We start from the raw sequence: 72,089 nt of genomic DNA on the forward strand, positions 1-72,089 counted from the left end.
TACAGATGGTACTGGCATAGTCTGTAGTGGTTTAGTCTGGTTTCAGAGTCCCTTGGGCACCATAGCCAGTGGCGCCAGTTGGCACTTATCCAACCAGGGCTTCTACACCTATTGCTTCTACACATCAGTCAGGCTATCAGGGCAGTTCACAGCAGGGCTCAGGGACGAGCCTACGCTCTTCCATAGGTGGATGCTTCTGCAGGCACCTTTTCAGTTCGAGGTATCTTTCCAATTTTCAGTTCTTGGGCAAGGGTTCTTGTTGACACAGGTGCATCATATTCTTTTGTTTCTGCATCATTTACACATTCATTGGGTCTGGAGGTCACACTACGGGACAGTCTTCTTTGTGTTGACACACCAGTTGGGGGCCAGTGTCTTTGGATCATGTTTGTTAGGGTTGTGCTATTGAGATAGCTAGGCGGACCTTAGAGTTTGATTTCGTTGTTCTCGACATGATGGGCTTTGACGTCATTCTCGGGATGGATTGGTTGTCATTCTTTCAGGCTACGATTGATTGCTACCACGGGAGGGTGTCCATTTGCACTCCCAAGGGAGATTGTTTCCATTTTGTGGGAGATCGGAGTGATTCCCATCCAGCGATGGTTTTCAGTATTGGTGACTAGAGTCGCCACAGATCCTACTTGGCTAGTTTGCTAGTAGACGAGGATAGCAGTTTGGGCCGTGTTCTTCCAACAGTTGTTGAGGAGTTTGTTGATGTCTTTCCAGAGGAACTGATACAGTTACCTCCTTTAAGGGAAGTTATTTTTGTCATTGTTGTCATTCTCGGTACAGCGCCCATCTCTATGTCACCGTACTATATGGCACCGGCAGAGCTTGATGAACTGAAAAGTCAGTTAGATGGTTTGAAAGCTAAGGGCTTTATTCGTCCTAGTGCTTCACCATGGGGAGCACCGGTTCTTTTTGTGAAAAAGAAGGATGGGTCTTTGAGACTTTGCCATCGATTATTGTAAGTTGAATCATGTTACGATCAAGAACAGATATCCTTTGCCTAGGATTGATGACTTATTTGATCAATTGAAGGGGGCGACATGCTTTTCAAAGATTGATTTGAGATTAGGTTACTATCAATTAAGGGTTAAGGATGAGGGTATATCCAAAACCGCTTTTCGCACACGGTATAGCCATTATGAGTTTCTAGTGATGCCATTTGGTTTAACCAATGCTCCAGCAGCTTTTATGGATTTGATGAACCATGTATTCAGTGACTATCTTGACAAATTTGTGGTGGTGTTCGTTGACGACATTCTGGTATATTTGGCTTTTCGGTAGAGGAGCATGAGTATCATTTGAGGACAGTGTTGCAAATCCTTAGGGATAACCAGTTGTATGCCAAGTTCGAGAAATGCGAATTTTGGCTACCAGAAGTGAAGTTCATTGGACACGTTGTGTCAGAAGGCGGTGTTGCAATGGATCCGTTGAAGATTGAGTCTGTGATCGATTGGGAGCGTCCAAAGACAGTGTTTGAAGTTCGGAATTTTCTTGGCCTAGCCGACTATTACAGGAGGTTTGTTCGGGATTTCTCTCGTTTAGCGGCACCTATGACTCGACTTACTCGCAAGGGAGTCAAGTTCATATGGAATGAGGCTTGAGATTTTACTTTTCAGGAGTTGAAGGTCAGATTGACATCAGCACCAGTTTTGAACATACCTGAACGTGGTTTGGGTTACGTAGTCTATTGTGATGCTTCTCGAGAAAGATTGGGTTGTGTCTTGATGTAGACAGAACGGGTGGTTACTTATGGGTCTCGACAGTTGAAGACTCACGAGTTGAACTATCCGACACATGACTTGGAGTTGGCAACAATTATCTTTGCCCTGAAGGGGTGGAGATATTATTTGTACGGGGAGAAGTTTGAGGTTTTCTCCGATCACAAGAGTCTAAAGTATCTCTTCTCTCAGAAGGATTTTAACTTGAGACAGCGTAGATGGGTTGAGCCCATGGAGGACTACGACTTTGAGTTACAGTATCATCCGGGAAAGGCCAATGTGGTGGCCGATGCCTTGAGTAGGAAGTTACGGGGTACTCTTGCTAGCATTTCCTTTCACAGATGGAAGATGCTAGAAGAGCTTGCAGATTTTGGTTTACAGTTGTATAAGGATGTTACACCAGCTATTTTGTTTAGCCTTGTGGCTCAACCGGCTCTTATTAGCAGAGTTATTGAGGCACAGCAGGAGGATGGGGAGATGAAGTCCATCCACGATCGAATTTCAGGTGGCGAGAATGTAGAGGGTTGGACCTTACATTCAGACGGTGGTCTCAAGTACAGAGGGAGATGGTTGTTTCTCTGTCTTGTCATGACGTTGTTCTTTGGGATTTTCACCATTCTCGACTCGCAATTCATCCTGGTGGTACGAAGATGTATCACAATTTGCGAAGACAGTTTTGGTGGAAAGGCATGAAACGGGATGTTTCTCAGTTTGTGGCTAAATGCCTTACTTGTTAGCAAGTGAAGGCAGAGCATCAAAGACCGGCAGGTTTGTTGCAACCACTACCAGTGGTAGAATGGAAGTAGGAGCACATCACTATGGGTTTCGTGACGGGACTTCCGAGATCCAAGGCAGGGAATGATGCTGTTTGGGTTATTATTAACAGGTTGACTAAGACGGCTCACTTCTTGCCCATGGCAGTGACAAACAGTGCAGAGAGGCTTAGTGGAATGTATGTGGGACAGATTGTCAGGCTTCACGGGGTTCCTGTATCCATTGTTTCGGATAGAGATCCTAGGTTCACGTCTCACTTTTGGCAGAGTTTTCAGGAGGCTCTTGACACGGGGCTTCATTTCAGCACGGCATTCCATCCTCAGACTGATGGTCAGTCGGAGCATACCATTCAGATATTGGAGGATATGCTATGGGCTTGCATTTTGGATTTTGGGGGTAGTTGGGAAGACTACTTACCTTTGGTGCAGTTTACCTATAACAACAGTTACCAGACCAGTATTGGCATGATACCTTTTGAGGCGTTGTATGGCAAACCTTGCAGATCTCCAGTTTATTGGACCGAGGTAGGTGATACAGTCGCCTTGGGTCCTGATATTGTCTTTGAGACTACAGAGAAAATTAAGTTGATTCAACAGCGATTGGCTATAGCTCAGAGCAAGCAGAAGAGTTATGTTGATAAGAGGAGGAGATCCTTGTCTTTTGAGGTAGGGGACCACGTCTTTCTCAAGATTTCTCCACGGAAGGGACTTCTGAGATTTCGACAGACGGGCAAGTTGTCTCCTAAGTTCATTGGACCATTTCAGATTTTGGAACGCGTCGGTGAAGTTGCTTATCGTTTGGCATTGCCGCCAGACCTGGATAGGGTTCACGATGTCTTTCACATATTTATGTTGAGGAAGTACGAGCCGGATCCATCGTATGTTTTACGGTAGACAGATGTTATTGTTAATGAGGATGTGACCTATGAGGAGGGTCCAGTCCAGATTATTGATTCACGGGAGCAGGTTTTGTAAACCAAGACCATTCCATTGGTTAAGGTCTTGTGGTGACATCACGGCATTGAGAAGGCTACTTGGGAGCTCAAACAGGAGGTTCGCTCTCAGTATCCCTATTTGTTCTCTCTTTTAGGTACGACTCGATTTCGGGGATGAAATCCTTTTAATGAGGGTAGGTTGTAATGACCCGGTCTTTTTCCTCCTTTTTCTTTTCGACGATTTTCTTTTTTCGTCTTTTTCCTTTTTTGTCTTTTTCCTATTTCGTCTTTTTCCCGTTTTTCATTTTCCTTGCATAACCTCACTTGTTGTGCTCAGATTTGATTCCAGTTTTGCATGCATTCGTGATACTTGGTTTCCATGACATTTGTATTTTTACTTTTATAGAAAATACATTCTAGTTGCTTACTTTTTCATAAAGGGCATGGATGCATACTTTATTGTAATTATTCATTATTTTTGGGTGTTTTGTGTAATTACATAAAGTAATTATTTTTCATCTTAGGGACCTTTTTGTAATTTAATTTGTAAGATATTTTGAAAAAAGACCTTTTTGCAATTTTTGGAAAATGTGACAAGTGTCACATTCTCATGGTGCCACTTGTTGGCAAAAAGGTGGAGTGACTTGGATGTGTAATCTTTTGACATTTGGAGAGTGGAGATTCATCCACATGTTGGCCTAGGATTGGTGCACTTGTTGGCTTAGATGGTTGACAAGTATAGGCTTAGGATTAAGCCTATGAAGGAGCCTTGGATTTGTGACAAGTGTAGGATCATGATTTAGTCTTGCATTGTGTGTGTGTGAGAGGTAGTGTAAGAACACATAATGAGTGGAGGATTTCTAGCCCTTCCACTCACCATTTTCACTTATCTCTTTCATTTTCATTTGTTCTCTCAAAACCCTAGCCTAGCCACCATTGGAGAAAAGCTTGGTTCATAGCTTTGACTTCATTTTTGGCTTCCTTCCATTCACCCTAGACTTAGAACCTTGGAACACAAAAGTTTCCCCTCACTCTCCTCTTCATTAACCCTAAACTTGTTTTCCATTTTGAGCTTGGTTGCTTGGATTATAGAGATTCAATTCTCTATTGAGGTAGGGGTGGTAGTATGTTTATATTTTAAGTGTTTTAAAATCCTTTGGGGTTTAATATATATTGTATACATGCTTTTAGAATTTTAGTTTTGCATACTATAGGAAATCCTTATGATTGACTTAGGATTTTATTGATTAAGCATGTATATTGTGTATGTATCTTGAGTAAGATTGTTGATGTCATGTAGAACTCTTATTGACTTGAATTACTATACTATTGTGATGTTAATCCTACATTCTAGTAGATTACTATTGGTAATTATGATTGTTTTAAAAGCTTATTGCTAAAATGCTAAGATTAGTATATAAAGCTTGTTGTTGAGGCGTGATTTAAATGGATAAGTTAGTGGTATTGTTTTGCATATCTTATCATGTTAAAGACTTGTCATATATTATGTCATTCTAGACTTGGAACCTTAAGACATGGCTTGTGTGGTTTCAAAATATTTGTGTATGGAAGGTGGTATATATGCCTTAATATTATGTATAAGTTTTGAACTTGATGTATTTTGGATTCTCTTAGGACATGGTTACAAGTGACATGGCTAGAGTTTGGCTCTAGTGTGGGAGGTATAAGTTCTCCCTAATTGAGATAGTGCGCACTTAGGGTAGTCTTCCCTGCGGGTTAATGCCCAGAATAACCGTTGAGGTCTCGGCAGAATTCCGAGTTTAGGTGTCCAAGGATTCCACTTTTTGATTTCGCATTCAATTCCAAGTTGACAATCAATGTTTAAGTTGTAACTTGTAATTTTAGTTTCATGCGATTTGATGTTGTTAAGTACATCCATTTTGATATTGTGTTGCTAGATTCATTTAAGTTAGCTAAAGATGATCCCTTAGAATACCTTGAACATAGACGTTAAGTGATCTTGCAATGATACTGAAACTTTAGGGTATACGCATATGCTTCTTCCTACGAGTAATTTGATTACTCACCCTAGTGGTTTGGGTTGTTTTTTAGGTAAGGAGACTATGTTCTTGGATGCTCAACATCCTTAGAGGCTAATGAGTAATTTGGAACATTTTTATACATTGACATATAAGTGTTTAGCATGCTTAACTTTTGATGTCATATTTTGTATACCATGGGTGTATGGTACTTTAGAAGCTTATGTAGCTTTCTTGATATGTAATGATACTTAAGTATTTACTTTTGATATTAGAAGCATGTATGTTTGGAGGCCAAGGGCCAAGTATGTTTAAATTTGTACTTGTTTCCATTTGTGCTAACTTTTGTTTCAAAAATGTATTTTAACCATCTTGAAGGTTTGCCACATGAAATTCTTGTAATTGACATGCTCATATGTTCAATCTTCCTTAAAATGAATCAAATTTTGATCTATGCATGTAGAATGAATCCCATAGGTTCCATTGCAATTCCATATGTTTGGAGGAACTTTCAGCAGCATTTCGAGGAGTTTAAGTCGACCGAAACTCCATCTCGATCGACTGATCCCTCTTGTGACTAGTTTTGGTAGACCGAAACAAAATCTTGGTCGACCGATCCCTTTTTGAGACCAAATGAACAGTAAAAATCAGCCTTCAGAAAACATTCTGTGAGTTCCGGTCGACCGAAACTCTAAGTCGGTCAACCGATCCCTTTTGTGACCAGTTTCAGTCAACCAAAACTCTAAGTTGGTCGACCGAAATAGCCCCTGTGCACCAACACTTCCAGATTTCAATTCAGCACTGATGGTCCAACTTCGAAAGGCCATAACTTCTTTATTCCTTATCCAAATGGGGTGATTCTTGAGCCTAAACTCAAGGATTTTGAGTCAGATTTCCAATGATACTTATACCATTCTTAGATTCTAGACACATTGGAAGTTATTCATGTTTTAGTGAAGTAGTGTCAATTTTCACTTTAACTGGGAAAGGGCAATTTGTGGGATTCTTAGCCAATGTTCTTAAAACCTCTTAGAATATCTTGAAATGATTAGATTAGGTTGTATTCACCTTGTTTGACTTGTTTAGAGTCAAGTTTCTTTCTTTAATTGTGAATTAACCAATTTGCCCCTCGGATAACGCATTTTGTCCTTTTTGACCTTTGTTTCCTTTTTTGCTCTCTTTAGGTCCCGTGATCTCATAAAAGGTCACATTTGTGTCTTAGGAGTGATTCCTATCTCTTAAGACCTTGGTTTATCATTTGTTTCCGCATTCTGGATCCATTATCGGATTAACTTTCGGTTCATCACTGACGCACCGGGTTGAAAAACTTGGGCCGTCACAGTTCTGGTAAACCCGAAGTCGGATTTACTATTCTTTAATGATCTAATATGGTTATAAATGAATAATATGACTTCATTATTGTGACGGCCCTGGTTTTTCAAGTTAGTGCGTCATGTGATGAACCAAAGATTGACCCGATAACAGATCCAAATGCAGAAGCAAAAACAGAAAACAAGACCCTAGAGATGCAATACATCTCTAAGAAGCCAAAATGACCTTCCATGGGGTCACGGATCTCAACGAGAACAATGCGGAAATGAATTATCAGAAAAAGACCGAATAGGCCCCCAAGGGCAAAATAATCTTTTCACATGGAAGCAATGTCCTTGAAAATGTACACCATTCCTAAGACACATTTGTGACTTCCCATGAAGTCACGGGACTCAAAGAAAGTAGCGGAAACAAATCAAAAGAAAACCGGACAAATTTAACCCCAAGGGCAAAATGATCATTTCTGAAAATATAAAATCAGGTACTACCGAGCACACCACTAGAGAGACTACAAAAAATTAATCAAGTTAGACCCAAGAATCACTTGATTCGGGGTCCGGATGAAGAAGATATGAAACTCCAAAGTTTCAAAAAAATCAAACTTTCCGGGTTAAAAATCAGTGCGGCAAGGGTACTTTACAAGGGTTAAAATGGTCTTTTCAGACGAAACTAGATGCAACTGAGCATACCATTAGATAGACCAGGAAATTTTTATGAATCTAAACTTAAGAATCACTTGATTCGGATTCCGGACGAAGAATATATGAAACGTCAAAGTTTTAAAAAACCAACTTTTGGGTTTCAAATCAGTGCGGCAAGGGTACTTGACAAGGGATAAAATGGTCTTTTTAGATAGAATTGGAAGCAACCATGCATACTGTTGGATAGAAAAGCAAAAATTAATAAACATAGACTCAAAAATCAATTGATTTAGAGTCGGGACGAAGAAGATATGAAACATCAAAGTTTCAATAAAATAGACTTTCTGGGTTTCAAGTATGTGCATGACCTGCACAGATTTTTGGAATTCAAATAGGGTTTTGAGGGCTTAAATGACATTTTTTGGCAAAAAGTTGTGAAGAACCTCCCCCCCCCCTGGCACCCCCAAAATCATGTTTTCTACGTGACCATGTCAAGAGAAGTTTTTATTTTTCAAGTAAAATACCAGAAATACCCCTTAGATCAGAACTTTTTTCGGAAAAACCTAAAACGCACCAGATTTCCAAATCTGCGAGTTGTTTTCGGCATCAAAACGATTTTTTTTGTAGAAACACAAAGAAGAAACCCCCCCCCCCCACCTAAAATCATGTTTTCTACCCATCTTCGTGAACGAAAATGAAAATAACACACTGTAAAATACCCAGAATGCCCCTAGATCAGAAAAGGGCAAGAGGTTTAAAAAGCTGCTATAAGCTTAACAGAAAACTGAACTTTGCACGGGATTTTCGGCACCAAGACGACATTTTCTAAAAAAACGCGAAAAAGAAACCCCCCCCCCCCCCCTTAAAATCACGTTTTCTAAGTGATCATGTCAAGGTTGAAGTTTATTTCCCGAAGAAAAACCCCAAAATGCCCTTAAACCAGATTATGCAAGAAAATTATAAAATGAGTCCATAGGTGGCTCAAATCACCAAGGGAGAGGTTTTTCTTGAAAACGACCATGCATACAAATGTAACTTACTTATTAGGATGTGCTACAATGGTCCACGGCTTAAAAATACCGCCGATGCAAAATCCAACCCCCCAACAGCCAAAAAGGCAAAAATGTACATGAAATGGAAAATTTGAAAACCAAAATTAACAAATGATTTCAAATTACCGTTTGGCCATTGGCCACACTTCATACATGATTAATAAGACGCTGTGGAAGAATAAAAATGGAATTCCCACACCCGATACAACCATGGTGAGACAATGACTTAGCATTTTTTAATATTTTCATAATATTTCATGAAGTTAAAAGTTACATAAGATACAAATTAGATGTCATTAGCCTATAGCCTCATCTCATACATGTCAAATACATTGTAAAGAGTGTATTTATGTACACATTAGATAAATAGAATCAAATTTACACATTTTGACATATAAAGCTATAAATGGCATTACAAGCCAACATTTACAAGAAATGAGAACTTCAAGTCTACAAATCATCCAAGCATGATGTGAATCCCGAATCTTGATCCCGGTACCTGAAAAATGTCTCCACTACGTGAGTGAGTAACATAAAGTTACTTGTAAGAGATGAGCATATAAAGACCTAATGTTTTACAAACCTATTAAGTTATTATAATTTAACTCAAATGGTCATGCCACCTGGCGTATATGTCAAAAGTGAGACTCAAGGAGCATCCTAAGCTACCTAGAGTATTCATAGTATAAACCACATCATTCATGTAAGTTAAACAACATAAAAGCATGCGGTGCACACAACAAGATGTTCAATATACAAGTATACGTACGTAAGTATACAATCAATATTAAAATGCTCTTAAAACTAGTATACAAGACACAAGTATACTAGGTTATCTAGGAAGTAAATCATCAATATACAAGTGTACATACCAAGTGCGTTAAGCAATATTGAAATAGAATACAACATATATATTCAAGTATACATTTCTAAGTATACTAAGCAATGTTAACATACATGGCATACAAGTATAAAAATCTAAGTATACAAAGCATTTTTGATATACAAGGCGTACAAGTATACTAAGCAAGAAATGAAGTACCATGCGTCCAAACACAAGTTAAAAGTAATCCACAATTACAACTAGGAATTGAATGCGAAATCAACCAATGGCGGAAAGACAAAGGACATATGGTCTCAATGACCAAACAAGTGATCTCGGGTTACTAGCCTGCAAGGAACTACCAAGTGCACACTATATGTTGTAAAGGGAACTCTCATCCCCCGTATTAGAGACATACTCTAGCTTTAACATATTACAATATCCATACAAGCTTTCTAAAAAATCATCAAGTTGTGCAACAAGTATATCACATATACACAATGCACATTGTCAATTACCATGCATAACCAAGTCATGGAATACACATAAGATATGCTCTAGGCCTTCAAGCTACAATGGCATATTAAATGTCATATAAGTATAATGTGTATACAACGAGTTAAATCATAACTTCTACTCATGGAATACCATCTTGTAATCATACACCAAGTAAGTTGCAAATTATAAGTTAAGTAAGAATATAACATCAATACTTAATTACCTCAATGAAAGCATACAAATGGAACTTAATTAAATTAAATAATTAAATTCTCAAGATTATAATGCAACTCCAAAAATTCTAAATATATTATATGTCAAAGGTCATAACAAAGCCTAATTTAATTTCAAGTTACAAGCCAATTCTACCTTAGTTACAACAAGGTAATTTAAGATCAATGCCAAGAAAATAATTAAATAAATTTCTCAAAACTCATTCAAATATTCTCTATTTAATATATATGAAAGAACATTTCAAGACATTGTTTAAAATCAAGTTACAAATTAATTCTACACTAGATACAATTAGGTGAATTAAATTTCATACAAGAAAATAATTAAATAAAGTTTCTTAAACTCATTCAAATATTCTCAATTTAAAAATTAATGAATGTAATACTTGAATAGAAATTAATTAAACTAACTAATTAATTTCTCTAGAATTTAAATCAATTTCAAATGACTCCAAATAATTATATTCCAATGGTATTATCATGGTAATCACATATATCCACTCAAAAACTTAATTAAGTAAGTGGAACAATTAAATAAAAATTAATTAATTCTAAATAATTAAATCTCTAGATTCTAAAACAACTCTAAATGACTTTATACTAATACAAGTTATAGATCAAGTCACGGCCTTCGAGAATATCATGTCCTAACTTAATTTCATGCAAGGTACTATAACCTATTAATTTAAAAATTAAGTATAAGACATGTAAACAATTTATTGTAAGCTATAAAAGCAATTAAAACACTTAGATTAAAAACCTAAATCACCCCCTACCTCACAAGAGGATTGTTCCTCTTGAATCCAAAGTAAACAAAGGAATTTTACAATTTTCTTCAAGGGTTATATAGAGGAAGGTGAGGCAAGCATTTTGTGTTCCAAGCTTTTAGGTCTAAGGTGAGTGGAAGGAGGTCAAAACCAAGGTTTTAAGCCTAGGTTAATGGTTTCCTTCGATGGTAGCTAGGGTTCTAAGTGAGGAAGAAGAAGTTTAATGTGTAAAATAAAATAATTAAAACACTTTAGTGTATTCCTCCACTCACTTGGTCAATGGAAGTCAAACACACCCAGTCTTGCACCATCCCCTCACACACACAAAAGCTAGAGTTTAATTAGAAGCCTACACTTGTCATTAATCCAATGGTTCATTCTAGGCTTAATCTAAAGCCTACACTTGTCAACAATCCAAGCCAACAAGTGCATCAATGCTAGGCCAACAAGTGGGTGAATCTTTACCCTCCACATGTCATCATCCAAGGTTTTTAAGTGTAAACCAATGAGATGCTTACAAGTGGACCAATGGGAATGCAACACTTGTCACATTTTCCGGTAATTGCAAAAAGGTCCATTTTGAAAATATCTTCTAAAATAAATTGCAAAAAGGTTCCTAAGAAATAAAATAATTACTTTTTATAATTACGAAAAAACCCCAAACAAATAATGTTTCCAAAGAAACTATGCATCAATGCCCTTTTTACGTAAAAGTAAACAACTAGCATACTTTTCTAGAAAAGTAAAAATACAAATATCATGGAAATAACATATCATGGATGCATGCAAAATCGGAACCTAATCTGAGCACAAAAAGTGAGGTTACGCGAAAAAATCATTCTCGGAAAAAAGACGAAAAGTGAATAGTGTCAAAAAATGAAAATGTGGAAATGACTCGGTCCTTAAAGGAAGTTGTCAATCCAAAGGAAAGAGTCTCGAAAACCATTTCCGAGCACTCGAGAAGACATTAAGTGATGAGTAACCAAACTCAGAAAAGAAATTTCAACGGAAAAAATTTATCTGTAAAATTTCAGAAAAGGGAAATGAAGGAAAATGACTAGGTCATTACAATTACGACTCCTAACTCATAGTAAAGGGCATAATGACCATTTTGCCCTTAGTTGACCTCGGGTTCAGGTAAGGACCCGAATAGCGATTCAAACCCCCTGGTTCTGGTCGTTTCACTAAGAATTATACATTCCAACCTTTTTATTTTCTTATTTTTATAGGGTAAAGTGAGAAAAACACTCTTAATGTTTACATTTTGGGCAAATAAAACCCTTAACTTTTATGTTATGGATAAAAGGTTCGTTATGTTTGAAAAAATGGGCAAAAAAGGGCATATGTTGTGTATATAAGTTCGTTAAGTTTTAAAAATGAGCAAAGAAGGGCTTGAATCACTGTTAAGACATGAAATTCTGAAAATACCCTTATCTCTTCTGGTAATGCCCATATATGGGAAAAGTGAGAAAACACTCCTAATGTTTACATTTTGAGCAAATAATACCCCTATTCTTTATTTTGAGTTTATAAGTCCGTTAAGTTTTAAAAAATGTGGCAAAGAAGGGCTTGAAGTCACTATTTTGTTAAAAATTTAGTCATACGCATTGCACATGACAATTTTAAGATATAAAATTTAAAAAGTACGCTTCTCTCTTTCGATAATGTCCTTTTATATATATATATATACACATTTGTCATATTTAATTAAGTTTTTTTACCTATTTTTTATTCAGTTATAGAGGGATATTTTAGTCTTTTTAGCATTTAGGTCCTTGTTTGCACCAAATTTGAATTTTAAGGAGTTTTTAGAATATAAAGGGGTTATATTCTCTATATGCATACCATAAGGGTATTTTTTGATCGCAACCCTTTTTTATATAGCCATGCCAATCGATACACACTAAGTTTCGTCAAATTTTAATTTAAGAGAAAACCTGAGAGAAAAAATTAATGAATTAGAGGAGTTAGAATTGTAAAACAGTCCAAGATTTGTTAAAGAGGCCCACGTACAAAGATTGAACCTAATATAAAATTATAGGAAATGTTAAAAAGAATTTGATATGGACGGCAATTATGGTATTAAAAATATAAAAATAAACCTATTGTGATATAGAGACTCTTTTGTAATTTTATTTTAAGAAATAAAGTATGAGAGGATAACTGTGGGGTGCTAATATTGGACTTGGATCATCGTTAAAACTCTTCTACGTTATTTTAAGTTGAATTTTTTTTATAGAATGACATGTGTCATTTAAGATATATATATATATATATATATATATATATATATATATATATATATATATATATATATAGCTTATGTTAAATCACTTCAGCTAATATAATAAAAGTTAGGAAACTGCACAATTTTAAGATAAAAAAGCTTTAAAATATTTTAACCATATATATATATATACTTCAGTTTAAATCTGAATCTGTATAAAAATGCATCTAATTATTGCCAACTAAAGATTTAGTATATCTAAATAATGAAGAACGTCTCTTTTATGTTGATATCATGGCAGTGGGGTGCTAATATCGGACTTGATCCTCGTTAAAACTCTTCTACGTTATCTTAAGTTGAATTTTTTATAGAATGACATGTGTCATTTAAGATATATATATATATCTTATGTTAAATCACTTCAGGTAATATAATAAAAGTTAGGAAACTGCACAATTTTTAGATAAAAAAGTTTTAAAATACTTTAACCATATATATATATACTTCAGTTTAAATCTGAATTTGTATAAAAATGCATCTAGTTATTACCAACTAAAGATTTAGTATTTCTAAATAATGAAGAACATCTTTTTTATGTTGATATCATGGCAAACTATGTTCAAAAACTTAAATTTTATAATTTTTTTTCCCTGGGTCAATGTGGAATTTTTTTTATAAATTTTACAAAATTCATCTAATCAGACACTATATATTATTAAATTGAAAATCTACTATTCAAGTTTCTTTAATCAAATCACCTTCTTCATCAAAGCCAATACTATTATTTCAGCAAAGAGATAAAGAGCAATCTTTTTTTTTTTTTTTTTTGAGAAAAGAGGAGATCTTATAGGAGAGAGGAGAGAGAGAGAGTAAAGTTTTTTTACCTTAAAACGATGTAATTTTTTAAAATTTAATTAAATTAACTGTTGTGGTTTAATATAGGTTGTAAATATATCTTAATTTCACATGTCATTATGTAAAAAATTCAACTTAGGATAATTTAGAGGAATTTTAACTGGGAAGAGTAAAATTTTTTTTACCTTAAAACGGTGTAATTTTTTAAATTTTACTAAATTAATTGATGTGATTTAATGTTGGTCGTAAATATATCTTAATTACACATGTTATTATGTTTACGCATGTTATGATTTAAAAAATTCAACTTAAGATAATTAAGAGAATCCAAATTCGCTGATATCAGCTTCCTAATTATTTTTATATAAATACATTTTAGATTAGTATTTTTCCTTTTTCAAACGTATTTTTGTCTAATGGCAGTATGGTTTTGTGTGATTCCTAGATTTCTGTGCTTAGACATAACATATTTCACTGTTACCATAAATATATTTTTTAAACTGTGACCATAATACATACAACTTTCCCATTTTAAAGTTATTTTTATACCGTAAAAGAAATTACGTGATGAATACGAGATAAATTAATAGGTGAATATATAAAAATTTTTAAAAGAATAAATTATCCACTTCATGATTCAAATTTGAAACGCACCGAATTCTTTTTATTTCCTTTCTCCGGACCCGTCAACAGTTTCGAGATTCTAGAGATAGGTAAGAGAGAGAAATTGGGAGTTGTGAGAAATTGGCAGTTTTAAGGGTTTGGGTTAATATGATGTCGGGCGATGTGGTGTATGTGCAGCACTGTAAGGGCATTAATGGCCTCGACAAGGTGGTCTTGAGAGAGGTTCGCGGCAGTTCTGCGGAGGTATTCATAGAATGCATTACACACACGCGTATATGCATGCATATGGATTTGAAGCTTGATTTATGTTGTGATAATTGTGTTGTTTCTTTCGATAATTCAAACTCTCTGACTGTAAAATATTTCTGGTTACAAGGAGATTGGGTTTTTGGTTTAGGTATAAGGAAATTGGGTTGTGACAATATAAATAGTGCATTCTTTAAACCATTTTGTAATGTATGACTGAAAGATATAGGGTTTCGACGAGATTATGTTTTATCATTACAAGAAATGAACGTATACAAGATCTAGCAACATACACAATAAACGGGTTCTCAAACCATTTTCTATGATGCGAATGTCGTTTGATTGAGATTGGTTTAACCAAATTATTTGAATTTCCTGCCTTTGTAATTATACAGTTTTAAATGGTACTATGTTTGGAACCTTTTTGTAAGTTGTGGACCGCAGGGATATGTGGCTTACCCACGTACTATATTGGATCGGTGGGACTATTTTTATGGTTACAACAAATGAACATATACAAGATATGGTAAAGTCCTCAATAGTTTGGTTTTCCAACCATTTTAGATGATGTGAATATTGTTTGATTGAAATTGGTTTCACCCATCTGACCCTCCTCAGACCCCACAATGGGCTGAGTTGGTGTAGCCCTTTTTCTCACTGGATTGCTTGGGTGAAAGAGTGTGTTTCAATTGCTCAGTTTTCAGTATGTTAAATGGATCTCCTTTCGGCTTCTTTAAAGCGGGTAGAGGCCTTAGATAGGTTGTTCCTTGTCCCCCCTTCTTTTCATTCTTGTCACAGATACTTCACTTCTTTAATGGATAAGGAGGTCAGAAACGGTGGTATCTATGTTACTTCTGCAATGAAAATGACTGGGTTTAGGTATTATGATTTGTTCATTGTGATTAAAACTCATTTGGATACTGCTAGTGTTCTAAGTAGATTTCACAAGGTTTTTGCATTGCTTTCGGAATTTAGCATGAGCCCGGAGAAGTCTTGTGTATTTTGTTGTGAAATTTGTTAGAAGAAAGAGGGCTATTCTTAGGCTGTTTCAATGCAGGGAAGCTTTATTTCCTGCCTAATACTTGGGTATCCTCTACAGGAGCATGGCTTGAAGAAGTCTTCTTGTGGTTCTCTAATTAATGAAGTGACAGCAACTTTAAGCAGGTGGAATGGGCTGAATATGTCCTTAGCTGGAAGGGTAGAGCTGGTTAGGACAGTGGTTTCATCTTTTTTGTACTTTTAGTGCTTAGTCTACAAGATTCCAGCCTAATATTTTGAAGATGAAACTTAGAAATTTTGTGGGGAAGTTCAGTTGAGAGGAAGATATTATATTTGATGAGTTGGAGGGGTGGTTTTGGTTTAAAGAGGATTGTGGATTTATCTGGGTTTGTGATCTTGTTCTTTCCAAAGCTAGCCTGTGGGTTTCCTGGTTCAAGAGGGAGATATTTGGCTCTTGATAGTCACTCGCGTTCAGTTATTTCTCCTTAGTCTTTAAGGTCTCGAAGTATTTGTTGGAAGTAAAGGAATTTTTGTTGCAAAGAATTTTAATTTAGTATTGGGTTAGGTTCTAGCTTCAGTTTGTTTTTGACCCTTGGTTTGACGGCAAATCTTTGGTTCAAAGATATGGTCACAGAATTGTGAGGTGTTTTGGACTGGCAAAGGTGCTTTACTGCAGCAAATTATTGTGCAAGGTTCTTGGTATTTTGAGACAGGTTTTGGAGGACATTAGTCATTTAAACTTGCATAGTGGAGATGATAAAGTTGTGTGGAAGCACGGTAGGTTCTGTTTCAGGAATGTTTGGGATCAATGTAGAGGTTAGTTTCTGGCTTTCCCGTGGTTTTGAACTGGTTTGCCTCTTCTTAGCTGGAATTTTTCCATTCTGTCCACTCTTTTGGAGGTGATGACTTGGTTCAAGGATAGCTTCAAGCCTTCAAGGCTTGCTTATTCGATGAGGTCTCTAAAAGCTTTTTTTGAGTAGTGATGTGGTTGATTTGGAAGAATGAAATTCGAGACTTCATAATGGTTTGGAGAATGATTTCTTTGCTGTTTGCAATGATTGACACTCTCAACCTACTACCTTAGAAAGTTCAGTTGATGTTTTATTTCTTTTTCTTGGCTCTCCTTTGTTATTGAGTTAGATTGGCTTTCATTTCTTTTCCTTTGTTGCTAGTGAGGGTATGCCACCACCTTACTGAAATGTTCATAGTAACATGATTCCCAATTCATTGAGGGTCCGTTTGGTTAGACGGAAAATTATGATGGAAACTGAAAGTGAAAGTGAAAGAAAGTGAAGTGAAAGAAAGGAAAATCAAGTTTCCCGTATTTTTCAAGAAAGTTGTGAGAAAACATTATAGTTTGGATAGCATGAAATGGAAAAGAAAATGTTTCTAATTACCAAAACTACCCTTATAATTTCAAATAGTAAAAAAATAATAATAATAAACGAATTTGTGTTAGATAAATTTATATTCATTTTTAGCAAAGACAGTAAAATGTTAAACTATTAAATATAAGTAATATAATTACTTATATTTAGCCATGGAGATTCACACTAAAATTGGATGTTGATGTTCAAATATTGGGCAAGAGTACATAATTCTTAGACTAGCATAGTCTCTAATAATAGAGATAAATACTCTTTACACGTTTGGATTTAGGAAGAATTAGTATAAATAAATAAACAAATATAAGTTAAATCATCTAGACACACATGAGGATATATAGGATTCCATTGTGTGAAGTCTATAGAAAGAAAAGCAAGAAGAACCCAGAGAAATAACCAACAAGGGCATAATAGGAAAATAACATATTAAGGCAACGGTTTGTTTCTGTGAGAAACTAAAATTTTCCAGTGTTTTATGTGGGAAACAGTTTAGGGAAAATCAATCACTTGCACGAATTTTACTTTCCTGAAAATTTTCCTTTTCACGCTAACCAATCTCCTAAACAATTTAAAATTTTTCCGTTTCTTTTCCTTTCGAACCCTGAGGGTAAAAAAAAGAGTGATATTTTATTTTTTATTTTTTTAAATTTTACTGGAAAATAGTATGCGTTGATCGATAGGTCGATTGTTCGAGTGCCCTGCAGTAAACCTAGATTTTTTTTCTTTCTTCAAACCTAGATTGATAGGTGGATAAATAGAATTTTTCTAGAAAACTGTTTATTGAACTCCAGCAGCCCTCGATTTGATGGCTCAGTTGATCCAGATGTCGTTGGTAAGTGTCCATTGATGCCGATCTATTGAACCATAAGGGAGTTTATTTTTCGATCACCCCTTCAAAACAAATTTTTACAAGGATTCAACTTACCAAAAGGCATGGGTCCTCTATATTGGCTATATATATCAGTCTATAGTCAGTCTAGGATATCCATCAAAACCTCTAAAGCATCTAAGAGAGAAAAACTTTATGATAATGAGAAGAGAATTTCTTTTGCTTAGTCTATTGTTTCCGTTAGATTATATACTAAGAAGCAAGGACACGGATACGACATGACAAGGACATGGCGACACAACAAATCCTAAAAAATTAGGACAGGGACACAGAGAATAATAAATATATATATTTATATATATAATGTTGTACTTTAAGAAATTAAGAGCAATATTATTTTTTATCAACCTTATAATGAAAAAAAAAACTGTGCCTTGCCGGGGAAAACAGAGAATGATAGAAAGAGGAGAAAACAAAGAAACATAAATATGCAAGAGTTTGAACCTTTGAACTAAATATAAGCATAAATATCTTATTGTTTAATATAAAATTGTTTTATAAAACAACTTTTTTTAAGTAATTATATAATGACCATCATATTATTGAAAACTATTAAACAACTCCTTATAGTTACACTTCAACCTACCTTTCTTTCTAAAACTTTCTTAAAATCCCCAAGTGCCTTACTTATGAAAAATAAAATGAAATGAAGTTTCCGAATTACAAAGAGTGTTCTAATATTGTTTTGAACAATCAACCAGATTCTTGCTCAGATCGACTAGTGGCAGAGATTAATCACTGAAGAAGCAGTTGATGAACCTGGAGATCGTCGAGGGTACTGAAGATTTGGTATTAGCTGTTTCTCTAAATCAACTAATTAATACCATAATGGTCCTTGCTTGTTTTTGTACCCCGTGCCGGGAAAAAGCCCATTTCCAATACAGGGGCAAAAAAAAAGGGTAGAAATTATGAAACTTTAGAAACCCTAGGAATGAATTTGGTGAGTGTATGAATTTACTTTTATACCTTTGTAGATGAAGATTACTAGATTATCATTGAATGTTGCATGAATTCCATCTTCTACCTAACACTAAATGAAAACCCTCTAACCTAATCTAGAATTTAAAATAAAAGTTATAGATTCATGTTCTGATCTATGAAATTTGCCAACCGAAGTTATATTGACCGAACAGAAACAGAAAATAATGGTATAAAAAGTCAAGGTACCTTATATCACGGTGTGAAGATCCTTATATATGTGGTTTTGTCAGTTGAACAAAAAGTATAAAATAAATTAACAAAAGCAAAAAAGGCTAAACTAGCTAGTATTGATAATATAACTGTTAACAACCATCTACTCCAAAAGCTTAAGCTATTAGAGAGGGTGTAACTTAAATATATAAATCTTTCAACACGCCCCCTCACGTGTGGTCTTCTTTTGGTCCAACTCGTGTTTTACAATTATTATTTTTTAATAAGGGTAGCCTTGAGGTTTGAACTCGAGACCTTTGGCTCTGATATCATGTTAACAACCATCTACTCCAAAAGCTTAAGCTATTAGAGAGGGTGTAACTTAAATATATAATTCCTTCAACAATAACAAAAAGACTTGATCATCTTTCCAAATGAAGATTTATTTTATTAATAAACCATTCATGCTATACTAAGTTTTAAAAAGATTAACTACAGCCTAGAAAAAAATAGAAAAATACCTCGTATTTGTTGTACATGTAGCTTTTATCTGAAAACAACCTTAGATTTTGTTGTTCTGGCCTTTAAATCATTAGATCCAAGCTATAATATTAGATTGGGAGCCTTAGAAGAGAGTACAAAAGAGAAGCAGCTGAAGAAATTGGAAAAAAATGATATCTCATTGTTTACCAGTTTAGGCAAACATAATGGTTGTTATCATTACATAATGGTTGTTATGAACAACACTATTTCCACCTTCATTTATTGGGGCGTAATGAGATTGATTCCCCCAAAATCTGTCACATAAAGGACATTACATTATGCAACGGCTAGTGTTTTACATTTTTCAGATGCGGGACGAATCATTTTAATAAAAGATGCTCTGTGCACCAAAGTATGTTTTCCTTTAAAGACATAGACTCAATCGTTAAATTATATTGGTTAGCTTTCGGGTGCTATGTTGATCATGTAGGGAGAAGCCAAAAGGTGTTATACTAATATATTTCTGTAAAACATTTTTTATTTCTTCCCTTTTCTCATGCAGGCAACCTGGGTTTAATCCCCGACAACGGTGCTTGTACCAAATTTTGTTGGGAAAAAGGCTTTTCTATGTTTAGTCGAGTTTTACTTTGCTGATTCATTGTCAATGAAGTCATTATCCATTTTCACCAGAATATCATGACATAAAGATCATGTGTTTTTTGTTTGAACATAAAGATCATGTTTTTTTGTTTTTGTTTAACAGGTGTATTTATATGGTGGTCAAGTTACATCTTGGAAGGATGATCATGGGGAAGAATTGCTTTTTGTTAGTAGTAAGGTAGTATGTTCGATTGCAAGTCTTGTATCTATGCAGTCTGCATTATGGCTTGAGAACCTTTATAACATTGAAGATCTTAATTTGACTTTCACATGGTTCTATAATTAATTCCCCAAGAAGAGTACATGAAGTCTTCACTAACGTGTGACCTGTATTATTTATTCCATAAATGATGCAATGTTAGAACTAGCATGCAGGTGGAGTCAGGAAAGCAATGGGGATGGGTATGGGATGACGTGTCCCCATTCTGGGCCTCGCCCCTTTAAGTGAACGGTCACCTTAGCTTTGCCTCAATCCCAGTAGGATTGCATTCCATCTTCAACCTCGATCAACTTTGAGACACCCAGGTCCTCATCTTACTTTGCTTATCACAACCTCCAGACACAAACTTCGCCTTAATCCCAGTAGGATTGCATTCCATCTTCAACTTCGATTAACTTCGAGACACCCAGGTCCTCATCTCACTCTGCTTATCACAACCTCCAGACACAACCTTCGAGCTTACCTGTTAACACATCCGGTTAAGGCTACCCACTTCGGTGGATCTATAACCCAATTTTTTACTTTCCGGGAAAAAAAAAAAAAAAAAATCCTCCAGACACAAACATATAAATATGCATGATATACATATATATGGCCATGAATAAATCATCCAATTATTCAACATCAAAACAAGGAAAAAAAATAAAACTTTTAAAAGTAATATCAATGCAAGGAAATAAATAAAGAGAATTCTAGACCCTAAGCTTTCCCATCACATCCTTGATTTGGTCTTCTCGAAGACTCGAGCAAAGGGGGTTATGGGGTCTGTGACCATTGTTATTGATGCGTTTTGTCGACGCTAGTCACCAACTTCAAGTTGATTCACTGTCAGGTAAATTACAAGGCAGAACACGGAGAGAGGCTAGGGAGTTCGAGAACTGTCTATGGGGACTGGATAACCTCATGACACACACACACTCACACACGTGTAGATATTGGTGTATTTTAGGAATATTAAAATAATCTAGGTGTATTTTAGTAATTTCAAATTGTAATTGGCCGGGGTTAGTACTTCTTGTTCCCAACCCTGCCCCAAACCTGTTTGATTTTTACTTAGATTTCGTAAGTTTACCCCTACCTTGTTTGGCTGTTCGCTGTACCTGTCACATATGGGGGGAGCGCACTAGGTCTGGTCACCCAATTATTGGAATATTTTATGAATAAAGTGTATAGAAATGGTTTTCAACCTAAAAGAATGCCACAGAATGTGTTAAAAGCATGCTGACAGTTGTGCTGCGACCTATTTATAGATTAGATTGCTATCATGATATCAATCAAGGATGAAGTGGATGGAGTTCTGGTACGATGAAGTGGCAATCATTTGGTTGGTTGATTACATATTTGAAACAGAAGATAACTAGAAACACATTGTGACTATGCAACAGGATCACAGAAGAAACAACAGCCATTTTGTCAATCCTTCTAAAAGCTGTAGCATCAAACCGTTGAATCAAGGAACTGCCATCACACCAAGGATCCAACAAGTTGAACACAGAGCCATTTTCAAGCTTGGAAGAAATATTAGACCACACAAAGTCTACTCCCAAAATCTGTTTCCAAACAAAAGAATCACTCTGCTTAGGTAAAACAGACCAAAAATTTGCCTGTTTCTGATACCTAGCATGGATCCATTGAACCCAAAGCTTATTTTTCTTGAGCAAAAAATCCCAGCAAAGAATTATTTTGGTTGCAAAGTCAACATCCTCAACCTTTTTAATATTAAACCCTCCTTCTGAGCAAGGGAGAGTCACTTTACTCCATTTAAGCAGAGCAGTTTCCTTAGATTCAATTTTTTCACTCCACAAGAAATGTTTAAACTTCTTTTCTAACTGAATTTTTCACCTTTATGGAATGTTAGATCCAAACAACCAATAATAGATAGAGATAAGAAAATAGAACAAACCTTAACAGTTCCAATCTACCTGCCATAGACAGGTTTGAAGTGCTCCAGTGATCCAATTTGGCATTCACCTTATCCAATAGAGGGTCTGAAGTCCATACTCATCACACTTATACTAGTTAGAGGAACACCCAGATATTTGAATGGAAATTCTTCAACTTTGGACTGCAGAATGCCTTGAATCCTTCTTCTCTCACCATACCAGATTTGATGACTGAATTGCATAGCATAACAGAACTTGAGTTGATGTCATCTGACATGAATTTGGAGAAACATTCAGTGACTAAAGAAAAATAGAGGAGATAATGGGCAGCACTGTTTGAGACCTCTAGAAGAAGGAGAAAGGCCAGCAGGAACTCCGTTGCAGAGAACTGAGAATTTAGAAGTGGAACACAACACCCAAGTAATCCATTTATCAGAGAAACCATACAGCTGAAGAAATGATATGAGAAATTTCCAATCAAGTGAATCATAAGCTTTCCTCAAGTCCACTTTTGAAGCCATAGCATGGTCCCCTCTTTTACTGCCAAAACCCTTAATGAGATCAGCAACAAGCAAAATGCTATCATGTATCCTTCTACCTCTCATAAATGCAGACTGCTTCATACCCACAATAGAATGAAGCACTTCAGCTAGCCTATTTGCTAGGATCTTTGCTATTATGTTATAAATGAAATTGCAAAGTGAGATAGGTCTGTAATTTGCTATTTTATCTACATGACGTAAGCATTATTTAATTGGAATGCAGGTAAGACTTTTTTGCTTTCTTCCAAGTTCTTGTTGAATATGGGGTATGTTTCTCATATTCCTGTAGCTAGAAAAAAGAAAACAACATTAGGATGATGCTAGTGAAATCAAGATTTAATTTTCGTGTCATAGTTACACATGCTATTTATTTATTTTACTAAAATAAATTTTTGCTTCCTGCAGGCTACTTTCAAGCCTCCAAAGGCTATCCGTGGAGGTATTCCAATATGTTTTCCTCAAGTATGTGAAAATCTCCTTCAGTAGTTCTTTTTTAGCTTTTTGGCCACTGCATATATTTTTTTTTCAACAAAATCTCTCTGCTTATGCAGTTTGGAAGTCATGGTCCTCTAGAACAACATGGTTTTGTGAGGAACAGGTTTTGGAGCATTGATCCTGATCCTCCCCATTTCCCAGCAATTAGCTCCAATAAAGCTTATGTTGATTTAATCCTTAAACACTCTGAAGATGATGCAAAGATATGGCCTCACAGGTGCACAAACCAAATTTGGTAGCATATTTTTTTTTGATCCAATAGACCTTACAGTCCTTTAGAAAGGCATTTTGATCGAGTTTATTGAGCTCCATGCTTTCCCTTAAGTCAAATTCTGTAAGGTAAAGCATTAAGTTATTATTTTGTTTGTGGCAGACATAGTTTTTTTAGTAGAGTCGATGTTACTTGTACTGATTTATTCTCTTTTTGAATTTTTTTGACTTTTTACATCTTACTTGGTGTTGTAAATACATTTTTATATATTATCTTATTTGAATTCCTTGGTGACACTAATCCCAAAAAATAATTTTATGATGTATTGATCAAGTAATTTTATGATGTGGCCTGTTATCAGATAATCTTACACTGGTGATCTGCAGATACGAGTTTCGCCTGAGGATTACCCTGGGACCTGGAGGGGATCTGATGTTGACATCCCGCATAAGAAATACCAACACTGATGGAAAGTCATTCACTTTCACATTTGCCTATCACAACTATTTCTCCGTTTCTGATATCAGGTTTAATTACAATCTTTCCTCGTCTTTGTTAACTGTTATCATGCTATGTAATCTTTAGCACCTTTTGCATATGTTTTTGCATTTATTCTCTACTAGTTGGTACTTCCATTTGCTTAATTGCAGACACGAACACTTCGACATGGATACACCAACATGTTGAGTCTTTGAAAAGCAGAACACATCTTAAAAAAATAGGATACTAACATGACGTGACCACGGCTATATATAAATTATAAATCTTACTGTGTATAAATTATTGATTAAGACACAGAACTTAATGTCTTTGAAAAGCAGAACACATCTTAAAAAAATAGGATACTAACATGACGTGACCACGGCTATATATAAATTATAAATCTTACTGTGTATAAATTATGGATTAAGACACAGAACTTAATTAATATAGAGTTTCTATTTTAAGAGTTACATAATTTAAAAGATGAGGGAAGATTATTACATTGACTGTACTGTTACTCTCCTTTCTTGTCATCCCAATTATATATATTTTTCCTATATGAAATAGTTTGATTGCATGCTCGACTCATGGTGACCATTTGTATAATGTCAATTTTTCTTAGATACAAAAGTTAGACACTTCAAGGCGTGTTCATATTGTTTTCAAAGCACCTGTGTTGGGATGTGTGTGGGATATGTTGGCCAAGAGTTTGAATGTGTCAGCTTAGTGTTCGGAATAAGAATTTTTTTATTTAATTAAAATATGGACACATCCATAAGTACATAGATCCAATCATATGAATTGCTCTGATTAGGCTCTTCTTGCGTGACAAACTTTGAGGTTTAGAATAAAATATTGCTTTCTCTAGACTATTTTGTTTAAAGAATAATTCCGGGGATGAAATAGACACTTGTATTATTAAAAAAATAACTCCATAACATTTTTGTTAACTACTTGCAAAACATTTTTTCTCTGAGGTTCCGCTATCAGAATATTGGAGATGATAATTTGATTGTAAACTTGTACTCCCTCTGTCCCATATTAATTATCTTAATTTTCCATTTTTAGCTGTCCCAAAATAGTTATCCCAACTTTTGCAACAATCCCACTTTTACTCTTCTTCCATTGAACTTGTAAAAATAAAGTGTAAAACATGACATCATTTTGGACCCACATTTAAGAAGGCCTGTCAATAATTTTTTTTTTCTTCTTGAAGTTGTCAAATCTGGGTCCAATCACTGTTTCAAGACAATTTCTAAAAGAAAAGATTTGGAAATTCATTCACTACCAATAGAAAAAAAAAAAAAAAAAAAAAAAAAAGCCTCCATCTTAAAAAGTTAGGTTCCCAAAAATGGACAAGTAAAATGGGATGGAGGGAGTATTTATTTACAGGAAAAGGAAAAATCAAAGAAATAGTGCATTCCCACAATCCGCCTAGAAAAGATCCCTTCTGTCCGAGAAACCAATTCTATAGGCTTAATGTGCTGGTAACTTTTCTTGAATTTGTTGTGCACAGTGAAGTGCGGATAGAAGGACTGGAGACTCTGGATTATCTGGACAACCTGCAGGGTAGGCAGCGGTTTACTGAGCAAGGGGATGCGATAACATTTGAATCAGAAGTCAGTATTATTTTCTTTTCATGGGATGGTAGTGGTCTTTCTATTTTTTTTTTTTTTTGTTTTGTCTCTAATAAATTTCCCTGTTTCTTTTTGAAAAAGGTGGATAAAGTATATGTCAGCACACCAACCAAAATTGCAATTCTGGATCATGAGAAGAAAAGAACATTTGTGTTGCGAAAAGATGGACTTCCTGATGCTGGTAAGTTTAGCCATGTCCATCTGCTTTGTCAGATCTCAAGTTGGACGTTAATATGCTTATCTAGAAAGGTGTATGTGAACAATTGTTAGAGTTATTCGCTGAATAGAATTTGGAACGGGTGTTCAGAATAATGAATAATCTGTCGGGGTGTTTGTCTTTTCTGCAAGGAGGATACATCCTAGCAATTTGTGCTGCATATCATGAGCTAGATGGCTGGTTTGTCACGATTGTTAATGTTTTTTTCTTCTTCTTTTAACATGGATAAACGAGCGGACAAAAATGCTGTTGGGATTGTATGAACTTTGGGTGGTTGTAATATGTAGTTTACTGCGTCCAAAACTTCACCTAGATTTGAATTTCAGGCAACTTTTGAGTTTGCACCAACTAGCCTGGTGAAAGGATTTTAGTGGGTATAATAATCGTCCCCCAAAAAATATAAAATAAAATGAAAGAAGAAAATCCATGCACTTGTGAAATTACTATTACTAATGTGAAAAAAAATAATGAGACAAATAAATGCTTTTATCATTGTTCCGTCTGATTCAATGGTTAAGATGACCTTTCTTCTACCATGACAAGATATCAGCTTTGAAGTCCAAGCAGCCAAGGGAAATTTTTGGTTGTACTAATTATTTTGTGTAAAACCTGGAGAAGCTATGAGAGGGCGTTCTCTCTGTAAGATTTATGAAACCCTTTGGCTGTCAAATCAGACCTGTTCATTAACTCATATTAGATTTTGTCATTTGCAGTATAAATCTTGAGCTAGGTTCCAATCTGGTAGCTCTTGCAAGTGTTCATGGTTGAAATTTGTATTTTTATATTGTCATCATGTGGGTATAAATGATGGATTGCTCAAATCTGACAGTTGTTCCGGATAAGTCATAGCCCGTGCATCCTCTGTAGTCTTCCCTATAATCCTAGCTTGAAGTTGTCCAAGCACATAATCCTCACTACTTCCCGACTACAGTTAGATATATAGATATAGTTGAACATGCACTAACTTGACATTACATAGAATTCTACATCTTGTCCCTTAACATTAATTGTTTGGCGTACGTAATTCAATTCTACTCGGTTCCTGAAATATTTGTTTTCTTTTAGTGGTTTGGAATCCCTGGGATAAGAAGGCAAAGGAAATCCCTGATTTCGGGGATGATGAGTACAAGCACATGCTTTGTGTTGAGGCTGCAACTATTGAAAAGCCCATCACCTTGAAGCCTGGTGAAGAGTGGAGAGGAAGGCAAGAACTATCTACAGTTCCCTCTAGTTATTGTAGTGGACAACTTGATCCGCGGAAGGTGCTCCAAAGCAGCTAAAGTATTGGCTTGTATGGTGCATTCTTTGTACAGGTACTTTCTGAATCACAATCATAGTACTTAACACATCTGCCACATAGCTGCATTGGTGGTTCATTTGGAAATTGTTATTTAAAATAGGTAACGTGTGTGTGTGTGTGTGTGTCTCTCTCTCTCTCTCTCTACCCTGCTTGCATGTTAAACCTTGATTTGAGAAGCTATGAGCTGATGCATAAGATGTGAGTTTCTGGACTTTACCAAGTTTTATGTGATTTCATTTCCATATGGAACTTTGCACATATACTAAGTTTTGTGAGACGGACAAGATGATGCATGAGGTGTGAGTCTGGAATCATAAATTAAGTATCTGGATCGGTAGTTTTAAACAGAATACTTGTATGAAACATTCATACCCATTCCTATTATAATCATCTGTAGGGTAGTTATTTGCTCTCTGCCTGTGGCTTGTCATGTTTTGTGCTGTGATTCAAAGAAGGCACTTATTACTATCATTACATCAGAGCTTTAGTAGCCAAAAGTGGGTCTCAATCATGGCAGTCCTACATATGGTTGGATATGTTTGTAACTGTGTGTGTGTATACTAGTTTTTAGAAATATAGGCAAGGCTAAAGGTTACAGTCATGTACAAATTGAGAAACAATTAACACATGATGGTTCAAAATGCTGTTAGGAGTTGTTATGAAGGCAGGATGTGTGTTTTCTAAACTCCTACTGTGAGCTCGAATCAATTATAGCCTAAGCAATAAACAGAAAAATGCATATAGTTGCAGTCTCTCTCTCTCGTCTATTAGAGCCTGAATTCCTGTACTTCGAATGCCTTTGTATGAGTTTCTTTCCAGTAAAGAAAGGAAAAACCTATGTAGGAGGTTTATTTATTATTGTTATAGTAACCTTTTTATAGGTTTCTTGTTAGCTCTTTATTTGTTGATACCTACAGTTAGTAGACACATTGCCTTTGAGAATTGCTGTGCATTTAATACATGGTTTCTATTAAAACCTTTACCATACCCTGTTTATATTAAAAGACATAAAGGTATTGGCAAGTTAATAACTGTTGTGACTTATGAGAGACACTACTCGGGGGCCATGGTATGTTGAGATAAGTGAGTAGCAATGTAAGAAAGGGATAAAACAAGAAACAAATCCATTCGTGGGAATTTTTAAGTGTTTTCAATGCACTTGGGGTAGGGTTTTTCATGGGCAACAAAATCCAAGTTGTAGCCTTGAAGCTGCTTAAAGCCTTAAAGTATGGAAGAAAATTTTCAAATAGAAGAATGGGTTGTTTCATTAGAGAAGTTGGAAGTTTTTCCCAAATAGAAGAATGGGTGACAAAAGCTTAGAGGATTTGATGTGTAGTGGGGTGTCTCCATTACTGGATTTGTTGCTCTTATTCAGACTCCTATCTCAGAAGGAAGCAATTTTGATGGAGGGAAGAGGAGGTGGGAAGAGGCGAGGTTGCTTTAGGTGTATGGTCATTTAGGGTGGGTTTTTCTGGATTTTGAGGAAGAAGAAGAGCTTAGAATCGTGGTGTATGACTTGCCTCTTCAATTTTTTTTCAAGCATTATTTGAAGCGATTGGAGATATTTGCGGTTGATATAAAGGAGTGGAGGTGGATGCAGGGAGGATGATTCTTGTCATGAAGAGTGGAGGTCCCATTCCAGATTCAATCATGATGAACGAGGAGAGACTCTACTAGAATATTGTTGTGGTGTAGAAAAAGGAATCCAAACTGGTTCCGCCACTGAAAACCATCTCTGGCATGGATGAGTGCCTTCTAATGACAGAGGAGCAGTGGAGTTTGGAGGGGATGCAGCGAAGGGATGGTTGGGAGCGAGATGAAGCAGACAGAGGGTGGAGGAGTTGCTGAGAGTGCCAGTGTTGGAAGGAAGAAGACGGTGTGAATCTCACGAGCTTGGAAAGAGTGGGTGAGTATGGTAGGTGCGTGGCAAAAGTGGGGTGATTTACCACTAAAAATGACAATCAGATGGCAAAGGTTTTAAACTATATGGGGGGCTCCTGTGAGGTAGATGTGGGCTCCTTTGAAACTGGTGGGTGATGTATATTTAAATCAACCTAATTAATAAATCAATGTAAATCAAATTAAATTCGCAGGAATAAGAATCATATGTAGACACGGTGTGTATTGCAAGATCATTCCCACAATGATTGATTAGAACAACCTAATTATAATATTATTACTTAACTAATTCAACCAAAAATTGAATGATTCAAGCTAAAAGAACAATAATAAAAAGACAATGGAAATAAGTACCAAGGCAACTCTACTTTTAATTGCAAATTTACCAAATGTTCGATTTAATTTCCACACATCCAATACGTGATATTTTCTTTTAAATTCTTAGATGGTCTATTCTTGGTTAGAATAGATTCAATTAAATATTTATTATTTTGGTCATGAATCATAAATAATCAATTGAAGAAAAATATATAAATTACGACTTTTCTTTTTTTTGTTTGATCAAGTAAAAAATTTCATAGAAAGGCGCTCCCCTCTGAGCGCTCCCAAAGGAATACACAAAAGTGCCAAAGGTAACAACTGAAACTTTGAACTATCCACAAAATCCAAAAGAGCTCCCCAAAGATTTACAATTCTGCCTGTTAACCCAAAAGAATAAGGTATGCACTATAGTGTATTAACCCAAAAAAATAAGGTATGCACAATAGTGTATTTGAGAGACCAAATAGGAGTCTTCTTGCCCTTAAAATGTCTGCTATTTCTCTCGTGCCACAATCCCACCAAAGACAAAGGGGAGTGGCTCTCCAAACAACCTTGGCTCGGCTCTCCTCTAGACACCCTTTCCAAGCCTCAATCAAATCCACCGTGGTTCTAGGAAACACCCAAACCATGCCAAAAGCAACCAAAAACATACCAAACATCCCTTGCTACCGGGCAGTGAATAAGGAGATGATTCACTGATTCCTCCGTCTTCTTGCACATACAGCACCAATTAACCACGATTTGTCATCTCCTTCTAAGATTGTCAAGGGCGAGAATGCTACCGCGGGCTAAACACCAAGCAAAGAAGGCCACCTTCAATGGAGCTATCGACCTCCAAATTACATTCCAAGGGAAGGAATAGCCTGGGATCACCAACAAGAAATGATAGAACGCCCTGACCTTAAACAGTCCCCTCGGCGAGCCCACCCACACCATCTCATCCATCCCTGGACCCTCCACCTCCTGCCTGCACAGCAGGGCCAAAAAGTCAACAATCTCCGCAAGCTCCCAATCATGGAACTCTCTACGAAACTGCACGTATCAGGTCAACCTTCCATTATCAAGATGATAACAATTAGCAACCATGGAGTGTTGGTTCGAAGAAATCCTGAAAAGCCGAGGAAACCCACGAGCAAGAACACAATCCCCACACCAACGGTCCTCCCAAAATCTAACGTGATTCCCACTCTGAATCTTGAAACAGATGCGTTTAGAAAACTCGTCCCACCCCTTCCGGATACCCTTCCAAACACCCTACCCTGCTGGAACTCTCACCTCCCTTGACAGCCACCCACCATCTCCCTCTCCATACCGACAAGCAATAATCCTCCTCCAAAGAACGGACCTCTCCCTCCCAAATCTCCACAGCCATTTGCCTAGTAGCGCCTTGTTAAACAACTCCAGTCTCCGAATACCAAAACCCCCCCTCTGAATCCCAATACGACTATTCATCCATGGTTAGGCATAAATTGTCATAATTTATTATATTTTTCTCAAGTAGCCCTATGAAGATTACTTGTTCATGGTCAGACACAAGTAACCTTTATGCTAGAGTCCCAAATACATTCAATTTTAGTATATGATTAAGCACATAAAATTAATTGTGTCGAAACATGCATTTAAAGGTATAGAAAAAGATTTTATTCTTCAAATATGAACATCAACCAAATTTAACAATTGAAACATAGAGTTACAAGACTACGGTTTCCTCTCAGCCTTGGTTGAGAGATTAGAACCTCATGCTTAATAAAATAACAACTATCAAACTTGGAATCATGAGTAGAAGATCTTTTGTATTTTCTCTGTCAGTTGCACAAGCCTCCCACTTTTGCTTCTTAGCCACAGATCACTTCCTCTCTCTATTTTTTTCTCCCTTTCTTCCCCCTCTCTACTGCTCGTCTCTCTCTCTTATATAGAGATCCTTTAGGGTTTTCCTCTAGAAAAAGGAAATAGAAAATTATTGACACAGAAATCTGCTAAAATCTTCTTTCCATATTTGCGTCGACTTGCAGCCCAATTCTGACCTAGTAGACGTGCTTTCATGAAATTCTTGTGAAATACAAAAATGACGGACTTTAAGTCTTCTTTCCATAGTTGCGTCGACTTGCAGCCCATTATTGATCTAGTAGACCTGCTTTTCATGAAATTTTTGTGAAATACAAAAATGACGGGCTTTAAGTTTTCTTTCCACAGCCGCTGAGTTTGCATAATTTCGATATCGGAGTCAAAAGTTATGACCAATTTGCTGAGACAACTTCAGAATGTTCCTTCCAGGTATTTTTTCCAAGATTAGAATATGGAAGATGCCTTGCCTCAATATAAATTCCCAAACGACTTTATGTGTGAAAACTCTTCTAGAAATCTTCTAGAATTCACTAATTATCTTGACCCTTGGATTCTCTTGGACACTTGATTTCCACACTATAAGCTAACTGACTGTATTGCTGACTGACTCTGCAAATACAGTCCATTTCTGCAAAAATCACCAATAACCTAAAAAACACCAAAACAAATTTATTAAATAAAATAATCAAAAATAAAATACTAACAAATATAATTTTGGAGATGAAGTATGTACAACTTATGCACTTATCAGTGGGCTGGCCTTGCTGTGTCGAGTGATGGGAGGCAAGGAGTGTTGCGCCATTAAGGGAAAGCCCAACGATGTGAGGATGGCCAACTATAGTTTCATACTATCAACAAAATCCACATAGGCCCCCACATTTTGAGTCTTATGATTGAAAATTTTGTCCCAATGTTCAAGTTTCTAAAGACATATACCTTAATTTGTACTCTTATAAATGGCTTGCTAAGCCACTTTAGCACCTTTATATTTGAGTTCAGCATCATCCTGTAGAAAGACTCACATAAGTTGCTCAACTAGAAATCTTCTAGAATTCACTAATTATCTTGACCCTTGGATTCTCTTGGACACTTGATTTCCACACTATAAGCTAACTGACTGTATTGCTGACTGACTCTGCAAATACAGTCCATTTCTGCAAAAATCACCAATAACCTAAAAAACACCAAAACAAATTTATTAAATAAAATAATCAAAAATAAAATACTAACAAATATAATTTTGGAGATGAAGTATGTACAAATTATGCACTTATCAGTGGGCTGGCCTTGCTGTGTCGAGTGATGGGAGGCAAGGAGTGTTGCGCCATTAAGGGAAAGCCCAACGATGTGAGGATGGCCAACTATAGTTTCATACTATCAACAAAATCCACATAGGCCCCCACATTTTGAGTCTTATGATTGAAAATTTTGTCCCAATGTTCAAGTTTCTAAAGACATATACCTTAATTTGTACTCTTATAAATGGCTTGCTAAGCCACTTTAGCACCTTTATATTTGAGTTCAGCATCACCCTGTAGAAAGACACATAAGTTGCTCAATTTGAATGAACCTTTTTTGGAAGAACAAAAATACTAAACAATATGACTTGAAGACAAAAAAGTGCATATATTGATATACTTATCGTCTCTAGTAAGCCAAAAAGCAGCAGTGGAATCATGACAATCACTTGTTAGGTTTCCTGCATATATTCATCTAAAAATCAGCATTCAGATTTGGGTGAAGTCAGTCCGTATAAAGACTCTCATAGGTTGCTCAATTTGAGTGAGAGCCTTTTTGGAAGGTCATCAATACTAAACAAATTGATTTAAATATGAAAAAGTACATATATATGCTAATTTTCCGTTATAAGCCAAAAAGCAACAGTGGAATCATGACAACCACTGGAATAGCTCATCCGTACCCCTGATTTAGTCATTTTCTATTCGCCTTGATGGTTCTAATCTATATTATGTTTTATGCGTGCTTTAATTGGATTTGTTAAATCAACAAAAGAAATTATATCTATATATGCACTCAAGCACACCTCAATTTATCCCTCTGATATTTTTTACGTACAGTACTTTTGTGTTTACGAGCTAAAGTTTGTGTATCAAGCTTTTATCTCCTATTTTTTATCCATCCACTTTGGTAGCATTGTGCGTGTCAAGGAACAACCGCTAAAAGTAGATCTTTGGCAGGGCTGTTGTTTTTCTCCTGTCTGGTGCTGCTTCATGGTGAATCCTTACCAGGATTTTTGTTGGAAGGCATATTCATCAATGGAATTCACTTCTCAAAAGTACTGTTTAGATCTATTGGGAAAAAATTGAAACAGGCCAGTAATTGGTGAGTATAGTACTTTTTAGATCTATTGGACTTCTCTTGGACTATTTCTATTTTATTTTTCTTCTTGCCAGATTTTAGCTCTATGTATGTTTTGTAATGGATGATCTTTATGTAATTTTGACTGGACCTGCCTTTAAATTGCTGGTCATTTTTATTGTCTTGTAATCTCAGAACAAAATCTGCATTTTTGTTATTTTTATATATCGCTAGATGGGAAAAATGCCTAATATTGGCTCTTGCTCAATATAAGTTGGTGGGACTTGAAATTTGTGGAGTCATAAATATCTTTCAATAATTCTGAAAATATAGAACATTTTTCAGTGAATCAAAAAATATGTATAATTGTTCTTTGAAGTTGGGACTTAAAGAAAGAAAAAAACAAAAATAAATAAAAATAAAAATATTGGAAGAAAAGAAAGAAAAAAACCCTTTTCCCTTTCCATCAAAAGGAATTTTCACTTTTTCAGACATTTTTAAATGTTTGTATTCTTTTATGCATAGACATGTTGTAATAAGATGATACCAAACAAACCCTTTGAATTCAGAAAATTTTCTTTTCTAGCATCTAGACTAGCGAAAAGCACAGAAAGCCAAAAACTGGAAGACTTGATACAAACTGGAAGCCAAAATTTTCTATTTCAACTCACCCAACTCATTAATACGAAAGTTTTATCTGGAAGACAACTCTGTCAAAAACTGCACAGAAAGCCAATTTTACTTGCTGTCATACATTTTTTGCAGATGGTTTATTGATTACCTGTAAAGCATCAGTTTTTAATGCTAGAATTCTTCAAGAAATCTTCAAAGAATTTGGAGATGCTTTAGGTCTTAATATCAGTTATCAAAAGAGTAGTGTGATCTTCTCCAAATGTGTTGGAAGAAAAAATGCAATTCTGAACCTGCTTAAGTGCAAAGAGGAATCACTTCCTTTAAAATACTTGGGGATCCCATTATGCTCTTCTGGTTTGAAAAGGCCTCACTGCTCTACTCTTATTGATAAAATTTCTAAGCAGCTCTCCGATTGGAGTACCAGGTTGCTGTCAATTGCAGGCAAGACAGAACTGATAAAAACTGTTATAACACCAATTTGTTTGTACTGGTGTAGTGTCTTCCCCCTTCCTTTTGCAATCATCAATCAAATTCAGAAAATGTTTAGAGATTTCGTATGGGGAAGCAGGAATAATTTGAAGAAAATACACCCTCTAAGCTGGGATATGATGTGTAGATCAAAAACTAAGGGAGGGTTAGGTATACGAAAATTAAAGGACCTACAGATAGCTTCTCATTGTGTTTTGGCCTGGGATTTCTTACTCAGTAAAGACAGACTATGGGTTTCTTGGTTTCAAAACAGGTATGCGACTAGCTCAACATACTGGAATTTAGTTCCAAAGATCTCTTACTCAATTCTGTGGAAAAGTTTGGTTAGTGTTAGGGATATTATGCTGACTAAAATCCAATTTTCTATTGGAACTGGGCAAATATTCAAGGTTTTGACAAACCCTTGGTGTGAAGGAGAAACTATGTTATAGAAATTTGGGCACAGAATGGTTAGAAGGCTGGGGTTCTCTTGGTCTGCTCCTTTGTCTAGTCTCATTATAGATGGAGGATGGAATTTTGATCTCTTGTAAGAAGAAAATTTCACGCCTATTACAGATTACTTGCAAACATTGCATATCCATGCTAGACTAGATAGATTTCTTTCGGATGGAGGTGATTTTAATTTTAAGAAAGCTTGGCAGGGCTGTAGAGCTACCAATCCAGAGGTTCTGTGGTCTTATATTTGTTGGGGGAAAGCTCGGCCTAGATGGTCAATTCATGGAGTACTTTTATTCTAAGATAGATTGCCTACAATGTTTAATCTGCAGGAGAGGAAAGTTCAGCTGGCACCAAGATGCTCTAATTGTCTACAACAGATTGATACAAGAAATGATATTTTTGTTCAAATGCCCTTTTGCTAGGAATTTCTGGAATTGGTTGAAGGATACGTTTGGTTGGAATATGGACTTAAGTTTTATTAATATAGTTAGAAGACTTGCTGCAAACCAGTAAAATGATCAAAACTTTACTTCTTGCTTTTGGAGCGTCTGACAGGAGAGGAATCGTAGACTACATGGACACAGTTCTAGTTCCAGGTGGCTAGAAAAATCTTATTAGAGGTCTTTGATGTTTATAATGTCTCACTTAGAGACATTATATAGTTTTCATTCTTTTGTTTTCTCTCTATTTAATGGTTCTTATTTAAGAATTTGTACTTCCTAGTAAATTTCTGAGGGTATGCCCTCTGTGCGCTTGTATATGCTTATTTAATTACCTCTATCGTCCTCATTCATAAGGCTTATTTATTTATTTATTTTTATTAACCTAGGGTATCCGGAAAGGCAAGAACCCAAGGGCCCTTCAACAGTCCGACTAATCAGCACGAACCCAAGGGCCTTTCAACAATCCGACTAATCTCCAAGGACCCAGAAATGCGCCTCCCCACCCGAGCCGGGTAAGTCACTGCAAGGGCAGTGGAGGCTAGCCACAAAGAATACCCAGCGGAGACTCGAAACCCAGACTTTGGGCTTACAAAGCACGAAAGTCCAACAAACTAACCATGGGCCATATCTGAATTGGAGCATAAGGCTTATTTATTCTACCCTTCTTTTACATCAATGCCTCTTGTTTAGTTATTCATAAATTTAGTCTATTGTGAACCATTTTAGCATTATCTTTGTAATAATTGTTGGAGTTGCTATGCATAGCTTATAGAGGAAATAAGCCCACACCACAAGTAGGCTATTAAAGAGGCCCAGCAAAATATACGAAACCAAAGCCCAAAGCAGAGCCCAAACAAAGAACCTTAAACTAGTAGACGCAGAGGAAGTATGCTCTGAACAAAAGCATAGAACAGTTGTTGCCCAAGAATTGACTCTAGAGGGGGAGTGAATAGAGTCAATGACCAATTTTCACAATTTATAGAAATACAATTTCTAATCAACAATTTAACCAATTATGCAATAATCAATATATGAAATCAAGATATGAAAGTAAACAATTTATAGCACAATTGTAAAAGAGATAAGGGAAGAGAAATTGGAAACAATGACTCAACAGTTTTAGCGAGGTTTGGAAACTCCTACTCCTTGGCTCAAGACCCCTCTTAAGACTTCCCATTCCACTATGACTTCTCCTTACGGGTGGAGAGCAAACCTTTACGTGAAGCAACTCATTACTTCACCTTACTAAGAGAACAACCATCCCTTAGTATTCCTTTGGGTCACACCAACCCTTTATAATCGATTATAACAAATAAAAGAAGTATGAGAAATCTCTCAAAGATAAATAAGTGTACAAATTTTAGCTCACAATTGTAGTATTGATGAATATAAGTGAAGCTTAAACTCTATGAATGATGTGAATGAGAGAAGACGATATAAATGAAGAACAAACGCTCTTATGAACTCGATATAATCTCTCAAGTGAAGAATAGAGCAAAAGCTCTTTGAGGATTAGAATTAAAGAAAAAGCCATTTGAATCCTTAGTTAAATCTCTCAAGATTAATATAAGAATGAAATGAGAGAGATGAAGAGAAGATAAGAACAAAAGCTCTTTAATGCAATATGATGTCTCTTGCATGCTTAGACATTCCTCACTCTATTTATTGAGTTTACAAACTTAAAAGAGCTGTTAGGAGTTGAATGCACAAGGCCCGAGCAAAATAGAGCCGCTATAGTTTGAATTTTGTAGAATCGACAGGAAACGGTCGACATGTAGCAGAAACAGGTCGACGTCTTCGCTCAAACCGGTCGACGGTTTTGCACAAACCGGTCGATATGAAATCCAAATCGGTCGACGTGAAAGTTGTGTTCCTGAAATTTAGTACTGCCTAGATACCGGTCAACGTGAAGTTAGAACCGGTCGATGTGAAACCTGGTGCATTGACAGTTTTGACAGATGACAGCTTATGCATAGGACTTTCAGTACATGACATATGCATATACCTTATTTCCATTCTAAACATTAAAGTAAATGTCTTTACAGTATTTATATATCCATTTACTTTAAGTTTACAATGTAAATAAGGAAGTACTCCCCATTTGGATTCAATAAAAAAATATAAGAAAATTGAAATCCAACTAAATCAAAATGTAGAATGTGACAACCCTGATTTTTCAAGCCAGTGCGTCCTATAATGAACTGAAGATTGACCCGATAACGGATCCAGATGCGGAAGTAAAAAATTAAGACAACGGTCTCCTAAGGCACAACACACCTCTAAGACACTTTGATGACCTTCCATGTGGTTGTGGAACTCAATGAGAACTGATGCGGAAGCAAAAGATCGGAAATATGACAAATAAGCCCCCAGGGGCAAAATAGTCATTTTACATGGAAATGACGTCCCTAGAATGTATATTATTCCCGAGACACATCCATGACTTCCCGTGAAGTCATAGAACTCAAAAGAAAGTAGCGAAAGCGAATTACAAGAAAACTGGACAAAAATAGCCCCAAGGGCAATATAGTCATTTTTGAAACTATGGATTCGGGTGCCACCAAGTACACTACTAAAAAGGCAATGAAAAACTAATAAAGATGGACCTAAGAATCGCATGATTCGTAGTCCGGACGAAGGAGAAACAGTATGACGAAGAAAAACAAGCACTTAAGGCTAAAAGGGTAAACTGGTAATTATCTAGGAAGATCTAGGTGTAACTGAACACACCGTTGGAAAGACAGCAAAAAATTAGTCAAGTTCAAAAAAAATTTCACTCGATTTGGAGTTCGGACGAAGGAGAACGAGTGAAAACAAAAGTCGACGTCACGACGTCAAGACGAGCACCCTATGAGCACCCACGAGCACCTCGACAAGCACCATGACATGCTAGGGGAAGAAAAGTTCCAGCCAGAACTGAGAGCCGAAATGAGGTCCAAAACGACTTTTTCTGGAAAAATATGAAAAGAAACCCCCACTAAAATCGGGTTTTCTATCCGACAAAGTGAAAGGAAAGGAAAAAAACTCACTGTGAAATACCCAAAAATGCCTCTAGATTAGAAGAGGTCAAGAGGGTTAAAAAGCTGCTACGGGATCTGTCCGCAACTAAGAGCAAAAATGGGCCATCAAATGAATTTTTCTAGAAAAACACGAAGAAGAAACCCTCCCCTCCCCCCCCAAAATCAAGTTTTCTACTCTATAACGCGGACAGAAACAAAGAAAATGTATTGTAAAATACCCAGAATACCCCCAAGAAAGTCAGGTCATTGAATTCAAAATCTTTCCGAGCTACTGGCAAAGGAAAGGAAATGGGGTTTCGGGAGGTTTTTAAATTGCCTAAATTGAAAATGCAATCTTAAAATACACCCATAAGACCCTCGGAAGTTTTGGATCGGTCGACACATTTTTCAAAAAAAAGTCGATGAATTGTACCAAGTACTAAAATCTCAAGTTTTAAAAACATATTTGTAAACTTTAGAATTAATGGCCCTTGGCCTTATGCCATACATACAAAATAAGCATTAAAAAAGTGTACTTAGGTACATATTACATATTTGGAATCAAGGATACAAGTTTTGATATGTAAAGTTACAAAATGACATTTCGTGCTAACATTTGCATGAATTGTAAACTTAAAAGCAACAAGTGATCTAAGGAATGATGTGCACCTCGAACCAAGGTATCCGTACCTGAAAATAACCCGGTAACTTCGGGGTGAGTAAACAAGTTTACTCGTAGGGAATGAGTATGCCTCGACCTAGTATTTTACAATAAGATCACCTTATGGTGAAACATGTTAAAATGGCTCATGCCGCCTAACGTCAATGTCAAAATGAGACTCAGGGATCATCCTAAGTTACTCATGCAATTGAAATGAACTACGACATACAAGTATACATGCTCAAGTACACTAAACCGTATTAAAACATGATACACGACACACAAGCATACATGTTCAAGTACCTTAAATCATGTTAAACAAGATAAGCAATATCTAACATACATACACAAGTATTCGATATAGGCAGAGTACTCATAGATCAAGTATACAAGCATAAGTATACTAAGCTAAATGAAATACACATAAGACAAGTATATATGGCACAAGTATACTAAATGAAATTTAAACTCACGGAGCAAGTATACAAGTTCAAGTATGCTAGATAAGATTCAAATACCTAAAGTAAGCATTAATTCTCAAGCTACAAGTAATCCATGATTAACAATTTGAAATTAAATGCGAAATGAAATAGTGGAAAGACTAAGACATGCGATCGCTAGACTAAGCAAGTATTTTCGGGGTAATTACGACCCACAAGGTACCACCTAGTGCGCACTTGTGACTTACAGGACACTTGTTCACGTACTAGAGCCAAACACTAGCCATCACATAAATTATGTCCTCACAAGCTTTCCAAAATCAATAAGTTCAAAACTTATACAAAATCAAATGCAAGTTACCACATTCCATGCACAAATAAGGTTGCATCCACACAAACCATGTTTTAAATTCAAGTCTAAATAGCATATGACATGTCATGTCCTCAATATGCAATTTATATACAAAGCAAGAATATTTTACAACAATTGAGCCACAGTACCATCCTAAGTCACAAGTACTAAATAAGCTTCAATTTAGCAACAAGCTTTTAAGGTAAACAATTGTAGTATTCTAACAAGCTGTATACCTACACAAGATATATTTACAAAAAGCTATTCAAGCCAATGATATCACATATCATGCTAAGTCCGATTACCATTTTAAGATACCCCAAGTACTAATTACATATCTAATTAGTAATATGCTCACAAGGTAATTTATTACACTACATTTCATGAGATTATCACCTTAACATGAAAAGTCTCTAGATTTCAAGTCAATTCCAAATAAACTCAAATTAATATATGTTAAAGGACATAGCACGGTCTTCAGATATATTATACCCAAAATCAATTTAAGTGACTACAACACTTAAAATAAAATTAATTAAGCTAATTAATTAATTTTCTCTAGATTTTTAAACAACTCCAAATATCCTAAATTTAACATATGTTAAAGAACTCACCAAAGCATACTTTAATATCACAATACAAGTTAATTTCATGCTTGTTTCAACTATGTAAATTAATCTTTCACAAAAGATAAATATTAAATAAAATTTGCAATTCTTATTCAAATGCTCCCAATTTAATATATGTTGATAAACATATCAAGGCCTAATTTACTAGCATGCCACAATTTAATTCCAAGTTATACACAACCATATGAATTAAATCTTAAATATAGAAATTAATTAAATTAAATTCTAAAACTTGAACAAAGGCATACTCACAAGTTGTATATGCTTATATAACAATCAATACAACATAAATATAAACCTAAGATATCCCCTACCTCAGTTTGAGATGAAAATCTCAAATCCCCACCGAAAGAAAAGTGCTTTAAATTCAACGATGCTTCGGGGTTTTGTCGGGGACAACACGATGAACAAGAATCCCAAGGAAGCCCCATCAAAATCACAACTTGACTTCAATCCGAACTCAAAATTTGGCCAAAAACGGGTTCTAATAAAGGGGAAAGGTAGAGCACGATGAGGCCTACGATAAATGTTAAGGCCGAAGACTTTCTACCAAGTAAATCAAGTGGAGGAGAAGAAGAAAAGGTGGCAGCCCAAGGAGCTCCCATGGATGCCAGCCAAAGAGGGAAGAAGATGATGAAAAAAGTGACTTTTCACTTTAAGACATTCTATTTATAGGAAAATCCTAAAAGTGCCCCAAAGGGTCCGGAAAAGTAGAATTTCAGAAAACGCGCTCAAACGGTAAAACTCTATGAACAAAAAAGAACCAAGCTGATAAAATTTGAACAACAGAAGAAACGACGTCAAAAATTGAGTCTCGAGCAGAGAATTATGCCCCGAACAAGTTCGGCGGTAACCGGGGCCAGAAACCCTGAAATTGGTGAAAAACAATTAGAAGGAAATTCTAAGAGTACATGACTCAACGAAATGTGAAAATGAATCTCGTACGAGGATCCAGGCTCAAAACGAGGCATTTTTGCAATAACTTTCATTAATTGCACAATGGCCCCTCCAAAAAGTGAAAACTGCACTAATGACCCATAATGAAAATATCTTCCAAAAATATTTTCTTAAAAGCCCCTAAAATAAAATATCTTCAAAAGATATTTACGAAAAAAACCCCAAGAAAAGAAAAAGATTCTGAAAAACTATTCATCCATGCCTCTATGGACACCGGGAGCAACCAGAGTACTTTACTTCAAAAGTAAAGATTCATACTTCGTGGAAACCACTTAGAATGAAGATACGTGAAGTTAAAAACCAACTCCGAGCATGGAAAGTGAGATTGTGCCAAAAAGTGACAAACGGGGAAAAGACAATAGGGAAAATGATGAAAAGTGAATAGTGTCGAAAAACGAAAAATGTGGAAATGACTCGGTCCATAAAGGAAATTGTCAATCCAAAGGAAAGAGTCTCAGAAACCATTTTTGAGCCCTCGAGATGATATTAAATGACGAGAAACTAAACTAAGAAAAGAAATTTCAATGAAAAAAATTCATTCATGAAATTCTGAGGAAAAAAGAAAGGAAGAAAATGACCGGGTCATTACATAGAAATTCATTTTTAGTACAAATTTGGATTTCCGATAGTTTTGGTAAAAATGAATCCGTATGTAGACTAATGTAGAATTGATGAAAAAATCGCATAAAATCAGTTTAGGCTATTTGAAGTGTAAGGAAAAATTACCGGGAACAATTATTTTGAAGAAAAGTGCACATTTAAACCCCTTAAGCTTGAGTATTCTAGGACCTTTATCTATCCTATTTTCTCGTTTTAAAATAATTTCATGTTATTGCCCTTTTTAGGTGCTTATCCCCAAAATAAGTCAATTCAGCCAAATTAGAGTATAAAAGAAGCAATCTCAAGCTGAATGGAAGAAAGGAGCAAAGTGGTGGAAAACAGCAAGCTTTAATTGATCAGACATATTTTCAATCGATCTCACAGTGATTGATCCAGCCTTGCCAAGATGGATCAAACCCCTTGTCCTTATCCTCAAGAATTTTCATCTTCGATCGATCCAACTTTTCTTCAGATCGATCGAACTTCTTTGATTTTATCCCCACATACCACTTTTGTCTTTTTCCCAAAATATCCCAAAAATATCTCAGTTTTGTCTCTTTCCAAAAAGGCTTCACTATTGATTGATCAATCTGGTCATAATTCGATGGATCTTGCCATAGTTCGATTGATCTCATCTGAATTCGATAGATCGAACCTCCTCAAGTCCAAAATAAAACAGAGTCCAACTCATTAAAAGATGGCTCATGGTGCAACCATTAAAAGGGCCCTAGTGCACTTGACCTGACCATTGGGTGTGAAACTTGAGCTACCTATATAAGGATTTTGAGCTATTTTTACATCATATCTCAATAGAGAACAAGAGAGCATATACAACTTTAAACATTTATACAATCTTGGAGAGGAGGCTAGAGATTAGAGAGACATACACCATTTAGGAGTTCTTCCATTCATCTAGGGTTTCCATTAAGGAGAAGATACTTTCTACCATGGAGATGGACCTTGAGGGTTGGATGACTACATCAATGAGTGGCTAAACATCTTCTTGGGGCTAGAGTTAGCCTTAAGCATGCCTTCTACACCTTGATATTTTGTATTTTGAGGGGATCTGTGTTATAATCTTGTCTTGACATTTGATTTATATATGAATCTTGTTTTTACAATGATTTGTGTTGTTTAATACTTCCAATTGATCATTTCATTCTATTCATATGTCTATGTATACTAGAATAGATGTTCATGTGTTTATTTCTAGGTTTTGTGTTATTGATGCATGTCTATGTGTGTTAATGCTATGAATCTAGAGATTATCAATGCATAGTGTTTAAATAGAATACTCTTGTGGTTTGTTTGATGGTTCATACTCATTTCTTGATGGATTGTGCCTCTATCTTAGTTTAGTTAGTTTAATTTTTATGTAACAACCCGGTCATTTGTCTTCCTTTCCTTTTCCTTGAAATTTTACGAATGAATTTTTTTCATTTAATTTTCTTTTCTGAGCTCTGTTTTGTGTCGCTTAGTCTAATCTCTAGTGTTTGGAATTGGTTCCTGAGACTCTTTTCCGTGGATTGACGACTTCCTTTGTGGACCGAGTCATTTTCACATTTTTCGTTTTTCGACACTATGCGCTATTTCGTCCTTTTCCCTATTCTGTCTTATCTCCGTTTGTCAGTTTTTGGCACAACCTCACTTCTCGTGCTCGGAGTTGGTTTTTGACTTCACGTGCCTTCATCTTGAGTGGTTTCCACGAAATACGTATCTTTACTTTTGCAAGAAAGTACTCTGGTTGCTCCCGGTATCCATAGGGGCAAGGATGCAAAGTTCTTTGAAATTATTTTCTTTTCTTGGGGTGTTTTTCGTAAATATCTTTTGAAGATATTTTATTTCAGGGGTTTTTAAGAAAATATTTTTGGAAGATATTTTCATTCTAGGCCATAAGTACAGTTTTCACTTTTTGGAGGGGCCATTATGCAATTAATGAAAGTTATTACAAAATGTCTTGTTTTGAGCATGGATCCTCATACGGGATTCATTTTCACATTTCGTCGAGTTGTGTACTCTTGGAATTTCCTCCTGGTCGATGTTTTCCAGTTTCAGGGTTTTTGGCCCCGGTTTTTGCCAAACTTGTTTTGGGCATAACTTTCTGCTCGGGACTCAGTTTTTGACGCTGTTTCTTCCGTTGTTCATATTTTATCATTTTGAATCTTTTTTGTTCACAAAGTTTTGTCATTTGAGTGCGTTTGCTCAAATTTTAATTTTTCGGACCCGGCGGGGCTCGTCGGGGCACTTTTTGAGATTTCTATAAAAGGGGGGTGAGATATTTCATTTTTCATCTTCTCCCCTCTTCATGCACGACCTGGAGCTCCCATGGCAGCCCAAGGGGTGCTGCCATCTTTTCTCTCCTCTTTTGGTTCACTTTTCCTTGATAAAAAGTCTTCGGCCTTAACGTTTGTTGTTCCCCTCGCCGTGCTCTACCTTTCCCCCTTATTAGAATTCAGTTTTGACCATTTCTTGAGTTTGGTTTTGAGGTTAAGTTATGATTTTGATGGGGCTTTCATGGGGGTTATGTTCACGGCGTTGTCCCCGACCAAACCTAGTAGTTTCGTCGGATTCAGAGCCGTTCCATTTTGATGGCTTTTGAGATTTTCATCTCAAATTGAGGTAGGGGATGTTTTAGGTTTAAATTCTTATTATATAGCATGCTTGTGATGCTTATACTACCTGTTTGCATGATTAAATATAAAATCTAGAGATTTTATTATTTATTTTTCTTGTACGGGATCTAATTTTCCCGGTTGCTCATGACTTGGTTTAAACATGTAGCATGATTTTATATTGCCCCTTGATATGCTCATTGTCATGTATTAAAATTGGAACATTTGAATAAGTATTAAAGATTTTATTTAATATTTATCTTAGGTGAAAGACTAATTCACATGGCCTTAAGTAGCTTGAAATTAATATGTGTTAGCATATTATATTAGGCCTTAGCATGCTCTTCAACATAGTTGAATTTGAAAGTAATTGGAGGTGTTTTGAAAATTAGTAATTATTAATTAATTTGCCCCGAGTGCACTATTCACTCTATTTGAATTCCGACTTGATATTCTTGATCTACATGCCATATAGCTTCACATATATTTGATTTAGAATATTCGGTGAGGTTTTGAAACCTTTCATTTAATTAATTTCCTTGTTTAAGATTTAATTCTCATGGTGATATACAACTTGGAATTGAATTGTGGCATGCTAGAAAATTAAGCTTTGGTGTGGTTGTTCACATATATTAAATTGGGGTTAATTGCATGAAAATTGCAACCTTTATTTTATATTTAACTTTAGTGAAAGTTTAATTTACATAGGTGTAACTTGCATGAAATAAGCTTGTAATGTGATATTACATTAGTTCTTGGCATGTTCTCTAAGATATGTTAAATTGAGAGCATTTGGTGAAGTTTGAAAATCTAGAGATTTTAATTAAAAGAATTAATTAAAATCTATTTTGTGGTCCCATTAGCTTAATTAAGGTTTTAACTTGATGTTTGTATTGGCCATGACTTGTTTACTAGTATATATTAATTTGGGACTATTTGAAGTTGTTTTAGAACCTTGGGATTTAAATTAGTATGATTTAATTAAAGTTCTACTTTGTTGTTCTAACAACCTAATTGAGTTTTAGAATGGATATAGGTGATGACCTTGCCATGTCCTTTAACATGTGTTAAATTGAGGTTAATTGGAATTGAATTGAAAATCTATAGAATTTAATTGTGTTTATCTATTTAAATTCTATCAATTTGCTCCATGATCTAGTTGTGTTTTAGGAGTGGTTTCTATATTCAAATCATGGACTTAGACTTGTTGTATATTCATTTGGTTATGTTTTGAACATTGGATAACATAGTTGCTATGTTTGTATTCATAAGAATATATTTTCCTTATTGAATATATTGTTGCCTTGTGTAATGATTTGCACACTTCGTGTTTAACATCTTTCATGCATAGCGTGTAACGAATCGCACACTGAAGATTCGACATTCATCATATCATTTAGTTGTGGATTTAGAGTATGTATTGTATAGGTTTCCAAATTTGGTTGTGCTTAGTAGATAGTTGATTATCTTGCATATTTTTGTTGATATATGCGTTGTTGCACAACTTGTTGATTTTGGAAACTTGGGGATGTCGTTGTTTGACTATGGCTAGGACGTGGTTCTAGTACGAGGGATAGTCCCTCTATATATAGTCTAGTGCGCATATAGGGAGGTTACCCATGGGCTAGTAACCCTAAAGTAACTATGTTGTCGGTCAGATCCGGCGTGACAGTCGAGTATCCACTTTGTTTGATTTCGCATTTCATTTTCAAGTTGATAACTAGATGATGTTGTAACTTGTTGTTTCTTAATTGTTATTCCATTTTACGTTACAGGATGTTAACTTTGCGAAATTATGCTTTATGCGTTGTATTGGAAGTTCCGATGTCGATTAAATTGCATCGATATTGAAAATCGTGTTTTGACGTTCTAATAAAGCTTAGGATTGATCCTATTGATTCATTTATAACTTAGACGTTAGGTGGCATGACCCACTTCTATTGTTTTCGTGCTTTAGATTTCAAGCTGATAGCTTTAAGAAATTGTATTTTGTTGCCTTGTATAATATGCTTTTATGTGGTTAGATTGCATTGAAGTTGTAAATTGCGTTTTGATTGTTCAGCATGGCCTAGGATGATTCCTTAGACTTATTTAGAACATAGACGTTAGGTGACATGATCACTTTAGTTGTTTCTATATTCGAGATTGCAAGTTAATACCTTTAAGAACCTATATCTTGTTACTTTGTATAACGTGCTTCCATATTGTTTAAATGGCATAGATGACGTGATTTATGCTAGAAACACTCTAAGGTAGCTTAGGATGCTCCATGAGTCTCATTTCGATATAGACGTTAAGTGGCATGAACCCTTTAACATGTTTCACCTTAAGGTGATAAATTTGTAAAATTCTAGGTCTATGCATGCTCATCTCCTACGAGTAGCTTTATGTTACTCACCCCTACGATACTGGGGCATATTTCAGGTACGAAGACTTGGTTCATGAAGCCTAGCATTCCTTGGATGTCGTGTAGCTTTAAAGTTTTCATTTCATGCAAATTTTAGCATGAAATGTCATTTTGTAGACTTATATGTCAAAATATGTATATTTGATTCCATGTATGTAATGTGTACTTAAGTACACTCCTTTAAATGTATTTGATATGTATAAGATGAGGCCAGAGGTCAATGACCATTATATTGTATTCTTTGTACTTTTTAACTTCATGAAATATTGTGAAAATCTTGAAAAATCGCAAGTCATTACTTCACTATGGTTGCATCGGGTGTGGGAATTCCATTCTCATTCTTTCTTAGGGTCTCATAAATCATGTTTGAAGTGTGGCCGAGGGCCAAACGGTCATTTGATCCTGTTTTGTATTTTTAGATTTCGAGTTTTCATTCCAAGTTCCATTTTTGCCTTTTTGCCCGTTGGGGGGTCGGATTTTGTATCGGTGGTATTTTTAAGTCATGGACCATTGTAGTACGTCCAAATAGGTAAGTTACGTTTGCGTGCATGGTCGTTTCTGGGCAAAACCTTATCGTTTGTGTTTTGAGCCTCTTGTGAATTCATTTCGCACCTTTTTTACATATTCTGATCTAGGGTATTATAGACTTTTCACTATGGTGTATTTTCTTCTTTCAACATGGTTGAATAGAAAACATGATTTTAGGGGGGGTTTCTTTTTCGTGTTTTTCCAGAAAATGTCGTCTTGGCATCGGAAATTGATTACGAAGTTCAGCTTTTAGTTTTCTATTTAGCAGCTTTTTCGACCCTCTGGACCAGATTTCTTGGGAGGGCATTTTGGGCATTTTACATTGCAATTTTTTTTGAATTCTCTGGCGAGTCATATAGAAAACTCAATTTTGAGGGGGTTTTCTTCTTTGTGTTTTTGCAAAAAAATTCATTTAAGCCTCTAAACTCAGCCTCTGTTCTGGATTTTTCTGAAAAATAACCCCACAGCAGCTTTATGGCTGCTGCTGCCAGCCATGGTGCACGCAGCGTGCATGCGGCATGCATGGGCGCGCGCATGGGCGCGCGCATGGTGCTGTCATGGCCCCTCGTCGGGCCGCCGAGATGTCAAATCTTCTTTTGGGCTTTTCTCCTTCGTCCGGACTCCGATTCAAGTGAATTTTTTTTTGAACTTGTTTAATTTTTCGTTGTTTATCCAACGGTGTGCTCAGTTACACCTGAATATTTTTGGATAATTACCAGTTTTCCCTTAAAGCTTTAAGTGTCCGTTTTTCTTCGTCATACCGTTTCTCCTTCGTCCGGACTCCGAATCATGCGATTATTGAGTCCATCTTAATTAGTTTTTCGTTGTCCTTCCAGCGGTGTGTTCGGTGGCACCTGAATCTACAGTTTTCAGAAATGACTATTTTGCCCCTGAGGGCTTATTTGTCATATTTTCGATCTTTTACTTCCGCATCAGTTCTTGTTGAGTTCCACGACCTCATAAAAGGTCACTTTGACTTCTTAGAGTCTTGTTTTCTATTTTTGCTTCCGCATTCAGATCCGTTATCGGATCATCCTTACGGTTCATCACAGGACACGCTGGCCTAAAAACCAGGGTCGTCACATTTCATGCCTCTAGCTTAGTTGTAATGTAGTTGCCTTATTGTCCTAAATAGGAGGATAATCCATGCTTGTTGTTTGATGTTTCATACTTATGAATGCAACTAGTATAATTCTCTAACTTGTTAAGTGTTTGGTTGTGAGCTTAAAGGAAGGAATAATGGTTTAGTTTGATATATTGTGCTATTCATTAGGTTATCTAGACAATATATGCTTAATTAGTCATCCATACTTATTGATTCAATCATTCACACCTCTTTGTATTGCAACACATGTTTCCCCTTATTCATTACACATTAAATGTCTAGAAAAGTGATGTTTAGTAGTGACTGATTGGTCTGCTGCACTACCGTCAAGCTTAAGAGTGTGCATTAAGGCGAGGGCCAAGAGTTTTACATTTATAAAAGCCACTACTACCTTTACTATAAATATAGCTAGGGCAAGTAGGGATCGTCCCAAGGGATTGTGAGGATTGAACAATGTCGTGGAATCGCTATTAGGGCTAGTAGGTCGAGTGATCAAACAAATGGTTGGTTGGTTGATTAGACTAGAGAACAACTAAATTAAACTAAGTGATAACAAAAGAATGCAATTAAGAGTAAGTAAGAGAGAGAGAGATCTTGGGGTTTAGAGATCACCTCCAAGCAATGCATTTCTATATCGTTGACAAGTGACTAATGAGGGCAAATAGTGTGTTGCAATATTGGTGTATGTGTGTTTGGTTGATTCAACAAGCAAGGATGACTAGTTAAGCATGTATTGTCTAAACATCATGTGAAAGGCACAATATATCTAAGCAATGAAGTATATATTATCTAAACAATATGTGAAAGGCACAATAGATCAAAACAAGTCATTAATCCTTTCATTAAGCTCATAATCCAAATACAACACAAGGTTAGAGGCATATGCTACTTGCATTCAAAAGCTTGGATCATCAAACAATAAGCATGGATTGTCCTCCCATTTAACACTACACTACAACTACACTACATCTACACTACTAGCATGAAAATAAACTAGGGGAGAGGCACAATCCATCAAGGAATAAGTATAAACCATCAAGAAAATCATAAGAGCATTCCATTAAGCACTATGTTTTGACAATCTCTAAATCTATAGCATCAATACACATAGACATGCATCAATAATAGAAAATCTAGAGACAAGCACACGAACATTTATTCTAGCATACATAGACATATGGATAGAATGAAATGATCAATTGAAAGCATTAAATCACATAAATCATTGAATAAACAAGATCTATATATGTAAAAGTGTCAAAACATTAATTACAACACTAATCCCTCAATAATACACAAGATTAAGATATAGAAAACATGCTTGGGGCTAACTCTAGCCCCAAGAGGATGTCTAGCCACTCATGGTGATGTTGCTCCAACCCTCAAGGGCTAACTCCATGGAATAAATCTACTCCTTGTTGATGAAGAACTCCAATGGTGTCTCTAGCCTCCTCATTCTCCTCTAATCTTGCTCTCCAAGAAATGATATGAAAATTGATATTAGCCCCCTTTTGTAAAAAGCAATCCTTATCCTTACATAGGTAGGTCAAATGACACACAAAATGAGCTGGGATCATGCACACAATATTCCCTAATGATTGGATAAAGGACACATTTCAATGAGATGGAAATTTAACTTTTTCGCACTAGAGGAAGTTCGATCGATCGAACCTTGGACTTGGATCAATTAAACTGGTTGAGATCCATCGAACTTAGGCTGGATCGATCCAACTGGTTGAGCTTTTTGGGAAAAGACAAATCTGAGATATTTTGGGAGATATTTTTGGGAAAAGGACAAAAGTGGTTAGTGGGTGGTACAGCTGTGGATATGATCAATCATTTAAATAAGGACAAAAGTGTTCGATCGATTGAAGGGTGGTGTTAGATTGATCGAACTTTGGACTTCTTGCTTTTGGGCTAAGGCTTGGATCTATCTTGAAGTGCTGAGATTGATCATTGTTCGATCGATCGAACCTTGAAGTTGGATCGATCGAACTTTGCTGCTTCCCACCTTTGGCTTCATTTGCTTCTTTCTTTCTCCATTTGCTCCTTTCTTTGTTTAATCTTAGAATTGTTCAATTAAGCTCTTATTTGGCTGAGTTAGCTTATTTTTGGGATAAGTGCCTGAAAATGGAAATAATACGAAATTAATCTAAAACAGTAAAGTAAGATAGATAAAGGTAATAGAATGCTTAAGCTTAAGGGGTTTAAATATGCACTTTTCAGTGCTCATCAGTGACCTCTAAATCCCGAGACCTCTCACTCTTGTTCTCTACCCTTTATTTATTTTAATTGTTTTGTATTGAATTTGTTTATATTGTAGCTTAATTAACCAAACAAACAATCTTTTGATCATTCGACCTACTAATCCGACCTTGTTTCCATTTCAAACACCACCCAATCCCTTAGGACGATCCCTACTCACCCTAGCTATATTAAGTAGTTAGAGGTAGTAGTGGCACTTTATAAATTTAAACTTGGCCACACTTTTTATTGTAATTTGGGGTGTTATGACGACCACGCCCACCAAGTTTTGGCGCTGTTGCCGGGGATTTATTTGGCAACGCCGTGTTTTGGAAACAATTAGGAATTAGTACTCTTTTGATCGTGTTTCTACTTTATTTTATTTTAGTTACTTATTGTGTTTGTTCTTGATTGGCTAGGAAAATTGAGTAAGGAAGTGAAACAAAGGAGAATTGAAAAGCAAAGAGCTAAGCTAAGCATAAAAGGGCTAAAATCTAAAAAATTGCAAGCTAAGCGAAAATTGAAAAATGAATTGAAGTTGCTTAAGGACCCTTTGTGAGCTCTTTCTTAACTCAGCCCGCGTGGTGGCAAGTTCTTAAATTCTGAGATAAATCGTGAGCCCACGTGGAGGCGAATTTTACTTTTCTTTGCATATTGTTGAAAGTATGGGAGTATGGGATCATCGTATGTGGAGGATGTTTGATTATTGATTTGTTGCGGAGGCGAAGTGATTGTTACTTGCTTGTTTTTTGTTTTTTATTTTGTTTGTGCATGCATGGTCGTAGGTCATTGAATCATACTCTTGTCCCACTTGATTTTCATCTTGAATCGGTTGTTCGTAACCCTAGGGGAAGAGGTAGTTCTCATCACTCCATTTCATCAATGGAGGAAAAAATGACGACCATGTGGAGGACTTTGGTCACATAGACCAACAAGGCATCCTCTACCCTAATGTGCATCATGACAACATCTAAGTCCCATTAGGCATGCCAAGACCATACATTCCACCACAACAACAAGGCCAAGTTCCATTGGGAATGCCTTGGCCAATTTGTGCTCCACAACCTCCCATTATGCAAGGCCATCAAGGTGTTCGTGTAGCACCACGGTTTTGAATCCCCCCATTGCTTTGTGTGATTATTATGTGGCGAATGAATATAATACACCTACATGCATTCAATTTCCCCCATTTAGAGCACATCACGATGAAATCAAACCGCAAACCATTCAAATGCTTCCTAACTATCATGGACTTCCAAGTGAAGAACCTTACAAGCATTTGGATGAGTTTCTTGAAGTATGTTCTACCGTGAAATACACGGACAGGCCGGAAGAGGTTTTGAGACTTAAACTTTTTCCTTTTACCCTTAAGGACAAGGCAAAATATTGGTTTAACAATCTTAGGCCTTTTTCGATAACTTCTTGGGCAGAAATGCAACAAGAGTTTTTTAAAAAGTACTATCCGGTATCAAAGACCAATGCTATGAGGACTTCCATTCGTGAATTTTCTCAAGGGGATAGGGAATTGTTTCATGAGGCATGGGAAAGATTTAATGACCTGCTTAGGAAGTGTCCACATCATGACATTCCTAAGTGGCAATTAGTCCAATACTATTTTGAAAGTTTGCCGGACAATAAAAAAGGAATGGTAGATGCATCTAGGGGAGGTTCTTATCTTGATAAACATGAAAATGATGTTTGGCAATTGTATGAAAGTATGAGTAAAAATTCCATGCATAGATCTTTGTCTTTTAAAAATGGTAGAATTCTAGGTGAAAGGAAGAATGTCGGCTTGTATCAAGTTGACAATTCCAATGACATAGCTGCCAAAGTCAAGTCTTTATCTCAAAGGTTTGATCAATTTTTGATCAACCAAAATTCGACGAATCAAATGTCTTCCTCCCCTAATTATGTTCATCATTCATCTAATGAATCTTGTATGACTTGTTCTAATGTCTTACATTCTACTTCCAATTGTCCCCATGGACATGTGCAAAGTGAGCATCATGAACAAGTTAATGCTGCATTTATTAACCAAGGGAATAATCCCTATGGCACACACTATATGTGACGACCCTGGTTTTTAGGCCAGCCTGTCCTGTGATGAACCGAAGATTTGACCCGATAACGGATCCGATATGCGGAAGCGAAAACAGAAAACAGGACTCTAAGAAGTCAAAGTGACCTTCCATGAGGTCGTGGAACTCAATGAGAATTGATGCGGAAGCAAAAGGTCAAAATATGACAAATAAGCCCCCAGGGGCAAAATAGTTATTTTTGAAAAATGTGGATTCGGGTGCCACCGGGCACATCGCTAGAAAGATAACAAAAAAATAATCAGAATGGACTCAAGAATTGCATGATTCGGAGTTCGGACAAAGGAGAAACGGCCTGACGAAGAAAAATGAGCACTTAAGACTAAAAAGGTAAACTAGTAATTATCCAGGAAGATCCGGGTGCAACCAAGCACACCATTGGAAAGAAAGCGAAAAATTAGTCAAGTTCAAAAAAAAGTTCACTCAATTTGGAGTCCGGACGAGGGAGAAACGAGGGTTTGAAGTTAAGACATCGCGGTGGCCCGACGAAGGCCATGGCGCACACGGCGCCCATGCGCGAGCCCACCGGCGCGCATGCCGGCGCCCAAAGACATGGCTGGTGGCAGCCCTTGGCTGCTGCTACATTTTTTTTTTATCCGCCCAGAACTGAGGCTTGAAACGGAGGTCAAGACGAGTTTTTCTGGAAAAACACGAAGTAGAAACCCCCCTAAAATTGAGTTTTCTACCTGACTAAACAGACGGAATCGAAAAAAACTCACTATGAAATTCCCAAAATGCCCCTAGATCAGACTTGAACAAGAGGGCTAAAAGTTGCTACAGTGACTCTCTGTAACTAAGTGCAAAAACGGGCTAGAAGATGAATTTTTATGGAAAAACGCAAAGAAGAAACCCTCCTCAAAATTGAATTTTCTACGTGACATGTGAAATAATTCAAAAAAAATGCAATGTGGAATGCCCAAAATTCCCCTCCATGAAATCTGGTCATGGAGGTCCAAAAAGCTGCTAAATTGAAAAACTGAGAGCTGAACTTCGTAAGCGATTTTCGAAATCAACCCGACATTTTCTGGAAAAACACGGAAAAGAAACCCCCCTTAAAATCATGTTTTCCATTCAACCATATTGAAAGAAGAAAATAAAACCACTGTGAAAGGTCCATAATGCCTCTAGATCAGAATATGCTAAAAAAATGCGAAATGAATTCACAAGAGGCTCAAAACACAAACGATAAGGTTTTGCCCAGAAACGACCATGCACGCAAACGTAACTTACCTATTTGGACGTGCTACAATGGTCCACGACTTAAATATACCACCGATACAAAATTCAACCCCCAACGGGCAAAAAGGCAAAAATGGAACTTGGAATGAAAACTCGGAATCCAAAAATACAAAACGGGATCAAATGACCATTTGGCCCTCGGCCACACTTCAAACATGATTTATGAGACCCTAAGAAAGAATGAGAATGGAATTCCCACACCCAATGCAACCATGGTAAAGCAATGACTTGCGATTTTTCAACATTTTCACAATATTTCATGAAGTTAAAAAGTACATAGAATACAATATAATGGTCATTGGCCTACGGCCTCATCTCATACATATCAAATACATTGAAAGGAGTGTACTTAAGTACACATTACATACATGGAATCAAATATACATATTTTGACATATAAGTCTACAAAATGACATTTCATGCTAACATTTGCATGAAATTGAAACTTGAAAGCTACACGACATCCAAGGAATGCTAGGTGTCACGAACCAAGTCTTTGTACCTGAAATATGCCCCAGTATCGTAGGGGTGAGTAACATAAAGCTACTCGTAGGAGATGAGCATGCATCGACCTAGCATTTTACAAATTTATCACCTTAAGGTGAAACATGTTAAAGGGGTTCATGCCACCTAACGTCTATATCGAAATGAGACTCAGGGAGCATCTTAAGCTACCTTAGAGTGTTTCTAGCATAAATCACATCATCTATGCCATTTAAACAATATGGAAGCACGTTATACAAAGCAACAAGATATAGGTTCTTAAAGGTATTAACTTGCAATCTCGAATACAGAAACAACTAAAGTGATCATGTCACCTAATGTCTATGTTCTAAATAAGTCTAAGGAATCATCCTAGGCTATGCTGAACAGTCAAAACGCAATTTACAACTTCAATGCAATCTAACCACATAAAAGCATATTATGCAAGGCAACAAAATACAATTTCTTAAAACAATCAGCTTGAAATCTAAAACACGAAAACAACAGAAGTGGGTTATGCCACCTAACGTCTAAGTTATAAATGAATCAATAGGATCAATCCTAAGCTTTGTTAGAACGTCAAAACACAATTTTCAATATCGATGCAATTTAACCAACATTGGAACTTCCAATACAATGCATAAAGCACAATTTCGCAAAGTTAACATCATGTAACTTAAAATGGAATGACAAATAAGAAACAACAAGTTATAACATCATCTAGTTATCAACTTGAAAATGAAATGCGAAATCCAACAAAGTGGATACTCGGACGTCACGCTGGATCAGACCGATAACATAGTTACTTTAGGGTTATTAGCCCATGGGTAACCTCCCTATGTGCGCACTAGACCATATAGATGGACTATCCCCCGTACTAGAACCACGTCCTAGCCATAGTCAAACAACGACATCCCTAAGTTTCCAAAATCAACAAGTTGTGCAACAACGCATATATCAATAGGAATATGTAAGATAATCAACTATCTACTAAGCACAACCTAATTTGGAAACCTATACAATGCATGCTCTAAATCCACAACTAATATGATATGATGAATGTCGAATCTTCAGTGTGCGATTCGTTACACGCTATGCATGAAAGATGTTAAACACGAAGTGTGCAAATCATTACACAAGGCAATAATATATTCAATAAGGAAAATATCTTATCACGAATACAAACATAACAACTATGTTATCCAATATTCAAAACATAACCAAATGAATATACAACAAGTTTAAGTCCATGATTTGAATATAGAAACCACTTCTAAAACATAACTAGATCATGGAGCAAATTGATAGAATTTAAATAGATAAACACAATTAAATTCTTTAGATTTTCGATTCAATTTCAATTAAGCTCAATTTAATACATGTTAAAGGGCATGGCAAGGTCATCACCTATATCCATTCTAAAACTCAATTAGGTTGTTAGAACAACAAAGTAGAACTTTAATTAAATCATGCTAATTTAAATCCCAAGGTTCTAAAACAACTTCAGATAGTCCCAAATTAATATATACCAGTAAACAAGTCATAGCCAATACAAATATCAAGTTAAAACCTTAATTAAGCTAATGGGACCACAAAATAGATTTTAATTAATTTTTTTAATTAAAATCTCTAGATTTTTAAACTTAACCAAATGCTCTCAATTGAACATATCTTAGAGAATATGCCAAGGACTAATGTAATATCACATTACAAATTTATTTCATTCAATTTAAGACCATGTGACTTAACCTTTCACTAAAGTTAAATATAAATTAAAAGTTGCAATTCTCATGCAATTAATCCCAATTTAATATATGTGAACAACTATACCTAAGCTTAATTTTCTAGCATGCCACACTTCAATTTCAAGTTATATATCACCCTGAGGATTAATCTTAAACATGGAATTTAATTAAATAAAAGGTTTCAAAACCTAACCGAATATTCCAAATCAAATATATGTAAAGCTATATGGCATGTAAATCAAGAATATCAAGTCAGAATTTAAGTAGAGTGAATAGTGTACTCAGGGCAAATTAATTAATCAAATTAATTAATAATTACTAATTTTCAAAACACCTCCAATCACTTTCAAATTCAACTATGTTGGAGAGCATGCTAAGGCCTAATTTAATATGCTAACACATATTAATTTCAAACTAGTTAAAACCATATGAATTAATCTTTCACCTAAGATAAATATTAAATAAAATCTTTAATACTTATTCAAATGTTCCAATTTTAATACACGACAATGAGCATATCAAGGGGCAATATAAAATCATGCTATGTGTTTAAATCAAGTCATAAACAACCGAGAAAATTAGATCCCGTACAAGAAAAATAAATAATGAAATCTCTAGATTTTATATTTAATCATGCAAACAAGTAGTATAAGCATCACAAGCATGCTATATAACAAGAATTTAAACCTAAAACATCCCCTACCTCAATTTGAGATGAAAACCTCAAAGGCCCACCAAAAAAAAAAAGTGTTCCGAATCCGCCGAAACCGAAGGGTTTTGTCGGGGACAACACGATCTATATGAATCCCCAAGAAGCCCCATGAAAATCCAAACTTGGCCTCAAACCCAAACTCAAAACGTGGCCAAAAATGGTTTCTAATAAGTGGTAATGGTAGAGCACGACGAGGCGAACAACAAATGCTAAGGCCGAAGGATTTCTACCACGGAAATCAAGTGGAGGAGAAGAAAGAGTGAAGGCAGCCCCTTGGGCTCCCATGGCTGCCAGCCAAGAGGAGGAAGAAGGTCTGAAAATCTGATTTTAAAAATTAGGACAACTTATTTATAGAAATCTCAAACAGTGCCCCGAAAGGGCCCCGCCGGGTCTGGTAAAATGGATTTTGAGCAAACACGCTCAAACGGAAAAACTCCATGAACAAAAAAGATTTAAAATAAGAAAATATGAACAACGGAAGAAATGACGTCAAAAACCAAGTCCCGAGCAGAAAGTTATGCCCCGAAAAAGTTCGGCGGCAACCGGGTCCTGAAACTCTGAAACTGGAGAAAAACGATCAGAACGGAATTCCATGAATTTATGAGACAGCAAAAAGTGAAAATGAATCTCGTACGAGGATCCAGGCTCCAGAAGAGATATTTTGCAATAACTTTCATTAATTACACAATGGCCCCTACAAAAAGGGTTAATTGCGAAACTACCCCAGAATGAAAATATCTTCCAAAAGATATTTTCTTAAATGCCCCAGAAATAAAATATCTTCAAAAGATATTTACGAAAAACACCCCAAGAAATGAAAAGGATTCTAAAGAATTGTACATCCATGCCCCTATGGACACCGGGAGCAACTAGAGTACTTTCTTGAAAAAATGAAGATACATATTTCGTGAAAACCACGCAAGATCAAGATATATGAAGTCAAAAACTAACTCCGAGCACGAAAAGTGAGGTTGTACCAAAAACTGACAAACGGGGATAAGACAGAATAGGGAAAAGGACGAAATAGCGCATAGTATCAAAAAAAGAAAAATGTGAAAATGACTCGGTCCTCAAAGGAAGTTGTCAATCCACGTGAAAGAGTCTCAGAAACCAATTCCGAGCACTCGAGATGACACTAAGCGACACGAAACAGTGCTCAGAAAAGAAATTAAACGAAAAAAATTCATTCGTAAAATTTCAGGAAAAAGGAAAGGAAGGCAAATGATCGGGTCGTTACACTATAATGCTGGGTGGAGGAACCATCCAAACTTCTCTTGGAAAAGCCAAGGTGAAGGCTTAACTCCACAAGGTGGTTTTCAAGGCAAGTATGTTCCGCCCCCAATGCAAGGCCAAGGTTCCCAAGGTTATAGATCTTCTTTTCAATCATCATATGAAAACCAATTTTCAAACTCTCATTTTCCTAATCAATTATCTTATTCTCAAGGATATTCTAGGAGTCCCGCCTTTGAGGAAAAATTGTTGACCGCTTTGGGTATTCTAGAGGTAAACTCTCAATTCCTTCACTTTCATTCCCCATCTATTGTTAAGCTAGAAACCCAAGTCGGGCAAATAGCTAGTACCTTAAATGCTAGAGAGAAAGGGAAGATGCCTTTAAATGCCTTACCAAAGCAACAATTTGTTGTGGAGACCAATAAAGGTCACACAATTGAACATGTCAATGTAGTGACAACCTTAAGAAGTGAAAAAATTGTTGAAAATCAAGTTGGAGTTTCCAATGGAGAGAGTGAACCAGTGCAACTGAAAGTTGACACCTATCCCGTTTTACATTTTATTCCTCCTTCATTGCAAGTGCATGATCATCTTGTTGAGAAAGTGGTGAAAAATGATTTGAACAATGATTTAAAAACTTCTTGTGTTGAAAGTGATCCAAAGAAGGATTTTGAAAAGGTTTTTGAGCCAAATGCTCCATTTCCTGATGCCTTGAAAGGATCCATTGCTATTGAAAAACAAAAGACCAAAGTAAATGAAATCATTGAAATGTTTAGGCAAGTGAAGATTAATCTTCCGCTTTTGGATGCAATCAAACAAATTCCGGCTTATGCCAAATTTTTAAAAGATCTTTGCACCCAAAAGAGAAAGAATAAAAGCCAATCACCAAGGAAAGTGGTCTTAACCGAGCAATTAAGCTCTATTTTGCAACATAACACTCTCCTAAAGTTTAAGGACCCCGGTTCACCTACTACTTCTTGCATCATTGGTGACCATGTCATTAATCGGGCTCTTTTAGACTTAGGAGCAAGTGTTAACCTTCTTTTATACTCGGTATATGTTAAATTGGGCTTAGGAGACTTGAAACCGATGTCGGTAGTTTTGCAACTTGCCGACCGATCCATCAAAAAGCCCCGAGGTATTATTGAGGATATATTGATCAAGATTGATAATTTCTTCTTCCCGGTTGATTTCATTGTCAAGAGCCAAATTCCCGTTATCCTTGGCCGTCCTTTCTTGGCAACCACTAGTGCCAACATCAATTGTAGGATGGGGATAATGAAAATCTCATTTAGCCACATAAAAGTGAAGTTGAACATCTTTAACCCAACCCCGAATTCAATAGATAAATATGAAGAAGCATATGTTGTGGAAAAATGTATTGACAATGAACTTGAAAAATATGAGTTTTTGCTTGAAAATGGAATTTCCAAAGGTCTACCTTCCAATTTGATTTCCAAGAAAGTTGTTTCAAAAGCTAGTGTTGAAAGGGCATGGAAGCCCAAAAATTGCATTGACGAAGGATCGCTAATCTTCTTTGAGTCAAATTCAACGAGTTCTCTAGGGAACAATTTGTTGGGTGGGATTCAAAGTGCTTTTCACCCCGTTAAAGAGGGGATGCACAACAAGATCTTCAATTCGGGCTAAAAAAGCCCAACATCTTGCTAGAGACGTTAAACATTAGTGCTTTGTAGGGTTTACAACCCTATTCCTCCCTCATTTCTATTCTACCTTTCATTTCTTGCGTCGTCTGGATATGTTCTGGGTTCATACATATTGTTAAGGACTTTGATTGAGAATGCATGCACTTTTATTCTGAAATTAGGCATTCATTACCTTTTTGATCGATCTCAGAAGAGGTTCGATCAATCGAACTGCTATCCCTACATCCAATCATCTCTCTGTTCCATCGTGTGAAAATTTCCTACGTATTTCAGCTCTCTGTATATCGTGCGAACTTCATTCTCGATCGATCTGAAATTCCAAGATCGATCCATTTTTCCCTTGGATCGATCTTCATTCTATACTTAGAAATTTTTTTTAACCTATGAAAAATCACCTCTCTGTGCATCGATCGAACATGTCTGCAGGTTTTCACCTATTGGATCGATCGAGATTTGATCGATCTAAGTTCGATCGATCTTAGTGTTTCTTGTTAACTTTGACTTCTTTTTAAATTTTGTTTTTAATTTTTTAAAAAAAACCCCAAAAATCCAAAATCATTTTGTTTTAGTTTCCAAAAACTCCAAAAATATTTTTAATTTTGAAATTTGTTTTATTTTCAAAAATTCAAAAATTGTCAAAAATACTGTGTCGTTTTGTGGATTCGATCAATCTGAGTTCCGAGTGATTGTTCGAATTCGTCGGAGATCATTTTTAAAATTATGACCCAAGGGTTATTTAGATCAATTTCACCATCGATCTCAGACCCTACCTCTCTCCCATCATTGTTCCATCATCTCTCCCATCTCCGGCGAACCTCCGGCGACATCCCACAACCTCTCAAGCTTCTAAACTTATTCCCGATCTCATTTTTCTCTGGGTCTCCACTTCTCTCCTCTAGATTTGGTAAGTTTTGAGTTCTATTTTTAATTTCGAGCTTCAATCTAGTAATTTCTCATGTTACCATGCCTAGATCTAAAGTTTCCATGTTCCATTCTTGCCATTTTCGACTTTTTGAGCATGTGTATATATATATGTATATATTTTTGTACATATTTCGTTCCGATTTGATTTAAGGGGTCAAGTGCCTAGTTAAGTGACCAATATTGACTTGTTGTGGTGTAGAGGGACCCACAATCTTGCTCGGGTGCCCCCCGTGTTGTCCACTTCACAGATCTATGGCTTTTCGTATTTTTGCAGAGTTCGATCGATCACACTTTTTCTCTGATCTATCAGAGAATGATTAATCTCACCATGTCCTGATCGATCCAACATGGATCGATCTCATCTTTTTCTTAGTCCATCAAATTTCAACACTTTGCATTTTCATATATCTGCACCCTCCATAGTGTTCATGCTAGTTTATTTATGCCCAATGCCTGTGTTTTCCATATTGGATGCTTTTTATACTTATATTGTTTAGCATACTTCACTTATCTGAACATTCACTGTCCATACCTGGCTGCATTATCACTTGCATAGAATCATGTGATTTATTCTGAGTTGTCTATCTTAACCTGACAAACATGTTTCTATTTGTGTGTATTTAATTCTATATTTCCTATACCTGTTACTGATTCCAGTTGTAAGTGTTTCTTTCTTTTTGCAGACAATGGCTCGAGTCAAGACTGTTGCTTGTCGGCAGTATGAGCACAGAGTGCGACAGAGAGTGGAGGAGCCTGAGGAGCATCAGAAGCTAGCTCCAGCTCAGTCTGAGCACTCTGCTTCTTTTGCTTCTTTATCTTCATCTTTTTCATCGACAGATGAGGCTGAGCATGTACCACCTCCTTCACCACCACCAGTACTGCCTGGCCAGGTCCGAGACAAATCTACCAGGAGATATTCATGCCTTACAGTGGCCCACGAGTCTGTCTTTGACATTGCTTTCTTCTCCAAGTCGATTCTGACCAAGGTAGCTTTTGATGATATTGACCACCATGGCATTTTAGCTATTCTAGCCCCGGTGACCTACTTGGTTTACCCGCGACTCATTCGATTATTCTACCAGAACCTCTGGCCGGCCCCGAGTAATCTATCGGAGTTGCAGACTACTATTGATGGCCATCTCATCTGCATTACTGTTGAGTCATTGGCCACATCTTCTCAATGCCGACACGTTTGCCCTCCCGGCCTTCATTATACTATTCTCCGGAGACCATCTTATACAGATATAGCCGTTGCTCTGACTGGCCATTACAGGGATGGCAAGACATTTGCCACCTAGACTTATTTGCCAGATGATTTATGGTTCTTCGACTCGGTCTTGTACCGAAATGTATTTATGGCGGGCCATAAGATCCAGCGGTAGTCAAATTTTCTTGTAGCTCTCTATGCCTTCTATACAGGCCATTGGTTTTCTATTCCTGCACTCTACTGGAGTGTTATGATGAGATTGTATGCGAGTTACATTAGTAAGGCCAAGCCCAGACAAGCCACCTTCCTTCCCTTCAGACATTTGATTACCCAGATTCTTAGGGACCAGCATTATCCCTTTCACGCGGTAGAGCATACTGAGTCAGGGGCTTGCCACTATGGCAAGAAGGATTGGAACAAGAGCTACAATGCTCTTATCAAGAGTTTAGAGCATGAGGCCATCTTAGTAGTTGAGGAGGTTACAGAGGCAGAGTTAGTAGAGATGGAGGAGCAGGCAGTAGCAGCAGCGGCAGATGATCCAGCAGACCCACCGGCGGCTGCGAATGCATATATGGATATAGATCTGGAGTGAGAGCCTCCAGCAGAGTCACCACCTCACTCTCCGGCAGGGTTGCCATTACATTCCTAGGAACAGAGTCAGGATGTACCTCAGTTTCATGATCCAGTCATCCCTGACGCTCCAGTTCAGACACCCGGCCTAGGAGAGCATATCCAGACCTTGGAGGATGCAGTAGTCTCTCTTCGGTTAGATGTGGCCTCCCTTAGCAGTGACGTGACCACTCTCCGTGCGGACGTCTTGGCTGCGCTGTAGGACTTATCCAAAGATATCTGAGGATCCCGCCCTGCCAGACCGACTTCGTCTGCCTAACCATTCTCTCTCTCCCTCTTTATTATTCATATATCTGTGATTTTTGACTGTCACTTTGATACTATTACTATATTTTTGCTACAAGTCTGTTGGCCTAGATACTATATTGTACCTTATACTGTTTTTATTTTCTTTATCCTATGCATGATATTTTTGGATGTCCAGTTATTATATTGATATATTCATCTGTGATTGACTCCATTAATAGGTACTTTGCAGTGACTTCAATGGAGAGTGCTACCCAAAATTTTTCAGGACCATTCTTATTCCTCTCTCTCTTTACTTCATTTCCTATCCCATTTACACTTGCATGTCCACTGTGTACTGTTATTTTTTCCTTTTGTTATCTGATCAGCTTTTATCCCAGTGCCATCTTTTTAGGACCACAGTCAATCCCAAGTTTTGAGGGGTTATACCACCCACTTCGGATACTTATGTCCCGACCATTCTTTGCTTTAGCTGCACTGGTATACTTTTTCCTTTGTTCTCTTTGTCCATTGAGGACACTGTGTCATTTAAGTTTGGGGGTAATGGGTGTTATTTGCAGTGTTTATTTTCAATTCAAAATTTTGAGCATGACTTGTGTTTTTGAGGGATTTTTTATGATTGGTCCATGACTAGCTATGATTTTAATCTTTTGAGGACTATATTGCTTAAAATTTAAAAATTGTTTGACTTGAGAGTCCAATACTCCTTGTATGCCTTGTGGATGCCATTTAGGAGTAAATTTTTTGAAAGATTGATATCTTGCTTGCATTTGTGGTCCACATCATCCTGATTTTGTGATTACTTTGAGATTCACTCTAGAATTCTACACTAGCATAGCCGCACACTAGCATTCATTTGTGGGGTACATGCTTTGTTGATTATTGAATTGGTTATATTCCAATTGGGCTAGTAGTGCATTGAAAACTTTTATTCTTGATAAAGGTGGATAATAAACCCTTTTTATTAAGTAGCTGGGATTCTAGCCTCATCAAGCATTGAATTTTTTGCGCTGAAAGGTGGAGGGCCCAAACTCTAGGTTAATAATTGAACTTGCTAAAAAAAAAAAAAAAAAAGGTTGCAAAAGCAAATAAAAAAGTGAGGACTTCTCCCAAAAGGTGATAAGTGGGAAATGATTAAATGGAGGTTGTTTTGATTTGTAGCCTAGTTGATTTGAGCTTGTAAGTCCTTAGGGGTGTTTAAACATCTAATGCCCTAAAGCCGTCTGGTTTGGGAGTCATTGACCTAACGCTCGACCTCATGAATTGCTAGAAAGCTTAATAGATCAACACATTGCACTATGCTTCCATCTTTGATCCTTAGGGATAGTAAAAAAAATAAATAAATAAGCGCACCTAGAACAATAAAGCTTTAATAAAAGGTCCACTATTTTTCTTGATTATCGGTACTAGATTTGTGTGCTAGTTTGAGGGTAAGGATGTTATTATTTCTTTATGATGAGCACTGAAAAGTGCATATTTAAACCCCTTAAGCTTAGGCATTCTAGTACCTTTATCTATCTTACTTTACCGTTTTAGATTGATTTCATATTATTTCCATTTTCAGGCACTTATCCCGAAAATAAGCTAACTCAGCCAAATAAGAGCTTAATTGAAGCAATTCTGGGATTAATCAAAGAAAGGAGCAAAGTGGAGAAAGAAGGAAGCAAATGAAGCCAAAGGTGGCAAGCAGCAAAGTTCGATCGATCCAAGTTCAAGGTTCGATCGATCGAACAATGAGCGATCTCAGCACTTTAAGATAGATCCAAGCCTTGACCCAAAAGCATAAAGTTCTAAAAGTTCAATCGATCCAACACCATCCTTCGATCGATCGAACTTTTGAAACTTTATGCTTTTGGGTCAAGGCTTGGATCTATCTTGAAGTGCTGAGATCGAACCTTGAACTTGGATCGATCGAACCTTGAACTTGGATCGATCGAACTTTGCTGCTTGCCACCTTTAGCTTTATTTGCTTCTTTCTTTCTCCACTTTGCTCCTTTCTTTGATTAATTCCAGAATTACTTCAATTAAGCTCTTATTTGGCTGAGTTAGCTTATTTTCGGGATAAGTGCCTGAAAAAGGAAATAATATGAAATCAATTTAAAACGGTAAAGTAAGATAGATAAATGTACTAGAATGCCTAAGCTTAAGGGGTTTAAATACGCACTTTTCAGTGCTCATCACTTTAGTTAGCTTAGATAACAACATATTCGATGCTGGTCCACTCAAAAAGGATTCTAGAGTTGTTTTGATTTGCATGATCATTTTCTTGATGTGTGGAGGACCATACTTGTTTGCTTGGTGTTAAAATTTTGGGAAATTGCTTGGAAATAGTTGAAAAATTGCATACTTGAGGTAGTTTTCTCCCAATGCTTGTTTGCAATATTGATACCTCTTTTGTGAGAATGAGCTTAATGTTTGTGGGTATCATTTCTAGAAACCCTCACGAGACTTTACTCGTCCACTAAGGGTAACCTAGGGGTTTAAAAGACTTGTTACATATACTAACTGTAATCGTGTTCTCTACGAAAGTGGCGTTATCCATTTATTATTTTCTAGTTCATAGTTGTATAGTTGTTCATTTCATTCATTTACTTTGTAGTTCATTACTAGGGACTAGCAATATTTAAGTTTGGGGGTGTGATGAGCGCTGAAAAGTGCGCATTTAAACCCCTTAAGCTTGAGTATTTTATGACCTTTATCTATCTTATTTTCTCATTTTAGATTAATTTGATGTTATTGCCCATTTCAGGATCCCCAAAATAAGTCAATTCAGCCAAATTAGAGTATAAAAGAAGCAATCTCAAGCTGAATGGAAGAAAGGATCAAAGTGGAAGCAAAGAGGTGGAAAACAACAAGTTTCGATCGATCAGACATATTTTCGATCGATTTTATAGTGATCGATCCAGCCTTGCCAAGATGGATCAAACCCCTTATCCTTATCCTCAAGAATTTCCATCTTCGATTGATCCAAATTTTATTCAGATCGATCGAACTTCTTTGATCTTATCCCCACCTACCACTTTTGTCTTTTTCCCAAAATATCCCAAAAATATCTCAGATTTGTCTCTTTCCAAAAAGGCGCTGCCAAGGATTGATCGATCTGGTTATAATTTGATGGATTTGGCCATAGTTCGATTGATCTCATCTCAATTCGATCGATCGAATCTCCTCAAGTCCGAAATAAAATAGAGTCCAGCTTATTAAAAGATGGCTCGTGGTGCAACCATTGAAAGGGCCCTAGTGTATGAGACCTGACCATTGGATGTGACACTTGAGCTATCTATATGAGGATTTTGAGCCATTTTTACATCATATCTCAATAGGAAACAAGAGAGCATATACAACTTTAGACATTTATACAATCTTGGAGAGGAGGCTAGAGATTAGAGAGACATACACCATTTAGGAGTTCTTCCATTCATCTAGGGTTTCCATCAAGGAGAAGATATTTCCTACCATGGAGATGGCCCTTGAGGGTTTGATGACTACATCAATGAGTGGCTAAACATCTTCTTGGGGCTAGAGTTAGCCTTAAGTATGCCTTCTAGACCTTGATGTTTTATATTTTAAGGGTATTTGTGTTGTAATCTTGTCTTGACATTTGATTTATATATAAATTTTGTTTTTACAATGATTTGTGTTGTTTAATACTTTCAATTAATCATTTTATTCCATTCATATGTCTATATATGCTAAAATAGATGTTCATGTGTTTATTTCTAGGTTTTGTGTTACTGATGCATGTGTATGTGTGTTGATGCTATGAATCTAGAGATTGTCAAGGCATAGTGCTTAAATAGAATACTCTTGTGATTTGTTTGATGGTTTATACTCATTTCTTGATGGATCTTGCCTCTACCTTAGTTTAGTTAGTTTAATTTTCATGCCTCTAGCTTAGTTGTAGTATAGTTGCCTTATTTTCTTAGATAGGAGGACAATCTATGCTTGTTGTTTGATGTTCCATACTTATGAATGCAAGTAGTATAATTCTCTAGCTTGTTAAGTGTTTGGCTGTGAGCTTAAAGGAAGGAATAATGGCTGAGTTTAATATATTGTGCTATTCGTTAGGTTGTCTAGACAATATTTGCTTAATTAGTCATCCATATTTGTTGATTCAATCATTCACACCTCTTTGTATTGCAACACATGTTTCCCCTCATTCATTACACATTGAGTGTCTAGAAAGGTGATGTTTAGTGGTGACCTCTAAATCCCAAGACCTCTCACTCTTGTTCTCTACCCTTTATTTATTTTAATTGCTTTGTATTGAATTTGTTTACATTATAGCTTAATTAACCAAACAAACAATCTTTTGATCATTTGACCTACTAATCCGACCTTGTTTCCATTTCAAACACGCACCCAATCCCTTGGGACGATCCCTACTCACCCTAGCTACATTAAGTAGTTAGAGGTAGTAGTGACACTTTATACATTTAAACTTGGCCACACTTTTCATTGCAATTTGGGGTGTTGCGACGACCACGCCCACCAATCATTATTTCAAAAATCCATTTTTTTCACACTTAGCCATTTTTCATATTTTGCCAAAAACACAATTTTTTATGAGGTGCATATCGGGGTCCTAATGTCCATTACCAAGGCATGGTAACAAAGGTTTTATAGATGAATAATTAACTTTTACGCATTAACCTTTACTTTCTAGAGACCAAAGTGAATCATGTAATTGATGTGCATGTTTCTAGCATTTTAGCTCAAGTGTTGAGTTCTTTCAAAACTTCAGTAAGCTTGAACTAACTCATTCTTTAGCAATGACTTCATACGTCAATTATATATGTGAATGAAGTACATAGTCTATTGCTTAATGGATATAGGAACATATGAATGATAATGATGATATGCATGATCCTATATAGATGAGATTCAAATGTATTCATAAATAGTTTAACATTGAATTCTAAATACTCACCATCCTATCTACCCATTTCTTTATGCTTTGTCCATGATCGTGTAGGCTTTGAGGTAGTCTTGCTTTCATCCTTCCTTTGAGTTGCTTTCTTGCTCATTGTAATCCAAGCTATCTTTGGATGGACTTTGCTTTTGGTTCTTTGCAACTTTAACTCTTCTTTGTATCCATTTCTTTTATTGATGTGATCTTGAATAATGGAATACTTGGAATGATCTTTACAGAATCATTGAGGTCATTCTTTGATTGTGAATAATCTATATAACAGTCAATATAAACATTAGTCCTTAAACACTAATGGTTTGTTATCATCAAAACAACTAGATTGTCCTTAGATGAAATCCTTAAGGTTAACAATCTCCCCTTTTTTGATGTTAACAAAACATTAATGTGTTTATAAGCAAGTGGAGTAGCATTTAAAAAATGCTCTCCCTATCAAAGTGCATTTAATGAACATAATGTTATAAAATAGCATGTTTGATATATCATAAAACATTTTAGACATAAAAATGCTTTTAAGATCATTTTACACATCACATATCTCTCCCCCTTTGGCATCTCAGAATGGTGGGAGGCCTAACAACTTCATTAAACATAGTGAAGTAATGGCAATGAAGAACTGGCAATAGTAGTATTAATAACTATAATATGCTTTGGAATGAAACAGGTAAGCACTTATATCATAAGAAGCCAATTTCATTGATAACACGAGTTCAATAGATCATTAAGGTTCATGGCATATGCAAAAGTATATATAAGCATAAACCAAGAATGGAACATGAACTCAAAAACAAGAAGTATACAAAAGTATACATAATGAAGCATAACCAAAAAAGAAAATAAAAATGAAGCATGGACTAGAATAAACCAAAAGGCAAAAACCTTGTAGAGACAAGTCTAGGAATTTAAGTGTGCTTCAATCCGAAAATAAATTTCCCATTTGATATCTTCAGGAAGGAGGGAAAAATCATCAAAATCATGAAAGCTCACGAGTATGAATATAATGACCAACAAGTCATTTTGTAGCATGTTTGACAATTTTCAAAATAAGTCAATTATGTTTAGCATGCAATAAGAGATTATCAATAATCTTCCCCTATGAATATGCTTTCATTTGCATCATATATCATTCATGGGATACACATTAACACAATAATATATAGGATGGGGCAATGATACCAAAAGATATTCTTTCGCAAGTATATGGTTGAATGACAAAAATCATACATGCCATGAAAAGTATAAAGCATATACAAGTGGTGACATTACTTCTAGTTATATGCAATGAACTCTTAATTATGCAAAAACATATTTTTTTCGATATTTATGATTAGAGATCATTGGTTACATGATTTTCTATGTGGATGATGAGCTTAATATTTCTCTTATTAATATTTCTCAAGAGGTGATGTCAAAACATCTCATGAAGTTCTAAAGTACTAAAAATGGATACATCAAATAATAAAGCACTTACGAGATCACATTTTTCATATAAGCTAGAACAAGAATGTTCTTTAAAAATCATAATCCCAAGATTAAAGTATCAAATAAATATATGAATTTCGATTATCATGACACTAAAGGAATTTCACTCCTTAGAAGAAATCAAGTTTACTTATCATGCTAATTTCAATTTATTTTGCATGCTTGAGGTAAACTTCTTTGTATAAAACATAAATGTTGATTTAAAGACTATATTATCCAAGTAAGTGTAATCAACACAATGTTATCAATGGTTTTGAACACGATGAGAGACATATATATAAATTTTGTCAAAAACCATCACTCATGAGAAAATCACTTAAGCCTTTCAAAATGAGCTCTAGGAGCTTATTTATAATGCAAAAGGCAATTGATAATTTTAAACATGTAGTTTAAAATTTATACATTTCAAATTCGGGTGATTTTTTCTCAATAGACTTTTTGATATGAAGTCAATAAATTCTGCATTTGATAAAAATCATTTCATGCAAAAAAATGTAGTATTCTTATTGCTTTAATCAAAGTCACATGTGCACAAAGACATGTTTTCAAAGCATTTTTCTTTGTTAATCCCTTGGGATTAAATTCTAGCTTAGTTACTAATAATGACCGACAAGATTCCCATCATGATGTGATTGTAAATGAATAAGGATACAAATATAACAATTTTAAGAAAGAATTAGTTCCTTTATCTGGAACATATAGAATGTTCACTAATGAATGATCAATTGGATGGTGGTGTATACATCATCTCTTAAAAATGCATTATAAATTCTCATTCTTCATTTTTATGAGAGGGCTCTTCCAAGAAGTTTTCATGAGTTGAGTCTCTTAGGGAGGCATTATAAATTCTCATTCTTATTTTTCATGAGATGACTCTTCCAATGAAATTTGTTCCTTTAGATTTTCAAGTGAGGACTTATTTGATTTTTCATTACCTTAAGTCCATCTAGACCTTTTCAAGATGAACAACCTCGTTTTCTATACGCATGGAAGTGACATAATAAAGTGGATAAAACAATTAAGATCACAAAAGCATATAGATGAATTTTTAGACATTTCTACTTTGATAGATTTGATAAGGTTCAAATGAAATAGCATTGATGGTCTACATGAGATAGTGTATGCTTTTCTTTGATGGCATATCTTCCAAAAAGCAAATCTTTCACAAAGATTGGGCATAGTTAATCTAAAGATCATTTAAAAGATCAAAAATCATTTCGTGTTATCATGTTTATAACTCATATGCCAAAATAAACTTCTTTTATGCAAAAATATCAAAATCTATAACATAGACATTTTTACAACAAGTAGCATTTATGTCAAGATTACCAGCCACAATAATTATACTATGAAAATAATCATGTACTACTTTTATCTAGCACAATCAAGTCACATTAAAGCTTATCAACTAAAAGCACATTTGTGATGAAGAATGAGACATTTACCGAAGTAATTAATTGCATTAGCTTTGGCATGTTTTCTCAATGTAGTGCATCCTTCATCCTTTTGTTAGCAATGGGAAATCATGACTTAGTTTCTCTTCATGTGGTTTAGCCATCCATATTTGTGAATCCACTTGTTCTTGAAGGAAGAGGTCTTTAACCTACAAAGAATACTCAAGTGGCATTCTTTGGTACCCAATTTCTTATGGGTCCATATAGGTTAGCATATATTGATATGGTTCTCTTTGGAACTAAATTCAATAAAATGCACAAGTGAGTTACTCCATATAATCAACATGCGTCAATTTAAATTGAATCTTTAATTGGTCTTAGCATGGTAATACATTTGTCGATTCAAAGAATAAATATGCTTATGATTACATACAATTCAATGAACCAAAATGAAATTGATAAGAGACACAATATTATGGATTATAATAAAAAGTAACATGTGCATTATCCATGATAGAATCTAGAATTGACAAAATAAGCAAAATTCTTCCTAAATGGGCAAGGACAAATAAAGTGCCCAAATTTGAAATCCATAAAGGATTCAACAATTATAAGGAAGATACATTTCTTTTGATAATCAATTGACATTCCAAGGAATGATAGCAAATTGGAAAGTAATGTTTTTAGAGATCTACACTTTTCAAAGAAAATTTTATTTAATTCTAAGTGTAGTAATCCAAATGCAATAATAAGATTGTAATGCATGAGTAAAACTATTTTCAATCAATAAAGCATGCATTAAACACAAAATTGTATACTCAATGAAAACTTATACCAAGTAAACAAGATAATACAAGAATTCCATAATATATGAATATTATCATGATCTAGAGTTGTCTTTTGGGAAATGTATATCAT

General features: G+C 35.9%; 1 protein-coding gene across 2 annotated transcripts; it reads left to right on the forward strand.

Moving 5' to 3' along the window:
* The first annotated feature begins 14,504 nt into the window (after window positions 1-14,504).
* On the forward strand, window positions 14,505-33,875 carry LOC132283156 (putative glucose-6-phosphate 1-epimerase). 2 transcript variants are annotated; one of them, XM_059785072.1, is made up of 10 exons: window positions 14,602-14,730; window positions 18,708-18,795; window positions 20,384-20,458; window positions 23,331-23,387; window positions 23,477-23,637; window positions 24,018-24,158; window positions 25,631-25,733; window positions 25,833-25,932; window positions 27,034-27,281; window positions 33,532-33,875. In XM_059785072.1, exons 2-9 carry the CDS (start codon window positions 18,760-18,762, stop codon window positions 27,246-27,248), a joined length of 888 nt encoding a protein of 295 aa, XP_059641055.1. In that variant the 5' UTR covers window positions 14,602-14,730; window positions 18,708-18,759; the 3' UTR covers window positions 27,249-27,281; window positions 33,532-33,875. The 2 variants fall into 2 exon arrangements, with proteins under 2 accessions (XP_059641054.1, XP_059641055.1); XM_059785071.1 differs by lacking the exon at window positions 18,708-18,795 and having other exon boundaries at window positions 14,505-14,730.
* Window positions 33,876-72,089: the final 38,214 nt, after the last annotated feature.

Source organism: Cornus florida, unplaced genomic scaffold, assembly GCF_030987335.1.
Source record: "Cornus florida cultivar Cherokee Brave unplaced genomic scaffold, ASM3098733v1 CherokeeBrave_3.0.0_Hap2_Chr11, whole genome shotgun sequence".
NCBI lineage: Eukaryota > Viridiplantae > Streptophyta > Magnoliopsida > Cornales > Cornaceae > Cornus > Cornus florida.

Bases quoted from the DNA above. Each gene is read 5' to 3' on its own strand.
- LOC132283156 (XM_059785071.1), top strand. From the start codon at position 14,635: ATGATGTCGGGCGATGTGGTGTATGTGCAGCACTGTAAGGGCATTAAT. The intron at 24,159-25,630 runs GTTTAATTACAA...TGTTGTGCACAG, and splicing joins TTCTCCGTTTCTGATATCAG to TGAAGTGCGGATAGAAGGAC. The intron at 25,734-25,832 runs GTCAGTATTATT...TTTTTGAAAAAG, and splicing joins CGATAACATTTGAATCAGAA to GTGGATAAAGTATATGTCAG.